Source organism: Trifolium pratense, linkage group LG7 (genome assembly GCF_020283565.1).
Source record: "Trifolium pratense cultivar HEN17-A07 linkage group LG7, ARS_RC_1.1, whole genome shotgun sequence".
In the NCBI taxonomy this organism is placed as follows: Eukaryota; Viridiplantae; Streptophyta; class Magnoliopsida; order Fabales; family Fabaceae; genus Trifolium; species Trifolium pratense.
This window is the reverse complement of record NC_060065.1, coordinates 13,042,180-13,109,858: the sequence shown is the minus strand read 5'-3', so window position 1 is coordinate 13,109,858 and position 67,679 is coordinate 13,042,180. Positions and strand designations below refer to the sequence as shown.

Genomic DNA, 67,679 nt, shown 5'->3' with positions numbered 1-67,679 from the left:
TATATTCAAAACATAATTTAGAGTGAAGTAACTCTCAAAATCATCCTTTATCAAAAACACCATGACATGACTAATATAACCTATATTCTTCATTCATTAGTCACAGTGAACGGATATATGAACCGTAAAAGCAGTTACAATCAAATTGACGAAGAAAACCATCAATTGATAAAATCAAAAATTAACAAGTGATCTTATATCAATTAGCAACAAGTTTAGGGAATTTATGACGTATCCAAATAGATTATTGGCATCACGAAATTTGTCAAGTAAACACCATTGCATGTAACAAGTGAATTCCCATTAAGCTAAGTGTTAAATATTAAATTGAAAAACAACAAGAATATTTATATAAATGCAGTCAAACTTACTGCCACAGATGCAAAGTGATTTGTTGTTCCCGCAATAGCTTCAAAACCTTCTTGTAAGGAGTTTGAAATATGATGATCATGAGATGCTTTGAATTCACACTATGTGATTGTTTTTTTTTCATATTTCTCATGTACCATAAGAAAGAAAGCACCAATCCGCATTCTTATTTTTACACTCATAAGGAGCATAGTTTTTAATATTTTCGGTTACATTTCTAACACAATTATATCCTTGAATAATGAATAATAAATAAATAAATAATATTTGTAACCGAAACTTAATTTATTTATTTCCTCAAATTACATACTAGTATGCTACAACACACTAGTATGTTCTAGTACCCGATATGAGACTCAATTTTATTTTCAATTCACACACCAATGTGAACTTTGTTCCAACAATCCCCCACTTGAATTTAAAAGAAAATTTCAAAATATCGTAGGACGCTTCTAAAAGATTGTGCATAAGCAAAGGTGTCTATGACTTGAACCTTTACATAGCAAGTAAGAGCCCGATTTAGTAAGAGTGACACTTGTCTTGAACTCTATCTCGGATTTTTCTCAAACCCGCACACAACCTTTTCTTAAGGTGTATCTTTATAGCCCGTGCTTTAATGGCCCTGCACGTGTATCCCAGTTTCATGAACGCTCTAGGAATTCGCCTCTAAATTCCATAGGAACCGGCCTCAGTTCCACATTCATATAGGTGAGTCTATCAAGAGTACTCCTGAAGCTTGGTACTCCACTCATACAGAGTATAGATCTCATTAAGAGTTTTATTATCTCATCCTTTCGCTTTCAGGAATCATGCTTTTCTTATTTTTACTTGCATGATCATCTTTAACTCCTCACAACTTGTTATTACCCATTGAACCTATTTCTTGGGATCTCCAGTCATTTAGGTTGGGTTTCCATCATGAGAAATTCATTTAGGCATTAATTAGTCCCATCTTTCCAAATGTATTATGGACTTCCTCTTTAGCTATCCTTTCGTCAAAGGATCTGCTAAATTTTTCATCAGCGTGCTCATGGCCCATTCTTACAACACCTTTAGAGACTAACTATCTCACTGTGTTGTGCTTCCATTTAATCGACGTCTTTTACCATTATAATAACGGTTCTCAATTTATGCAATAGCCGCGGTACTATCGCAATGGATCAACACATCTGGCATAGATTATTCCATAAAGGAATGTCAAATTGCAAGCAACCAACTTGCTTCTTCACTAGCTGTGGCTAATGGTATCATTTCAGACTTCATATTGGATTAAGCCAATATAGTATGTTTCTCTGATTTCCAAGATACAATTTCTCTACTATATATTCCAAATATATAGTCACTAATTGTTTTGGAATCATATAATAATGTATTCCAATCTACATCATTGTATCCTTCAAGAATATCAGAAAATCTCTAATAATAATATGATATGAGATTCATGGTCATTTTTATCTCATGAATCTCTCAATAACATACCAATGCTAGTTCTTCGGTTTACTAACAAACCGGCACAACAGTACCACAACATATGCAATGCTACGACATATGCAACGTCGGGTCAAGTACAATCAGTGACATATCAAATGCGGCAACATATATAGGCTTTCATATTCTGATTGTCTTACACTTTCACCAGTGTTCTTCCATAGTTTTTACACTATGATCGTATAGTATGCACAAACAAATTTGCTTCCGTAAATATATTTCTTTAAAACTTTCTCATCATAGTGAGATTGTTTTACGGAAATTTGCATTCATGGATCAATAATCTCAATATCCAAGATTACATTTACTTCGAAATTCATTTGACAATCATCAAATTGTCAAACTTTTCATGTCATTTCATATGGCTTGTTTAAGACTCTACAATGTCTTATCCAAGTTATCGACTTTAGTTTTCATGCCCATGAGTTAAAAAAATATTTAGGTTGTTCCATAAAAAATTCTTCTTCCAATTCACTATTTAAAAAAGTAATTATAACATCCATTTGGCCTTATGGATATTATTCTTGTAATTGGAGAAAACATGTTGAAAAGATATATATTTGTTTTCCTTTCTAAAATTTATTTATAATCATTCAATTTTTACTCATGAGGCAAGTCTACTAAATGTCAAGTCTTGTTAGACAATAGATAATTCATCTCATTATTTACGGCTACCACCATAAATCAACATAGAGAATCTATCTCATCATTTACGGCTACAACCATAAATCAGCATCCAAGAAAGACAGTTTCTTGGAGGTTCGTTGAATCATCTTCTAATCCATAAACCATATAACAGGTTCATACTTTTTAGCAACTTTTGCTATCTTACCTCTTCGAGGTTCTATTACATCTTGTTCGATGTTCTCATTACAACTTCTGATCACTGGAATGTGACCAGGTACAATGCCCCCACTAGAGCCCCCACTATTTCTCAATTTTAAAGAGAAATTCATTTTCATAGAAATCATTTTTTTGATTCTATGACCATTTTAGCATTTAGGCAACAACCTATAAGCTTTGATGTTAATTGTGTATCAACAAATACACATTCATAGGCTCTACTAGTGAGTTAAACTCTCTTGGAGTTGAGAATTTGAACCTACGTCAAATTACTCCAAGTTCAAAAAATAAGACAAGTTAAATTGTCTTTTCTACAAAATTTCACAAGTAAATTTTGTTCTTGCACTTAGGCACTCTATTTAGCACAAAACAATCAATTAATTGAATTCCCCCACTAATGAGACGCAATGCCGAAATTAAACATGACTGTAACAACTAGCTCGGTAAAAGGTTCTTTATTTTTATTTTATTTTTCTTTACCGTTCAACTCAAAAGAGTAAGTTGTAGTTGTTTCATGTATAATTTCATTCTCATTAAAAAAATGTGGGAATCAAATTTTGTGCCTTATAACAAAATGAAGTTACTTGACTTTCTTATTGAACTAATTTTCAATTTCAATTCCAAAGAATTGAAACATGTCAAGAACATCATTTATCACTTTTATTTTCCATAAGATTTATGAAAAATAATCTCAACATTCATCAACAAAAGTGATGAGTATCTTTTTCTGTTTCTAGTGTTGTTGTTCGAGACAACAAGCACTTCGTTATTTTTCTGATCTTGCTTTACAACTTTTTCTTTCAAAAGAAGACAAGTTATCAGACTTTCAAGTGCATCTTCTTTAGACTTTTTATCATTTTTAAACTTGTTCAATTGTTTCAAATACAATTGAAATATAATCCTTCAACACGTTAGCAACTCTTTTATTGTTCTAAAAATATGATTTATTTTGTTGCTAATGTTTGAAGTGATTCCCTTTAAACCAAAATGGTTTGCCATAGTCAACGACATAATAATATGAACCAGTAATTTCTTCGGTAGTCATGGCAGAAAGAAACGTCTTAAAATTGTTGTTTTCGGATTTAAAAAACCGTTAAAAAATAATTTTTACAGCCACCGAAGAGATTACTGGGTTGAGTCGCGGACTAGGTCGCTCTCTTTAAGACGTTTCGTGGCACTGCCCAAAATTGTGCAAGCAGACTATCAACCACGCCGTCCCCAGGATAAAACAGCCCAGTTTCAACTGTATACCGATATGCTACTGCACGGTAGAAATCGGTCAAAGAATACACCTTCTTGAATGGTACTACAATACCACTCGAATTGATGCTACAACATCAATCTATGATTCATCGGTGATTCAGTGGTACTACAATACCACTCAAATTGATGCTACAACATCAATCTATGAATCAACGGTACTACGATACCACATGTGGTACTACAATACCACATGTATTGATGATATTACAATATCAATCAATATAATGACACTAAGGACATTCCAATATGGTACTAAAACCATTCTCAAATCAAAGGGATAATGGTACTAAGACCATTCTTTATTTGAAGGAACTAGTGATACTTTTATCACTCTTAAACCAAATTAACAGTAATAAGGTTTCTCTTTTATTCAAAGCTTCAACTTATAAAATATTCTAATATACCCAAGTAATTTTATTAGAATTAAAAGTCTAACAAGACAATAGAACAAGTTCAATATAGACATATCAAACTTAAAATCTACGAAGAAAGTCCATTATATTCAAAACATAATTTAGAGTGAAGTAACTCTCAAAATCATCCTTTATCAAAAACACCATGACATGACTAATATAACCTATATTCTTCATTCATTAGTCACAGTGAACGGATATATGAACCGTAAAAGCAGTTACAATCAAATTGACGAAGAAAACCATCAATTGATAAAATCAAAAATTAACAAGTGATCTTATATCAATTAGCAACAAGTTTAGGGAATTTATGACGTATCCAAATAGATTATTGGCATCACGAAATTTGTCAAGTAAACACCATTGCATGTAACAAGTGAATTCCCATTAAGCTAAGTGTTAAATATTAAATTGAAAAACAACAAGAATATTTATATAAATGCAGTCAAACTTACTGCCACAGATGCAAAGTGATTTGTTGTTCCCGCAATAGCTTCAAAACCTTCTTGTAAGGAGTTTGAAATATGATGATCATGAGATGCTTTGAATTCACACTATGTGATTGTTTTTTTTTCATATTTCTCATGTACCATAAGAAAGAAAGCACCAATCCGCATTCTTATTTTTACACTCATAAGGAGCATAGTTTTTAATATTTTCGGTTACATTTCTAACACAATTATATCCTTGAATAATGAATAATAAATAAATAAATAATATTTGTAACCGAAACTTAATTTATTTATTTCCTCAAATTACATACTAGTATGCTACAACACACTAGTATGTTCTAGTACCCGATATGAGACTCAATTTTATTTTCAATTCACACACCAATGTGAACTTTGTTCCAACAGTTTCTGTAGTTGTTTGCTGTTCCGTGTAACATTAATGGCTGTGTTTCAGCTTGTTCTTAATGAATTATGTTTAACCTCAAAAAAATGTTGTGTATCATATTGCTACTTTGGTATATTGCTACTTTGGTTGATTATATTGTTTTGGGATGCAATGGTTTTGTAATTGGCTTAATAATGAATTATGTGAGGGTATAAAATAAATGAATTTTCAGGTTTAAAGGGATTGTGGATATTTTTGACGAGGTAAAAGTTATCTCGTGGAAGTGGAGTGTGGAGAGATTGAAAATAGCCCCGTGTCTTTTTTACGAATGGTTGTGGGAGCCCGGTATTTGTTTCAATAGTGGTTAGTGTTTCAGTTTTGGAGTGGGGCGCTGTTTTTGCTTTCCGTGTTTCCGTGTTTCTGTTTTTTAGTTCCTTTGCTGGGCTGTTTGTTTCTTTTTTTTTTTCTGGTTTGGCAGGCTGCCTCCCTTTTGGTTTTGAGGTGGGTGCTTTAGTTCTCCTTGAGGTGAAGCCCCTCCTCTGCTTGTACTTCTTGCTTGTTCTCTTTAGTTCTCCTTTAGTTCCTCCTGCTGTATCTGTTAGTAATTGGAATTGGAGTTAGTTTTCAGCAGAGAAAATCTGAGTTTGTAATTGGCTGCCCTCATGAGTTAATTTTTAGGTATTGTGCAAAGGCTTAATTTTTAGTTTCTTTGTAATTTGACTTGTTGTGTAGTGGATTTTGCACACCTTGTGCTCAATTCACTCCTTATGTAGACCTTTGTAATTAATTTGATACCTTTGTGTAGTGGATTTATACAAAATGAAATTTTGGGCGCCAAAATATTTCTTAATGAAGCAGAGCGAAAGTTCGAATTTTCAGTTTTTGAAAATTTGTATTTTTGGAGCCAAATTTGAATTTATTTGGCGCAAAATTCAAATTTAGTTTTGGTGCAGTTTTTAAAACCTAATTTTAATTCAATTTAAAAAAACCTGAAGCTATTTTTTTTTTAAATATTAAATACAGTACCTACCAGATTTTCGTAGGTAATGTTCTGACTAAAAAGTTCTTCCGAAAGTGGTCCCCTTGCACAAATACATTTCCTACCAAATTTCGTAGGTAATGTTCTGACTGAAAGTGGTCCCCTGACACAAATACATTTCCTACAAAGTTCGTAGGAAATGTTGTCGGAATAGTCAGCTTTTTCTCTACAAATCTGTTGGTAGGAAATGTCGTCGAAAATGCTACAATTCCTACGAAAATTGGCACTATTCCCACGAAAATTTTTGTAGGAAAGGCAGAGGATTCTTGTAGTGATTATATTATATAATGTATTTTGGATAACTAAAAAAAAGTCTTGGTGAAAGGTATATGGACACAAAAATAAAATCATATCGTTTTTTGTTCTACTACTTTTTTATGCATTACCTATTTATACAACAAATAAAACAAATTGCCACGGTTAAATATTAAAAGCTTTTTGCTGCCGCAATTGTAAGTATTTCGCGGCGGTTAGAATCAAACGCTGGAATAGATGCTGGAAGAGCATTTTGCGGCAATTTCTGCGGCGATTTATATTTAGCGGCGGTTTGTAGCTGCCGTAGTTAGCATTACAACCTCACAATTATTTAATTAATTGTGGCGATTCAAATAACCATCGTAATTGACTTTTATAATGGCGGTTTCGTGTCAACCTCCGGAATAAGGTTGTCGCCATTAGTCACTATTTTTAACTCTATTTTAAGAATCTGAATTTTATTTTACCAATAAATTAAAGAGACAAAAATAATAGTATAATAATAAAAATGATTTGACTAAAAAAAAGAAAAAAAAATGATATAGAAAAAAGAAAGAAAAAAAAAAGTTTGTGAAAGGAAGATTCATCAATTTGTTACTATATATAAAAGGAGCAGTGTATAGACAATTATATCCAAGTTGTATCTTTTCCTCTCTTCTCCCTCACACTTTCTTTAAATCTTCTCTCATTCATCTTCCCTTTTCACATCATAAATCTCTCTCTCCAGATCCAAACCCAGAAAGACAGAGAGATGGTAAGTAACAGAATTCCTATATTTTTTTTCTTTACTCTTTTTTTTATTGAAGTTCAATTCCTTTATTTGTTTTTTTTTTTTTATTGTAGTTCCTTTATCTTTTTTCTCACTATTTTTATTATTAATGCTTTCATTAAAAACTTAAATTTTTACACTTTTTCTGGCAGGAATTTGAACAACAACAAGTGACCAGGTGGATTGGCTATGTGGACTGGAGGAACAGACCTGCCCTCAGAGGAAAACATGGTGGCATGCTTGCAGCTTCCTTTGTTTTGGGTATGTCTTAAATTTCTTACTTTCTTGACTCATAATTATTCTTTGTTTAAAAAAATATATTACCGCGAGTACAAGAGATACTCTAACCCGATGTTAAATCATAATTCAATTAATTTCATAAATAGATTTCTTTCATGATTTCTGTTAATTGTTTGGTGATGTTAATATTATATAATTAACCAGCTGAAATTGTTTGATTTAATTTACTTTTGGATTTGAGATGGAGATACATATAATTAAACAATAATTTTTGTTTTCATTTTTTTAGAATTTAGAATATAAAATATATATATAACTCTATGTTAATTAATTTTTGTGCAGTGGTGGAGGTATTGGAGAATCTTGCATTTTTAGCAAATGCAAGCAACTTGGTGTTGTATCTAAAGAAAAATATGCACTTTTCACCAACAAAATCTGCAAACAATGTAACAAATTTCATGGGAACAGCTTTTCTTCTTGCTTTGCTTGGTGGTTTTTTATCTGATGCATTTTTTACAACTTATCACATCTACCTGATAAGTGCAGCTATTGAGTTCCTGGTATGAACCAACCTTCACACTTTTTCTCATTTCTCTCTTTTTCTGTTTTTTTGTGATCACATGTGAATGTCATGACACTTTGTCTCTAACCACCTCTCATTTTGCTTTACTTTTCTTCAACCAGTATATTTTTGTATTTATTTTATTATTTAGGTTTAAATACAATACAACCTTTGGTGTTTAATTTTATTTACTATATGGTTGCTTAATAGGAACGGTGTCTATATGTGCATTTGTTTGTGTACGGAAAAGAGAGTTTCAAATTTGACTAAAATTATTTCCATGGATTCTTAGTGGAGTATGACAAAGCTTATATATATGATCGAATTTTTTTGAAATATTACATATTTTAATAATGAGTAATTCACTTTAAAGTGTAAATCGGCAAGTAATATCAATAGATAATTTTTTTAACAAGCTAAAATGAAATATATATATATATATATATATATATATATATATATATATATATATATATATATATATATATATATATATATATATATATATATATATTAACAAAATAACCTCAGCATAAGGCGTGTGCGCCAAGAAAGACTATCAGAGCTTACAAATAGTTACCGAAAGAAATACAAACAATCATACCAGACCCAAACATAGCAAAGGATTAGACCACCAACTATGATAGTTTGAGACTAAATAATATCAATAGATAATTAAAATATTAAAAGTAAATATAATAGATATATCATAATAAAACATAAAATTGTCACAACCCTTTATTCACTTTAGATAATCAAAATTCTTGGGTGATTTATTGAGTCTCGCAGTTAATTCTTATAAGTCAAAACTTTTAAAAATTACAGTCTATGTAAAGGTTCTAATTTTACAATAGTGGTGATTTACGTTCCACTGAACATACGCTAATGCCTGAAAAAGATTGCACGCAGTTACTATCATTGTAATAATTTTCAATCGTTCGATCTTGAATCCAGGGGCAAAGATTATTTAGTACTGATTTTTTAAAAATATCATATGAATCATCCAATCATAAATAGATGGCTAAAATATATTATTGTTAGAAACTTTACTTTTATGGACAATAGAGAAATTTTGTCCCGCTAATGTCCAAGGGTATAAGAGGTAATCTATACTATCTAATTTGTTATAGATTTTTTTTTGGGTATAATATATACTATTTCTTTTTCTTCTTCTTTATTTTTTTAAGAAATTCTTTATCATTGAGAAAACATAAATTTAAGGAGTCTTTTTTCTTTAGCATCGGTCAACATGTGCATCTAATATCTCAGAAATAGTTACATGATAAACTTAGCCATTTTTAATAAAAAAAAGATTATAATAATAAAAAATTATTTATGTTTTGATTGTTTTTATTTTTATTTTTTTATGATTTTAAACTTATCTCCCTCCATGTATATTTAAATGACATAGCAATGGTATTTTTCTTTACAAAATATAATATTGCGTGTTTTTCAAAGAAAAAGGTGTCTTTCAAACCCATAATGTCATAACCAGAATCTGAGTGAAATTCAAGTTGCAAAATACAACTTGCAAGGTGGGGTTGCATCAAAATGGTGCAACCAATAAAAATCCCTGAAAAATAACCGAAAAGATGTCAATGATATTTTTTTTCTTTAAAGAAAAGAAATAAAACTCTTATCTATCAATCCCTTTTGTGAATCTTTTTCTTTTTTGATTAATTGGTTCTTCCCACTTTGGTCTTCCAAAACCTCATGAATTGCATGACCTAGCGAACGCCCACCCACTATATATCATACCATCCTAGCTAAGTCAAGAATCAATATATTATTATTAATTTATATATTTTACAAAATAAAAAGTTATTAAATCATGAAAACTAAAATAAGAGTTTGTGCCTTGAAAGCACATATGTTAAAAAAAAATCAAAAGTTAAAATTTTACATTAAAAAACATAATATTTTAATTTAAAAAATTGAATGTAAAATTTTTGAGGTAAATATTCTTATATTTAATTTCTTAACATGTCTTCTTCATATTTTCAGTAAAATAATGATTCCTTTATTTATAAATTTATATTAAGACTTTTAAATCTAACAGATTTTAAATAAATTTTAATACTCAAAGGGCGGCCATTGACATGCGCAAAATATGCTATGTAGTTAGGCTTCTAAGAAAAGGTTAGTTTCAGAAAAATATAATAAAAAGGCCAAATTTTTTTTAATGTCTTTGTTAAAAAATAATTTAAAAGGTTCAATCTAAAGTAGTAGTTATGAAAAAATATAATGTGAACAAAAAAATTATAATAAGAAGGCTTGAAGAGAGGTTTTTTTTTAAGTAGCTTAATGTATTTTGTTGTTATCAGTTATAATATGAATATTTTTTATGCTAATTATAAGGATAATAACTATTATTTATGTTATTAATTCTTATTTAATTTCTTAAAATATTTTTTTCATCAAAAAATAATAACTTAAATAATCCATAGTTCTTTTAAAAATTTTAATATTTTATGTCAAAGAGTTTATTTTTAACATTTGTAACTGGCTCTAAATGGTTGGAGCCGACCCTGCTAATACTCCTACTTTAAAATTTATATTTAGGTCATATGGTAGTTCGTGATTTTCCTCCTGTTCCGAAATTTCATCAACTTTTTGAGGATATTTTTTCACTCTACATTTCTATTTCTATAAAGAAAAACCTGTATATGGGGAAAAAAATTACCCATTTATATAAAAATAAAAAAAAAAACCCAAATTTTAGGTCGAGAATTCAAAAGTGAAAGTTGAAAATCATAAAAGAAAAGGTATTGCTTTATTTATGTCTGGTCATACTAGATAATGTTAACTTTGAACTCCCAAAATAACAAAGACAAACTAAAGTGGCGTGGGATGTAGTTATACAAAAATATATATGAGACAAAATAACAATAATTTAAGTGCGGTATTTTTCATATAAATTATTACATTATATTTAGTGTGTTGTATAAGGGAAAATGAAAGAAGGTACCTCCACATTATTTTAGGGAGTATGACTTTAGGGAAATTTAAATTAAAATATAGACAGGACCCCACATTAATATCTATATTCATGCACACACACACGTATAGTATTTATTTAATTTCCTCAAGTGCTTAGGAACCTATGTTTCTGTGCCACTGCACAGGTGGACTAGAAACTTCGTTCTGCCAAGTTTCTTAACTTTGATAACAACATCTGTATATGGTCGTTGTTGACACGTTTTTTTGCTTTAAAAAATCGTTACCCTTCTCTTTATTTTTCTACCAAATTTTTATGTAGGATGGTGAATGTAGGATAGATGGACCAGCATAACATAATCAAAAGTGTATGACAATAGCATGATGAAATTTAAGAAGTAAAAAAAAACGTATTTATATTTTTTATTTTTTTTTCTAGTTGCTGCTGAATATCTGTAACAGTCTGATAAGTTTCAACCAAGCCATATAGAATGGGTTACGCCTAGGCCTAATAAATTTAACATCTAACGTACGCAATCAAACGAAGTTCCATGATTCATGGGCATAAAGGTCATGAAATAAACGGGGAAATAACCTCTTCACAATTAGAGGGATCTAGATTTGCATTGCTTTAATTTAACTTATGATGATTATGTGACTGACTGCATACAATTCATATCCTAATTAGTTATTAGAGGTATTTGAATTTTGTGGTGCACCTGCATGCTGACCATTAAATCTTAACTCAATGGTCAAATTTGTTGACATTTATTGACTATGTAATCTAAATTGTTAATTTTAAATAAACGATTGAGATTTTTTATAGTGTAAAACTGTGTGATTTTATTATAGGCAATCTTAAGTCTTGATTGAAGGCATTTTAGATTACAAATGGATCTCTCCGTAGTTTGTATTAATATTTTTTAGAACTAAGATTTAAAACTTTATGCTTAATTTGTGATTAGTACAAGTTCTATACTAGAAAAAAAATTAATATACTTAAATCACCAAAATTAAATAATTAGATATCCTTACTAATAGTTGATAGTAGAATACAATGAAGTCATTTTTAAGGAGCATGGATACTCTCTCCGGTGCAATATTTATAAAGATTGTTCGATATACATGTTGACTCTTTAATTGATGTTGACCACACACAATACTGAATTAATGGTTGTGATTTATATTTAAATCTAGAAAATTTACAATCGAGAGAATCTATTCTCCATTTTTATTTTTAGTGCTCCAGCTCTACCCTTATGTAGAGATGTGGTGTGGACGTGTCTTTATTTATCGCATTTTAGGAATGATATATGACACTTGGTACTTTCATATATTATGATGATGTGATGTGATATTTCACTTGTTGTCCCAAAAAACAGAGGCCTCATAAAGAGCAATGTTGCTACTAAAACAATAATTAATGTGTTCACATGCATTGCATTGTGACATGAGGATCTTGGCCAATGTTTCTAATCACTTTCACATTATTACTATTTACTATTAGTTTGTGGTCATAGCGTAGTTGTTAATCACAATATATAATAATTACAAAACAAATCTTAAAAAAAATTTAATATTTAGTAACAATATTTTTCTAGTGACAGATTTATGTTGAGAATTCCGACAACACGAGCCCCAATTTGTGTTTATAAGTAAGGATAATTCTTATTATATAAGTCGGTTTTGTAGGGTTGAGTTAGATCCGATTTTCAATTTTAAGATGATAACAGAGCCTCCTCCACAATCCGATAGAGGATGAGTTAGGCTCAACACTCAATTATAAGATGGTATAAGAGTCTCTTCTAGATCCGTTTGGCCACCTGCTATCAGGTTTCCGTTATCATGTCACTCACCGTTTATATCCACGCACTAAGCCTAATAATGTTGAACGTTAGAGGATGTGTTGAGAAGTTTTACATCGATTGCAAAATTAACTTATAACTTATTTTGCGATCAATTTAAAATTGGTCTACACAAATTGAAATATTTTGCTGTAGTTTTATATTTTTTATAAGTAGAAATGAAATTCGATACTATGTATTGCAAAATTGTAATAAGGGAAGTTGTAACTTGTGCAGGGACTAATTGTACTCACAATACAAGCAAGTGTGTCTTCACTTCAACCTCCACACTGTGACCCAACAATTTCATGTGAAGAAGTTAATGGTGCAAAAGCATTAATGTTATTTGGTGGATTATATCTAGTTGCTCTTGGAACTGGAGGAATTAAGGGATCATTGGCACCACATGGTGCTGAACAATTTGATGAGGACAGTGTTTCTGGAAGGAAACAAAGATCAACATTCTTCAACTACTACATCTTTTGTTTAGCATGTGGTGCTCTTATTGCTGTTACTTTTGTTGTTTGGATTGAAGATAATGTTGGATGGAAATGGGGTTTTGGAATCTCTACTATTAGTATATTTCTTTCTATTCCTGTGTTCTTGGCTGGTTCTACTAAGTATAGGAACAAGATACCTACTGGGAGTCCTCTTACAACCATTTTGAAGGTAACTATCTCATGGTCTACATTTATTTGGTATCTTCCTCCTACGACTAATGTTTTAAAAATCACACCGAACTAATAACTGGATCATCTAGCTGGTTAAAATTGGAACTGGCCAGCTAGTTCGTTGATTTTTTTTTTAATGGCAAATATATTATTAATAAAATATTTTTGAACGACTAGTTCGCTGATTTGATTTTGGTTATTTTGCAATATGGTTGAACTAGTTGTATTGTGATTGGTTCAATTAGTCTTTAATTTTTGCATTTTAAATTTTCATCGAGTTCAACCATATTTAAACTGATTGAATCATGGTCTGAATATTTCATTGGTTCGATCTCTACCCATTTTTAAAACGTTGAATTTAGTTGTTCTATTTGTAATAGTAGACTGTTTCAAATTATTTGTCGCGATAAAATATCAAGATGATATTATTATTTCACTATAATTCTTATTTATTAATACATTTAATTGACTTGTTCAAAAAAAAAAATTAATACATTGAATTGACGACGATGTTGACAAAATTACACTGAGACATTGTAGTTTTATCAAACTCACCGTGAATCCATTTCCAAACAAACACTATTCTACTCAATCATTTTTCAAGACATTTCATCTATAGTATAGAATACATTACCTTAATGATAATTTAAAATGAGTCATATTTGACTAATATACCCTCTGGTTTTTGAATAAGCAGGTTTTGGTAGCAGCAGCAATGAACAACTGCATATACAAAAACTCCAGCAGTGCTGTTGTGAACTTGACATCAAGCCCATCACATCCAAACTCAGTCAGAAAACAAGAAAACGAAGAATCATCATCGAAACGAATCAAGGAAATACAAACTCCAACAAATACACTAAGATTCCTCAACAGCGCAATTGAAAACGAAACAATAAAATGTTCCGTCCAAGAACTCGAAGATGTAAAAATAGTCTTAAAAATCCTCCCAATATTCGGCTGCACAATTGTCCTAAACTGTTGCCTAGCTCAACTATCAACATTCTCAGTCCAACAAGCCGCGACAATGAACACGAAACTTGGTTCATTAAAAGTACCACCAGCTTCATTACCAATTTTCCCAGTAGTCTTCATAATGATGTTAGCTCCAATTTATGACCACATTATAATACCCTTTGCAAGAAAATACACAAAATCAGAAATGGGAATAACTCATCTTCAAAGAATTGGAATTGGACTAGTCCTATCAATAATTGCAATGGCAGTGGCAGCACTTGTTGAAGTGAAAAGAAAAAGGGTAGCAACAGATTCAAATCTTTTAGATGATGCAACAAAACCAATTCCAATAACATTCTTTTGGATTGCTTTTCAGTATTTGTTTCTTGGTTCAGCTGATCTTTTCACTATGGCTGGTTTATTGGAATTTTTCTTCACAGAGGCACCAATTAAAATGAGATCTTGGGCTACATCACTTACTTGGGCTTCTTTGGCATTAGGATATTACTTAAGTTCAGTGATTATATCAATAGTTAATAGTGTTACTGGTAATTCCTCTCATAAACCTTGGCTATCTGGTTCTAACCTTAACCATTATCATTTAGAGAGGTTTTATTGGCTTATGTGTGTACTTACTGGGTTGAATTTTCTGCATTATCTGTTTTGGGCTATTAGATACAAGTATAGAGGAACCGGTAACTACTAGTGATGAGTGAAGATTAGGAATGTTGTTGATAAAGTTAAATTTTTCAAATGGCACTTCACAATAAGTACTTTTTTCTGACAAAATATAATAAGTACTTTTTACGTTGTCAAGTATTTTTTTGTTGTTGTAACCGTTAACACTTTACTGACGACCTATGGAGTATCCCCACACTGACAACATAACACTATAATTTCCGTTAGTGTTAGTGTGGGGACACCATGTCAACCCCTCAAGTCCTAGAGCAGCACTTCATTGACCAGAACTTTACGTTTAAGAGTGTTTGAGGGTAAAATGCTGAACTCGAGCTAATAGACTATTTGACAAAAAAAAAATACTTAATAATTATTAATTTGTTTTAAAATAAGTGTCAAACTTTTTCCAAATTAATATTATTGAGTAAATTTGGAGTATTCCTAAATTAATGTCATTTAAAGACCCTTACTTATATATAAAAAAAAATTGTTGGATATATTATCCCTTAGCCAAACTTATTTGGAATCAATTTTATACTCATTGACATTTTGTGGACTTATGCTTCGTAAACTCTATTGATGAATATCATGAGACATATTTGCAAGGACCAAAATCATATATAACCCTTAAATTTTATACACATTTCAAAAACATATACTCCCTCTATAACACCATGTAAGCAAAAATCACTATTTTAGGTTCATTACATAATTAAAATACTTGGTCTATAATATAGACCAAATACGTTCGTTATGCAATGAACTTTGAAAAATGATTTTTGCTTGTATAATATTACGGAGGGAGTATCATAACTCATAAATTTGAAAACTTAAGAACTAATATCAATAAAAGGTCTTAATTACTACCCTGAAAAATGGACAAATGTTTTTCTATCGCATTATTATAGTCATGCAATTATACATACATCTCATACATAATACAACAAAACTAAATTTTTTAAAAAATGGCACAGTTTATTGTCCTTTTGTATTTTATTAAAGTGTAATTAACTATATATATATATATATATATATATATATATATATATATATATATATATATATATATATATGAAATACATTCTGAAAAACTATTGAACTTTGTTTAAAAACAAAACTATTAAAATACATATAACCACATGTCGATACTTCACTCACATGCAAAGCTGCGTCAATTAATTTTATTGGCCACGAAGAAAATAATCTGCATTTGTATCAGAATACAATAAAATACACAAATAATGTTAAGAACAAATGGCCAACTCAACCTGTATTGATCACACAAACCTTGCTTATATAGCAAGTCATTACAATTGGGCCTATGAACATAACTATATTGGGCTTAAGCTAGTCAAGGCCCAATAACCACAAACAAACTATACAACAAACTCTCCCTAATTGAACAATCCTAAGAGTTCAATTAAAGAAACTTGACACACAAGCTATACAACATTCGCACAAAAAACTGAAATAAGCAAAGCAAAACTAAAATAACTCTGCAGCCAAGCAAAGCAATCTGCAGCATGATTTTTGACTCAGCAGCATCAAGCCTACATGTCTGATCAAGCATTCATTTCATCACCATTCCTATACCACTTCTCAATTTTAGAAAAGCATCCAACTTCAAAGGTTTAGTCATAATATCTGCCAACTGGTCTTGTGATTTGCAATGTTTGAGCTCAATTGTACCATCCTTTGTGAGATCTCTCAAGAAGTGAAATCTCACATCAATGTGTTTACAACGACCGTGCATGATGGGATTCTTAGATAGCTTGATGGAGGAGCTGTTATCACAGTAAATCTGAGTGCAAATCTTCTGATCTTTAAGCAAGTAGCTTAGTATACTTCTTAACCAAACAGCTTGGCAGGCACATGCAGCAGCTGCAACATATTCTGCCTCTGTGGTGGACAAGGTGACAATAGGTTGCTTCTTAGAAGACCAAGATATGGCTCCTGATCCAAGCATGAATACAAACCCTGTGGTGCTCTTTCTGTCATTCAAATCACCATCATAGTCTGAATCTGACCATCCAACCAGTTCAAAACCCTTCTCTGTGTCACACTTGTACATGATTCCATTTGTAAGTGTACCCTTCAAGTACCTCAATATTCTTTTGACTGCTGTAAGGTGCATGTTTGTAGGCCTTTCCATATATCTAGCTACCAGACACACTAAATAAGCCAAGTCAGACCTTGTAGCCAACAGGTACATTAGGCTCCCAACTATCTGCTTATACTCTCTTGCATCTGTAGTATCACTACCTTCATCTTTGTCAAGCTTACAACCAGGTACAATAGGGCTGCATACACTATTGCAATTTTCCATTCCAAACCTCCCTAAGATCTCAGCTGCATATTTTTGTTGACTGATGTATATGCCTTCATCAGACTGGATTACTTCTACTCCAAGGAAATACTTCATTTTTCCCAAATCAGTCATTGAAAATTCTTTTTGCATTGATGATTTAAACTCATTCATCAAAGACAAATCATTTCCAGTGTATATGAGATCATCAACCTACAGACTGACTATTAGGATCTTACCATTTGGCTTGTGTTTTATGAACAATGTATGTTCTGAGGGACATTTCTCAAATTCCTCAGAGTTGAAGTAGGCTTCAATTTTGATGTACTAGGCATTTGGTGCTTGTTTCAAGCCATACAATGCTTTCTTAAGTTTGTACACTTTGTTCTTTTCTTTCTGATAACCTGGTGGTTGTTCAATATAGATATCTTCACTTAATTCTCCATGTAAAAAAACACTTTTTACATCCAACTGAAACACTTTCCAACCTTCCCTTGCTGCTATAGCTAGTATTGATCTAATTGTGTCCCATCTTGCTACAGGAGCAAACACCTCATCATAGTCAATATCATGCTTCTGATTGTACCCTTTTGCTACCAGTCTTGCCTTATGTTTATCAATTTCTCCTTTTTCATTGTGTTTAGTCTTGAAAATTCATTTCACACCAATCACATTAGCTCCTTCAGGTAGACTAGTGAGCTCCCAGGTCTGATTCTTCTCTATAGAATTCATTTCTTGATTCATAGCTTCTATCCATACCTTAGACTTAACAGCTTCACTGAATGATGTTGGATCTTCAGTAGGTACATAAACTGCAAGATTGTGCAGCTGGTCAATCTGATCAAGCTCCTCTCATGTAACAAAATCATTCAAGCTCTGAGGTGGTCTCCTAGCTCTTGGAGGCAAATTCACTTCAGAATGGAAATCAATGCCATCACTTTCATCACTTGAAGTGTTCATATCAACTTTTGCTTGAACCTCATTGTCATTTGCAGGAGCTGATGTGTTACACTCTTCATCACTGAGAACATCATTGCCTGATTGGTTTCCCTTCTTGTCTGAGATCTTATTCCAATTCCAACCTTTATTCTCTTCAAATACAACATCTCTGCTGATGATTATTTTCTTCTTTTCAGGGTCTTAGAGCTTGTAAGCTTTTGACTCTTCACATAGTCCCAGAAGAACAAATTTCACACTTTTGCTATCTAGCTTGGTTCTTTGACTGTCAGGTATATGAACAAAAGCTATGCATCCAAAGACTCTGAAGTGATGCACAGAGGGTTTGACTCCACTCCAAGCCTCTTCTGGTGTGATGTCTTTGACAGATAGAGTAGGGCTTCTATTCATCACATAAGTTGCCCACTTCAAAGCTTCAGGCCAAAATGGTTTTGGTACACCTTTTCCAGCTAACATACTCCTTACCATATTCATCAAAGTCCTGTTTTTTCTTTCTGAAACACCATTCTGATGAGGTGTGTTTGCTGCAGTCAATTGTCTCTTGATTCCATGATTACTACAAAAATCATTAAAAGCATTTGAGGTATATTCACCACCCCTATCTGTTCTTGAATAGAACAACTAGACTCTTTTTCAACCATAGCCTTAAACTGTTTGTGAAATTCCTGGCACACAGTAGACAGGTGTTGATCAAAGTGTGTCAACACTTGTCCGTCACGTAGTAGACAGATGTTGACCAAGGTGCGTCAACACTTGTCTATACACAGAACACAAAACACAAAATAATAAAGACAGTAACGTAAATAACACACAAGAGTTGTTAACCCAGTTCAGCCAACCTGCCTACTCTTGGGGATACCAATCCAGGAATGAAGTTCATTATCAGCAGTATTACTTCGAAGCTAAACTCACCCGTTTACAACTCCTCACTTAATCACTACCCAATGACACTTCTACCTAGGAACTCCTAGATATGAGACTCCGTCCCAATTCCCACCTTAACAACACACTCAGCGTTGTTATCAACTCAACGATCACGAATGGTGGAGACACACTCCTATGAAACTAAGATTTACTCTTGCTTAAAAGCTTACGAGCAAATCACACATAACACTAGAACAATCTCCGTACTTCAAAGCTTAGGAGAAGTTCACAATTACAACTCAATAAAACACAGGTCCTAAGCTTGCATCAATGAGATACAAGAAAGGCTCACAATTAACACTCTAAAACCCTAAGAACACACGCTTTGTAAGAACACGGTTTTAGATGCTTGAAACCATATGCTTGCCTTCGTATTTATAGAAGTAGAACGACTTGGGCTTCAAGACAAAATTAGGGCTTCTAGAATTGCGGCAGCAGCTGATATATTTTTGAAAATAATAGTTCTATTTTTGAAACACAAAAATATATTTTCCAAAAATATAATTCCTTTAGAAAATATAACTAGGGTTTGGCTGCCTCCTGAAACACATTAAACATGTTTGCCTTCCTCTGTAAGAAACCTTGAAACAATTCTTCAATCAAATCTTCAAAAGATTGAGTAGAAAATAAAAACCGCTAGCTGACGCGCACAGTCAGACAGACAGGTGTTGTTCCAAAGTGTACCCACATTTGTCACAACACTTGGGGTAGGCACATATGTCTCAACACTTGGCTAAAAGATGTTTTTGCAAAATGTAGCCAACATACAAAAACCCAACAATCTCCCCTTTTGGCAAATTTTGGCTAAAACAATATTAGACCAGTATATAGAGAGATACAGTATTACCTTTCCTTCGAGTCAACATGATCACACAACTAGGAAAGAAAGTAACACATAATAAAACTACTTCCAAGAGAGGTAAGTAGCATCAAAGGCAATGCAACAGCGGAATAAAACACAACTAGCCTCATGGAACAACACAAGGGAGAAATAAACTCCCATAGTAGATGCAAAGAGATAGGAGAAATAAACTCCTAATAGTTTTTAAAGCGCATCCATTCATCATAAGAACATCAGGGAAAAATAAATTCTCATAAACATCTGAGAAAAATAAATTCTCAGTCACAGTGGATAGTGGATTCATTAGTCAGGTGCCATAACACTTGGCACAACACTTGTCATCAAACACATTCAGGCGATCAAGAGATAATATCACTCACACTCCCCCTGAATTCATGCATACGAACATCAGATAGAGAAAGAATATTCACTACTCCCCCTCAACACATGCATATAACTCACACTCCCCCTCAATACGAGCATACGAACATTAACACAGAAACAGTCACCAGATGTAAGAACATTTGTCCACACACTTGTCACACACACACACTACTCCCCCTTTTTAGCCATAATTTTGACAAACACCATGCATATCAAAACATAGAGTAGCAGACAAGAGAAATATCAGAGTGCACATATTACAGACCATAATGCACACACAGGTGCTAGAAATCCAGGGCAAGGCCCACAAAATATACGGAGATTATAAGTCATAAGGCATAAACCTATATTATCTTTAGCACATCAACCACTTTGTGCACATAACTACTACAACCGAAGATAACACAATGGGATACATACCTCATCATATATAAATCAGTAGTGGAGGAACCATATCATATCCACCACATCAGACATTTCCCCCTTGTTTGCACATCATGAAAGAGACATCATCTAAGAAGAAACACTTACATGTCATATTTCTTCCTATCAGGTGACATAATGTCCAGGACATCTAGCTCAGAGTTACACACGCACAGATGAAGATTAACCAGTTTCAACTTCAAGAGGCATATACCAAATCCATCTTCAACAATCACATAAGAACTTCAAACCAGAAGTTTCAGGAACAGGTCTGAAACAGTCACATATACTTGTAGTAATCACCTCTGAATATCACATATATGAGCACCCAATATCAGAAACACATTCAGAACATAAGAATTTTCATCTGCTTCCTAGTGAGAGTACCAACCATTGGCTGAGCAGATGTACCTACACATGGTACAACATTTGTCTCTAGTGTCATAGATGTATCAACATCTGACACAACATCCGTCTTAGGGACGAGTTCCACGAGTGAATCAGCAACAACTCACTTGTGGTTTTAGTGGAAGCACCAACATCATAATTAACAATAGCAGGGGGACACAAGAGAATCAACCATCAGTAGTTGATCAACTTTCAATACCAAAGAACAATAATCCTTTGCTCCCAAGAATAATAACTCCTCCTTGCTTGAAACAACTAAAATGCTCATCCTAGGTGATTTGGATGACGCTCCAAAGTACAGATAACAATTAACCATTGAACATAAGTTGAAACAGCTCCAATGTTCATAATCCCTTGAAGTGCTTTTTACTACAACAGAACAAGAGTTTCATCTTCTCATAGACTTGATAATATCAAGTTAGAGTAAACAACCTTCATCCTGTTTCATAGAAATACCACCATTCATATGGAGAAAAATAAATTCTCGATATAAAGGTGTCAAGACATTGAGTCTGACATGTCTTCAAGGTCTTCCAGCTTCGGATTAAGGACTCCCCCTTAATAACTGCATAATCTGCTGGTCCGATGTTCCAACATTTGGGAGGACATCAGTTCTCTTTTCAAGGAACACACTAGGAGATCTTTTATCAAAGCCACCAGAGGTTGGCTTTTAGGTCTGAAAAGAATAAATTGTTGATAACATTCTACAGATCTCTCTTCAACAAACTCATATATGATTGCCTTTTTGAGTGGACTTGAGATCACCCTCAAGTATCTTTGGCATCTCTAACAAGTTAGTTGGACCTCTCATCGAGTATCACCACAACAAGGGATACATTTTCAAAGAACAACATAGTTTTGCATACTTAGCACCCAAAACCACCATGAGTTTTCCATCAGATATATATGCAGCGGAATTCAAACTAGAAAACTCATCAACAAACTTCAGGCACAACATAATGACCTTTGCACACACTCCACATTCTAGGTGCAACAGGTTAATATAGGTTTGAAAATAAATCAAACCATACAACAAATCATCACCAAAGCTACACGCCTGAATAATAATGGATAGGTCTATTACACACCCTGTCATGAAGAGTCCATCCTCCACTTCTAGGGACCATTCAACCAATATGAACTTCTTCAAGTTCAAACAAATTTTCTCATTAGATGGGGAATTAACATCAGTGTGTTCGTCAGACACTTCTTCCTTATTATCAGTCATCACCTGACCATTTTCATTTCCAGGAACAGTTACATGTTGATGTAGGAGGATTTCTTTAGTAATTTATTATTTTAGATAGATTTAGTTTTATTATATTTTAGGTAGATTTCTTATTTTTATATTTCACCTAGATTAGTTATTTTTATATTTTAGGTAGATTTGTTATTTTTATTTAGTTATGTTTGTTATTTTCTTTTACAATCTTTTAGGAGATTTAGTATTTTTATTTTTCACTACTATTTAAGCTAAACTATTGTAGCCTTGAAAGCAACTTTTTGATTTAATAAAATATAGAGTTTTCTCTTAAATTTGGTGGATTCCAAATTATTCCTTCTGGTGGATTCCGGAAGTCTAGTGGATTCTAGATTAGTTACTCTTTCGGTGGACTCCGAAACCCTATTTTGACAAGTTTGTGTTTGCGGCTTGTCTTTATCCATTAGGTTTAGCGTTTTGCTAACCTTCACGCTTCCGTTCTGCGTCAGTTGGCATCAGAGCAGGTTTCCCCTGTTCTTTCGTGAAGTGATCAGATGGGAGATCAACCGGTGACGAAAACAGAGTTTGATGGTGCCATAGCGGGTTTAACCGGGGCCATCACCGCTCTGACAACACAGATGACGACGTTATCCAACAACGTTAACAACAACAGAATCAATCCGAATAGGGGAGGAGAACGAATTCCGGTTATTAGGGTTCGTAATAACAACCAAACTATTGTTACCTACATAAAATCAGAACATACGCGTGGTGAATCTGATTTGGAATACTATGAGCGTAGATACTACAAAAGGTTGAAGGATGATTACTACACGTTTAAAATCTCTGATTCGACATATCGTTGTCCGTTTTGTTGCAACAAAGATTACTCCTTGTCCGACCTTTTGAGACATGCTTACAGGATGTCAGGTAACTTGCGTAAGACGATTAAAGATATTGCTAAACATTCTGTTTTGATAACGTATATTAATTGGTATGTTAAGGTTAAATTCGATGAAGCATGGAGCCTCATCAATAATTCCAACAACAACAATCATGCCAACAATTTTCAACTACGTCACATAGCTAATGAAACCCTAGATGATAACCAACCATCTCATCCCGAGAAACTTGACGATTCTGCTGATAAATCCAAACCGAAAGAAACTGAAGTAGTTGTTGAACCAGATGTTTCAGTTGAAGATGAAGAATCCAAAGATGAAAATAAAGAGGCCGATGAAGTCGAGCAAGTTCACGATGTTATTAGAGATTCCCAACACGATGAAGTCGTGGATTTTGAAATCGATAACACCAAATCAGCTATGGTTTCAAACGTCATCAATCCCAATGTGCAATCTGCTCCTTTAATCTGTGTCCAAACAGAGGCGACGCCAGTCACAGATTGCATAGTACCAGCGTCTAAATATCACAATGAATCAATGGTTGCGTTTGAAAGGATCATGGATGCAGCAACCGAGACTCAAATAAGTGAGAATGAGCCACTTGAAGTTGATACTTGGAGTTCTCAAACTTCCCTCATTCAGCACCATTATTATTACCTAATTAGTGAACTTGATGTTAGTGACACTAACTCATACATGTTAACTAAGGTGGGTCAAACATCCTTCTGTGATAAATTTCCAACTTTGTATGCCATCTTTGAGGAATGGGACCCCGGTGGTAATTTGGATGTGTTGGCACAAGATGGGTCCTCTCACTTCACTCAATGGGATCCAGGAGGGTGGTCTCTTGTTCATTGGAGGAATCAACTTGCAAGGGAAGCTCCTTATCAAGATGAGAACTCGGGGTCGAGTTCTTTTGAGGTAGAGGAGACTGATGTAGGAGGATTTCTTTAGTAATTTATTATTTTAGATAGATTTAGTTTTATTATATTTTAGGTAGATTTCTTATTTTTATATTTCACCTAGATTAGTTATTTTTATATTTTAGGTAGATTTGTTATTTTTATTTAGTTATGTTTGTTATTTTCTTTTACAATCTTTTAGGAGATTTAGTATTTTTATTTTTCACTACTATTTAAGCTAAACTATTGTAGCCTTGAAGGCAACTTTTTGATTTAATAAAATATAGAGTTTTCTCTTAAATTTGGTGGATTCCAAATTATTCCTTCTGGTGGATTCCGGAAGTCTAGTGGATTCTAGATTAGTTACTCTTTCGGTGGACTCCGAAACCCTATTTTGACAAGTTTGTGTTTGCGGCTTGTCTTTCTCCATTAGGTTTAGCGTTTTGCTAACCTTCACGCTTCCGTTCTGCGTCACATGTTCGGGGATTTCAGGAACAGTTTCATCCTGTTTATTCTCTCCGGCCAAAGATGTGTCAACATCTTGCACAACATTAGTCTCAAGAACGATTTTCTTGAGCCAATCAATCACATAGTCAATCATGACTTTACCAGAAGCACCATCATTAACATTAACTTTAGAAGAAGAATTCATATCACATTTCCCTTGATTAGCGTGCACCATATAATGGAGAGTGGAAAAACAGGTGGTTGCACGCGTTACATGCAGTAACTGCTACAATTCTTTAAATAGGCAAGTGAAGGTGTGAAAACACAAGAAGGGGGGGGGGGGGGGTTGAATTGTGTTTTAGCCAAGTTAAAACTTTTTCAAGTTCTTAACTCAACTACGTTAGCAGCGGATAAATAACACAAATAAAAGCAAGATAGAGAGAGAGAAATCACACAAGCAATTTATACTGGTTCCTCTCACAAAACGAGAGTAGTCCAGTCCCCTTGCACTTCCAAGGGAGTTCACTATAATCACACAAGATTACACCTGCTCAAGCACACAAGCAAGAGACTTCTCAACAATGCTCAAGCACACAAGCTTAAGACTTCACACTTAAGCACACAAGCTTAAGTTTCCTCAAGTAATAGTAAAGTATATAAAAATATACAAGTGCTCTTAGATGAACCTAAAGAGAGCAAATACAAATAGTACAGAGTATTTGACTAAAGTGCAAAAACACTTGATGAAAGGTTCAGAGCTTGTATACACAGAGGTCAGAGTTTGTTCAGCGCACGTTCAATCCTTGATTAATTGTCTATATGTTGCAGCTGATCCTTCTAGTATATATAGTACCGGAAAAGAGTCGTTGCAAAAAGAACCGTTGGAGTTGATAATCTTTTGTCTTCAAGCAGTCTGTCTTGATGCAGTTTGGTTGTATCCAAAACTAAGAAAGAGTTTCAGGTACTTTGACTACAGCAGAGAAGACTTTCCTTATTCAGCTAACAAAACTGAAGACCCACGTTCTCAAGTTAGAACAGACAAACAGAGGGTAGCTGAACTGATCAGGCTTGAAAGGTCCTTTTCTTCATTGGTAGAAGAGTTGACTTGCAAAGAGAATCTTCACAGATATCAAAATGATCTTCAGAGGTTGATGACGCTTTAGTCACTCAAGAAGTTCTGAAGACTTCATCCTCTGAAGGTTGTAACTTCTGAAGTCCAACATCTTCTGAGCGCTTGTGAACTTCTGAATTCACATCCTCTGAACTTCACTCAGAGCTTATATGATGCTTATATCTGCGCACTTAAAATAAATTTTTAGTCCTTCCAATTGTTAATTAATACTTTGTTATCATCAAAACCTTTATAGATTTAGGGGCAAACATTTTTAAATCAATTTTGTTCCAACAATCTCCCCCTTTTTGATGATGACAAACATCAGTATTAATTGACAATTGTTGTTAAATTGACTTATCATGTTTCTCTTAGGTTTATGAGGTTTGCAAGCTCCCCCTAAGATTGATACTCCATAAAGTCTGAACTTTATGTTTTATTCATGATATTTTAATTTAGTATAAGATTAAGATGGTTTGAAATAAAACAAATTTCATATCTTTCTTCAGAGTGAGAGGTTTGCAAGCTCTCCCCCTAAGTCTCATAAGGCTAAGTTAAAATTGCACTCTTAACGCATCCTTACTTATGAAATTTATTTTAGTTTCAACTAACTTAGTCTCCGTATTGAACTACGTGAAACAACTTAAAAGTAACAACTAACAACTTTTAACATAACGGATAAAAGCGAGATAAAAGTGTGGTTTCAGTTTTGAACTTATCACTTATCAATTAATGCGTAACTACTCCCCCTTTTGTCATTATCAAAAAGTAAAACAAAGTTATATAACCAAGACAGTCAAAGAAGAAGAGTGGTTGTTACAAAGGTGAATTAATTTCAAAAACGAAAACCAACGCGCTCAAAGGTTTATAAAAAGGTGAACGAGTTAACATGCCTGCTTCACGTAAAAACAAGAATAAACAAGTGAAGCAAGAGAGATTGGGAATAATGAAAAGATTTAGTTTACGCATCGCAGAGTTTAAGAGAAAGAAAGAAGACGAAAAACGCGAAGAAGATGAGAAGAATAAAGAAGAAAACAAGAAACCACAAGATGCTGAGATAATAATCATCTCATCAGATTCTGAAGCTGAAGAGAATGAAGATGATGCTGACTATGTTGAGTTCTTGGCTGGCTATGTTCCAGAAGAAGAACAGGAAGAAGAAGAAGAAGAGCAAAACCCAGATCCCATAGAAATTTCATCAGATGATGCTGAGGAGAAATCAGAGATTTCTTCTGAGTTTTATCCATCTGATTAGGATTAGGTTGTCTTTTTCTTTTTACCAATGTACTCAACATTGTTAGAGCATTAATAAAAAAAATTTCGTTTTAAAAGGCATCTTGTGTTCTTATGTTCTTATTTATCAAGAAAATATAAATATCGAGTGAACATGAAAGAAGTAATCAAGCAAAACATAAACAAAACAACTTGAAATAGATAAACCAGAAAAAGTGTTCAGAAGATAAACAAGAAAATAAAAAGAAAGCTTAAAACAAGTGCATAGAATCCTAGGGTTTCTTAAGGAAGGCTAAGAGCTGGTCGAATTTGTCATTCAGAGATCCCACGTTGGAAACAAGACCATCCACTTTGGATTCCAAGTTGAGGTGAGCTGTCCTTTGCCTTTCCAAACCTTCTTGCTGCTCCCTCAGAGCTTCTTGAAAGATCTGCAACTGATCAGCCATCACAGGAGCTTGATCTTGAACCAAAGGTGCTTGTTCTTCAACCAAAGGTGCCTTGCCTTTATCAGAGGGTTCACCTTCCTCTGGGTAATCAATCATCAGGACATCATCCTGGTTCAGCACATTCAGTACATCCTCTTCTGTGGCATCCTCATTATGTAGCTCATTTGCCAACTCGGCAACTCTAGCAGCAGCTTCTTCCAGACGTTCATTCTCAATCCGTTGATCCTCAAGACGTTGCAAAATAGTAGAATCAACCCAGCAATCCTTGAATGCAGACAGACGCCTCACAGCAGCAGATATAGCGGCAAGCTTAGCACGCTCATGTTCTTCATGATTGAACGGCGTTAACCTCTTTAACTCAGCCCTAGCCAAACTGTCCCTCATGAAGCTTATCACATCCAGATCCCTCTTACCAACAACAGCCTTAATTTCTTCAGCAGCATCATCCAAAGCATTGCAAATCCTTGCCTTAATGCTTGACACTTCTAGGTCCACATCAGAAGGACAAACTAAGAACCTGTCCTTTATCTTAGATAATCTACGTAAGTCATTGTTGGTGTTTTATGTTGGCCTCATTTTGCTAAAACAAATATTCAAGTTAGATGTTGAACTGAATGTTTCACCATCAGATATAAGCAAGATGTTGGATAGAATGCTTCAACATTGGATACAACATTCAGTGCTTCAACATTGGATACCACATCCAGTGCGCTCTGTTTTCGCGAATGATATATTTTTGCGTGAGATCTTTGAAAGATTTGATTGAAGAATTAATCCACGCCTTTTAATTTGTGTGCCAACACACAGGTGGTTCCAGAATCTTCAGAAGGCGGTTTGTGTCATAAAATATTAAGAAATAAAAGATTTGATTTTAAAATATATTTTGTGAAGATTGTTGCAAAAAATATAAAAGATTTATTTCAAATAAATCTTTATGGTTCAAGGAGATTATTATTGAAAATATATTCAAGGAGATTGTTACTGAAAATATATTTATGGACAATAAATATATTTATGGAAGGAATAAATATTTGGTGAAAATATATTTGTGGAAAATATATTTTTCTTCTAGAAGACTTCTTGGATCTGAATTATTGTGCAGCCTGTTTACTCATCAAAGCCCATGCTGCTTATGCTATTAAAGAAAGGAGCTAACCCTAATTTACTACCGAAGCCATTGTTCATCAAGATGTAGTCTTTAGGGTTTCGTGTCATGTAGCCACTCTCTAGGAGAGTTGGTGTAAGTGAACCACTCGGGTTGTGAGATGGTCACTATGTCTTCACTCAGAAACCTTTAGGTAATGAGTAGAGTATTGTAATATCTCCGGAGCTTCTAAGCAAGGAGATAGTGTGTGAACCATTCCTAAGCTTTGAAGTATGGAATTGGTGAATGTTTAAGAAGTGTGTCTTCATCTGCAAGTTGTTATGTGTACGATCACAGTGGCTGTGATTAAGAGGAGTTGAGCGGAGGTTCTCATACCTAGGTGTGACTTAGGTAGAATATAGCACGGGTGGTGATTAGGTGATAAGTTGTAAACGGGCGAGTTTAGCTTTGAACTAATACTATCATAGTGGATTCACTCCTGGATTGGTATCCCCCAGATTAGGTGACGTTGCACCGAACTGGGTTAACAAATAACTTGTGTTTTACATTCTGCACTTTATTATTAACTTGTTTGTACTGGTACGAGATGCTTAAGCATCGCGTTCAACATCAGTATACTATCGCTCCTGACAAATGTTGGAGCATCGTGTAGAACATCTACTGTTTACGTTTTTTAGTATCTGTTGTTAATGTTATATGCCTTGCCATATTATTCATGACAGACCAGATGTTTCGCCATCCTATACAACATCTGGTTCTGCTATACCAGAATTTCAATTGGTATCAGAGCAGGCATCCTGTTCTGTTTTCTGGATGAGATCCAAGGAAAGATACTTTCTGGTTATGGGCAAGAAAGGAATACTGAAAAAAAATTGTTTCAACTTGGAGAAGTTCATATTGATTGAATGGTCCCTAGAAGTGGAGGATGGACTATTCATGACAGGGTGTGTAGTAGACCTGTCTATTGGTGTTCAGGCGTATAGATTTGGTAATGAGTTGTTACATGGTTTGATTTATTTTCAAACTGGTGTTGATAGAGGATTTCTTTGTGTGCTCCTTTAGAAGGGAAGTGATGCCTTACTAGATGTTGGAACATCGGATGAGCAGATTTTGTAGAATCTTGTTGGATGATAGTAGGGCATGGCAGATGCTTGGGTGCTGAACAAATGTGTATTGGTTCCATATGTTTCTAACCTTCTCCTGATCTGGAAGATGAAGCATCTGTGTCTGAGATATTTTCTACGCTAGAAACATGTCTTAGATAAGCATGTTGGTCAGGACACGATCAACACATGGTTGACCTCTTGGGTTAGTTTATTTCTGATCCAAGTAAGTGGTAGTTGTATTTGTGTGCAGTATTGATGTGCTATATGATGTTATCTTATCTGATGAGTAGCTGTGCAGTTGTGGTATGATGTGCTATATGATGTTCTAACCATGCATGTTATTATGTTCTGGTGATAATATCTATAGTTGTATGAATGCATGATTAAGCAAGGAGGAGTCATTACTTTTGGGACCAAATGATTGTGGTTCCCTAGTATCTATATGGGAAGTTCCCCTTTGACTTGTGGTCTAGTTATGTGGTGTCCTCACATAATGGAACAGTTATGTTGCAAGGATTGAATGTGATTCTTGTGTATTGGGAGAAGCAGATTTAGTTTGATAAGGTGACTTATGGTGAATAATGACAAGTTATTGCCATTGTTTTTTGAAGACTGTTCCAGATACTTGTTATAGGGAATCTCCTCTATAAGTGCAGAAGAATGGCATCCAACATCTCAAAGTCATACAAAAAGTCTGAACATTAGAAGAAATTTCTTGAGATGTATAATATGCAGGTCCCTGCATGTGTGGATGATTTAGTATTGAAGGATGATCAACTATTGATGGTTGATCCTCTTGTGTCCCCTTGCAAGAGTTATGGACTATTATGGTATCTCCAGACCATAGTTCAGGGTGAAACTCATGGGTTGAGATTGATGTTTGAATTGATGCTGAAGCATTATCTCAAGGATCTGCCTCTTCAGCCAAGGATGTGGGTTCTACTCAAGGTGGAGTACAAGGTCAAGCCACTGACCTAATCTGAATAATTTGTGGCAAGCTGTCATGACTGAGTGTCACTTGTTGGTGCCAGATATATGTAGAAGAAGGATGTCAAATCTAATGTCCTACCTTGTATGAGAAGGTAATCCTATCTGTCAAATGATAATTACTTTGATGGGAGCTGAGTGTTTGTATATCCTCTGTTGATGTTGTGCATAAGACTGATGGTGAATACTTTGACGAGAGACTGCGTATTTGTTTATGGAGTAGTACTGTTTGTCTGATGTGGCTCAATGCTCTAATATATGTTGAAGCATCGTCTTACCTGAGAATTTATTTTTCTCAACCTTGAGGGAATTTATTTTTTCCATTGATTCTTTTATGAGAGTTCATTTCTCTCTATTGTATTCAGGTGTTTTTTAAAAACCAGTATGATCTGCACTGGTGGTACTCTGTTATGAACTCCTTGAAGGATGTTTATGCACAATGAGTCCTTTGAATGATGATTTACGAACCAACGTAACCGGGTTCTGAAATCAAAGGCTGATGACCCAAATGATGTTGAAACATCATAATTATTGATGGGTGTTTTTGTGGAAGGTGCTTGGGATTGTGCATGGGAGTGCTCAAGCAGTATGGTTAGAAGAGGCACTTCTGACTATGTGAATCAGAATGTGGAGGTTCTGATCTTGTTTTAATAGTATGTTCTGGCTATGCATGACATCTTGCCTATTCAAAAGGTCATGATACAAAATGTGGTTCTACAAGGACAATGATCAGATGTGTCCTTAATAATTGAAGGAGTCAGAGTGCTTGGATGTATTCTCAAGGAGTGAGAATATCTGACTCAGGATTGACTCTACTAAGGGAGTTAATGTTGCTCTCCAACATGAAAGGATGAAGTTTTTTTCGCATGTTTTCATCTAGTACTCAAAGTTTCATCTTCTGATGGAGCATTGGTTTTCCATGACGGGGAGAGTCATGTGTTTATCTGTGAACTGTTGCTACAATGATACATATATTATCCAGAGTGTTGTTCAAGCTTGTGGAGATCTTATGCCTCATAAGAGGATATGATGTCAGATAACATGTTGTGACATTATGAAATTATTGGTGATCTTAACAAGGAATGGTTGATTCTAGCCATGTAAAGCTGGATAATTATATCAGTTATTTCTCAAGTGGTTAAGTGGTTGAGTTTGAGAGAATTTATTTTTCTCTAAGATTTTTGGAAGGACTCTCCAAGAGTCTTGGTTGTTGATTAGATTGTGTTTGGAGGAATGTCGAACCAGATGGTCCAACATTGTTCAACAGATGCATTCTGAGGTTGAGATGAAGTATGTTAATGATAATTGTGACTATGATATTTTTTTCTCTCATGGTATAAATTCTATACTAGTGGGGTATTGTGTTGCTGATTGGACAAGAAGTGATGATGATAGAGAAAATACTTATGGATGTTGTTTCTTTCTGGGGAATAATATGATTTCCTGGTTTATCAAGAAGAAAAATAGTATATCCTTGTCTACTGTAGAGGCTGAGTACATAGCAGCTGGGAGTAGTTGTTCACAACTCTTGTGGATGAAGCAGGTGCTGAAAGAATACAATGTTGAACACAATGTTGCATCATCTAGGAAACCTGTTTCTAAATCTATTATCCAGTTGTTGGTTCTGACACTCTGTCATCCCCACTAAAGTTGTGGTTGTGTCCCCCAAAGAAACCTACCTGAGTCTGATGTCCTATCGGATGTTGAACCATTCTGGTCCAACCCGTTAGTGTTGTTGAAATCTGTTCTGTGATTCCCCAAACCGAGGCCGATATGGTTCTGAGAGTCCTCAACTTGATGAGGCTGAAGATCAACCTGATGGTGGTTTGGAGCATTGAAGTTTTGAATGTGGTGGAAGAAATTGATCGTGATGATCTTCCACTTGACCAAGCTGTTGCTCAAAGTGTGACTGAAAGAGAACTGGTCATGCTATGACTATTTGTGTGGATGTGCATTCTGTTGAGAAGTACTATATATGATTAGATGTGGTGTGATCAGATGTGATAATGCTCAGATATGTGATGTTCAAAAAGGTGATTATTACTACTATATCTGACTGTTTCGAATTCGTTACCAAAACCTCTCGCTTGATGATCTATTGTGATGACAATATATCTATTGAAGGTGGTTTTAGTATGTGCTTCTTGAGGCTGAAACTGGTTTATATTCATATGTGTGTGTGACTCTGAGCCTGATGTTGAGGAGGATGTGCTAAACATCATGTCACCTGATAGGAAGAAAGTTGACATGTCACTATCTCTTATGCTCTCTTAGATAATGTCTCTTTCATTTTGAAGAAAGTGTTCAGAAGTGAAAGTCCGTGTTCTAACAAAGATAAGTTCTATGAGAAGCTGAATTTTGGAACAATGTTCTCTTAGGCCCTTGTCATATTGTGTGTAGTAGTACTACTCCTTGCAGTAGTAGTATATGGTTCTCATATCAGGTTGTGTTGATGTTATGGTTCTTCCTGTTATGGGCTGATTTGTTATGTCTATGTTTGAAGGGGAGTAAATTTTGCTTTCTACTCTGTGTTGTGTGCATGCAAGGATTTCAAAAAGCATTTAAACTTGTGGCATAGGGCATGATCATAATCTTATAACCATAGAAGTATGGATGATTCTTCATGCTTAGTCATAGTCATAGAAATATGGATGACTTTTATGCTTAGGTCACATTCATAGCAATATGGGTTACTTAGTTAGTTATAGTCATAGAAATATGGGTAACTAGTACATGCTTAATTATGAATACACACATGTGTGTCTAAAGCAACCATTAAGCCTTAATCACTCTGATTGAATGCTTCCGCTATTACAAGGCTATGGGTTATATGGATGAAGACACAAGAATTTGGTAAAGATCAATAGAATTGTGTGAAGTCATAGTGTGCAAAGAAAGGGAAAATGTCTATTTTATGCGTGTTGACTATGATGGTTGATGTGGTGGTTATGATATGTTTCCTCCACTGTTGATGAGGTATGTATCTCATAGTGTTACCTTCGGTTGTAGTAGCTTTGTGCACTATGTGATTGATGTGATGAAGATAGTATAGGTTTGTGCCTTCTGACTTATGATTTTCATGCTATATTGCTGGAGTTTGGTTATGGTATTGTGGATGAAAGCTCACATGTTCTCTTTCCACTCTTCTGTTCTCATGACATGTGTGAGCTAGGACCTGGATAATTTGAAGCACCTTGTGTGCATATGGTCTGTGAAAATCTGCACCCTCTATTATGGTATTCTATACTATGTTTCTGGATATTTCTACTATTATACTCTTTAATTAATGCATGAAGACCCTATTTTGTCTAAACTTCTGACTAAAAAGGGAAGTAGTTTGGTCGTTGGTAGGTATGATATATTGCGCTGCTAATGTCTGATGTGCTAACTGATGTTGAAACATATGCATGCCCTTCTGCTAGTCTGTGTAGTGGTTGGATGTGTTCTGCTATATGGATGCGTTCTACTATATGATGTGGTGCCAGATGCTTAGACATCTGCTAATCTGTGTAGTGTAGTATTGAATCTGTGCTGTTGTATGCTTATATGCTTATATGGATGATAAAATTGAGGGGGAGTAAGAATTGTTTTTTTTATTATCATTCTGATAAGCATGTGTCGATGTATTCAGGGGAAGTGATATTAATTTCTCTGATTCTGATATTGAGGGGGAGTAGCATAATGAAGTAAACAGTTACTATTTTGTTGTGTAATGCTCTGTTTGATTGCTCTGGCTGATTCTGTACTTGAGTGTGACGCTATGTACCGACAGATGTTGAAACATCCTGGTTGCCCGAGAATTTATTTTTCTCAGTTATGTTGGAATTTACTTTCCCAACTGCTACTCTGTGGTTTGCTTAATGCGTGGTTATTTGTCAGAATTTGTGGCTTAAAAGGGGGAGTGGTGATCTGTGATGTGTTCTGTGTACATGATGTGTTGACGGATGCTCTAACATCTGGTGTGACATGGTAGTAGTATGTAATGTATAGTATCTGATGTATGTGCTCTGCATATGTTCTGAATGTGCTCTACAAGTATGGTATGTGATCTGTTACGCTCTGATACTCTGCATTATGGATTTCTGTGATGTTCATAACTATTGCTCTTAATGCATGAAGTTTCTGTTTGGCATATTTTGTGTCTAAAAAGGGGGAGAGCATTGTGCCTGATGAATCTGTGAAGAGTAGTACAGTGATGTAGTGCTCTGCTTGTATGCGCTTAATGTATGCGCTTAATGTATGTCTGGGTGTTGTGATGACCTACCAAATGTTGAAACATCCGAATGATGTGAGAAATTATCTTTCTATTTGAAGGAGTTTATTTCTCCTTGTGGGGTTCTACTGTGAGAGTTTATATCTCTCTGCTGAAGTATTATGTGAAGCCAGGTGTGTTCGTATTCCACTGTTACATACCTCTGGTGTTTATGGAATATATGTGTTTGTATCTCTCTGGAATGGTTAAACGGTCTAAGATTGTTTTAGCCAAAAATTTGCCAAAGGGGGAGATTGTTGGTGTTTTATGTTGGCCTCATTTTGCTAAAACAAATATTCAAGTTAGATGTTGAACTGAATGTTTCACCATCAGATATAAGCAAGATGTTGGATAGAATGCTTCAACATTGGATACAACATTCAGTGCTTCAACATTGGATACCACATCCAGTGCGCTCTGTTTTCGCGAATGATATATTTTTGCGTGAGATCTTTGAAAGATTTGATTGAAGAATTAATCCACGCCTTTTAATTTGTGTGCCAACACACAGGTGGTTCCAGAATCTTCAGAAGGCGGTTTGTGTCATAAAATATTAAGAAATAAAAGATTTGATTTTAAAATATATTTTGTGAAGATTGTTGCAAAAAATATAAAAGATTTATTTCAAATAAATCTTTATGGTTCAAGGAGATTATTATTGAAAATATATTCAAGGAGATTGTTACTGAAAATATATTTATGGACAATAAATATATTTATGGAAGGAATAAATATTTGGTGAAAATATATTTGTGGAAAATATATTTTTCTTCTAGAAGACTTCTTGGATCTGAATTATTGTGCAGCCTGTTTACTCATCAAAGCCCATGCTGCTTATGCTATTAAAGAAAGGAGCTAACCCTAATTTACTACCGAAGCCATTGTTCATCAAGATGTAGTCTTTAGGGTTTCGTGTCATGTAGCCACTCTCTAGGAGAGTTGGTGTAAGTGAACCACTCGGGTTGTGAGATGGTCACTATGTCTTCACTCAGAAACCTTTAGGTAATGAGTAGAGTATTGTAATATCTCCGGAGCTTCTAAGCAAGGAGATAGTGTGTGAACCATTCCTAAGCTTTGAAGTATGGAATTGGTGAATGTTTAAGAAGTGTGTCTTCATCTGCAAGTTGTTATGTGTACGATCACAGTGGCTGTGATTAAGAGGAGTTGAGCGGAGGTTCTCATACCTAGGTGTGACTTAGGTAGAATATAGCACGGGTGGTGATTAGGTGATAAGTTGTAAACGGGCGAGTTTAGCTTTGAACTAATACTATCATAGTGGATTCACTCCTGGATTGGTATCCCCCAGATTAGGTGACGTTGCACCGAACTGGGTTAACAAATAACTTGTGTTTTACATTCTGCACTTTATTATTAACTTGTTTGTACTGGTACGAGATGCTTAAGCATCGCGTTCAACATCAGTATACTATCGCTCCTGACAAATGTTGGAGCATTGTGTAGAACATCTACTGTTTACGTTTTTCAGTATCTGTTGTTAATGTTATATGCCTTGCCATATTATTCATGACAGACCAGATGTTTCGCCATCCTATACAACATCTGATTCTGCTATACCAGAATTTCAGTCATCATGAAACTGAGTGGATAGATTACAAAAAGGGTTAGATGATGAGGGTGAAGGATTGGGAATGGTAGAGAGATTAGGTGTTTCAGTAGCAGGGTTGTCAATAATCACAACTTCTGCCTCTGAAGGCTTGGGAGCACAAGTGTGAATACGCTCAGGAGAAGCATGTTCAGCACTTGGGTTAGGATGGGGTTCAGGGGTTGGTTCAGATGATGAGATGTCAGAAGTTGATTCAGGGTAAATATGTTCAGGAGATGGTTCAGGAGATTTATGTTCAGGGGTTGGTTCAGGAGCAAGTTGTTCAGGGGTTGGATTAGGAGAGGGTTGTTTGATGGGAGAGGTTGGTTCAGCATTTGGAATATCTGGTTGAGGTTCAGATGGTGGAATGTCAGGTGATAGTTGTTGTGGTTGAGGTAGAGGTGATTTTGGTTTAGGAGATGAGCTAGATTTGTGGGTTTCATGAGAAAGAGGTTGATTATTGAGAGGGTCAGGGCTCAGATGTTTTTCTAGTTCAGAAAGAGGGTTATCAGAGGTTGGAATAATTGTGGGTTCAGGAAGTATAGTCCTAAGTGGTTTAGTATAACCTATTCCAATTTCAGCTTCATTAAAGATGTACTTAGGAGACTTACCTTTAGGATCAGGAACATGTTTCTGACGCAGCCTAGTGTTGAGAGTTTCTTCATCAGACTCAGTTTCTGATTCAGAGGATTCACTTTCTTCACTTTCCTCTTCATCATCAACAATGATAGGCTCCTTTGATGATGGTGCAGCAGCTTTTCCAGTCAAAGCTTCATGTTTCCTCTTTGTTCTTTGCTCAGCAGTAGCTTCTTCTACCTTAACCTTCTTCTGAGCCAGAAGATCTGGTTTTACTTGTTCAGCTTTCCTCTTTGGTTTCCTCTTAGGATTATACATGTTTACAGGAGCTGGAGGAACCATACTTCTATCAACAACAAATCCTTCTTGTCTGAGCACTTCCAAATAGTCCTGAATGATGTGCTCAGCATCAGCTTCTGAGATAACTGGATATCCATCCACATACAGACGATCTTCAAGACTGGCTGTAAACTCTTGTGGAGGTGGAACCACTTTGGATGAGATGAGACGCATCTTGGTGAGGAAGCTGGCATTCAGAATCTCAGGAGTGAATTTCTTTTCAACAAGTTCCGGATGGAACTTCTTCAGATTCTCAACAACATGACCTTGATAAAGAAGGTCTGAGAGTAATCTTGGATAGGCTATAGCTGTCTTCCTCTAAGATTTGCTTAAGAAGATTGCCTCACAGATCCTCTCAAAGAAATATTCTCCCAGATTCACCTTCATTTCTTTCAGAAGAAAGTAGATCAGATGACGATGAGTCCAGGAAATGGTATCAGTACCACCAACTCTTGGACTGATAGCAGCTAGTATGATCTTGAATAGTACTCTGCAGACGTCAGTCAAACCCTTGACTTTACCCTTCAGTTTCAAATCTGTACACATCAGAGCCAGAAGATCATCTCTGTACCTTGTGTCCTTCTCAAAAACATCCAACTCTATCCCAGAGTTATCCAAACCAAGTAACGCATTAAAATGAATAGGAGAGAAAGCTAGGTTCATACCACAGATGTTAGACCTAATTTGTTTTCCAGTGAATTCCAATAAACCCATTTCTTTCCTAGATTTACCTTTTAAACTAGGATTTCTCTCAATAGCAGCACGTTCTTCTTCCTTAGCTTCATGCTTGTCAAAGACCTTAGCTTTCATCCAGAATTTCTTCAAGAGATCTGGGTAAATAGGACCATTTAACATGCTGAAGTACTTATCCCAACCTTGAGCGGAGAAGTAATGTTTCACATCAAACCCATTTGCCTTTATACTGTCGAAGTCGATCATCTTTTCAGAAAGAAATATGAGCTCAGATTCTGGAAACTCCATCTCGTTCCCAACGATTTGAAGATTTTTGAACATAAAAGGTGGAATCTTTGTTGACGACGAAGACGAAGGTCCAGCCATTGTTGGAGATAGGGTAGGGTTTGGAAACTAACGAGAGAGAAAGAAAGTTTGTTGGAGGTTTAGAGAGAATATGAAAGTGTAGGTTGTGAAAGTGAGAAGTGTGCAAGTGTATTGTGTAAGTTTTATTTAAATGCACACAGTTAACACGAAAATAGCAAATTTGGGAAGTTACGCTAATTGACAGAAAGTTGAATACCAAAAGTCATCATTAACCACCCACTACCTGACACACGTAGACCACGTGCAGAAATTTACTCGGTAACTGCTATTTTAATGGACAACTGTTCAGCAGTGAATACTAAACGTTTCCCACTTAAATAGTTCAGAGCCTCTGAGATATTTAAAATTCTCTATCAGAGTTAGGTACTTCAGAGCTTGTGTTTCAGATGATCTGAAACATAAGTTCTGATATACATAACCTCTTACACTTTAAATGCCAAAAAAATTTTTCATTCAGAGATTGAAAACATGTTCAGATGTTTCTTTATAAAATCAAATCTTTCAACAGGTAAGGCTTTAGTAAATATGTCAGCCCATTGATTTTCAGTATCAACAAACTTAATATCTATAATGCCTCTCTGAACATAATCTCTGATAAAATGGTGTTTAATTTCAATATGTTTGGCTCTAGAGTGTAGGATAGGATTTTTAGATAAATGAATGGCTGCAGTATTGTCACAATATAAAGGAATATTGTTACTTCTTACCTGATAATCTTCTAACTGATATTTTAACCAGAGTAGTTGTGTACAACACTTAGCTGCTGAAATGTATTCTGCTTCTGCTGTAGACAAAGCTATAGTAGTTTGTCTCTTACTAGCCCAGGAGATAAGGTTTTCACCAACAAATTGACAATTGCCACTTGTGGATTTTCTTTCAATTTTATCTCCAGCATAGTCAGCATCACAGAATCCATTTAGCACATAATCATTGGATTTCTTATAGAGAAGTCCAAGATTAGTTGTTCCTTTCAGATACCTAAAGATTCTCTTTACAGCTGTAAGATGAGATTCTCTAGGATCTGACTGGAATCTTGCACATAAGCATACACTGAATAAAATATCTGGTCTAGAGGCTGTCAGATAGAGTAAGGAACCAATCATACCTCTGTAGACCTTTTGATCTACTTTTCCTTCATCATCTGACTTGCTCATGTTGGTAGTTGAATGCATAGGAGTGTTCATTATCTTGCAGTCATCTAGATTGAACTTCTTCAGAAGTTCCTTGGTATATTTTGATTGATGAACATAAGTTCCTTCCTTCTTCTGATTGATTTGAATTCCAAGAAAGAATTTCAATTCTCCCATCATGCTCATTTCAAATTCATCCTGCATTATCTTAGAAAAATTCTTGCACAAGGAAGCATTAGTTGAACCAAAAATAATATCATCAACATAAATTTGAATGATTAAAATGTCTTCTTTGGTTGTTTTTCTAAATAGTGTGCAGTCAACCTTCCCTTTTTCAAAACCTTTTTCAAGAAGAAAATTACTGAGTCTATCATACCAAGCTCTTGGAGCTTGTTTCAGACCATACAGTGATTTCTTCAATTTAAAAACATGTTCTGGGTTTGAGACATCTTCAAAACCAGGAGGTTGCTTAACATACACTTCTTCAGAAATAAAGCCATTTAAGAAAGCACTTTTAACATCCATCTGATACAATGTTATTCCATGATTAACAGCATAGGATAGAAGTAACCTGATTGCTTCAAGCCTAGCAACTGGTGCAAAGGTTTCAGTATAGTCAATCCCCTCTTGTTGACTATAACCTTGTGCAACCAATCTAGCCTTGTTTCTTACCACTTCACCTTGTTCATTCAGCTTGTTTCTGAATACCCATTTTGTTCCAATAATGTTCTTGTGTGAAGGCTTAGGCACTAGAGTCCACACATCATTCCTTTGAAATTGATTCAGCTCTTCTTGCATTGCTACAATCCAAGCATCATCTTTCAGAGCTTCATCAATCTTTGAAGGTTCCATCATTGAGATAAGACCAACTAAAGATTCCTCATTTCTCAGTTGAGATCTTGTCTTTCTTGGACTATCCTTGTTGCCTAAGATCAGTTCCTCTGGATGTGATGATTTGTATTTGAAGGTGTTTCTTGGGGGCTCATCATCTTCAGACTCATTAACTTCAGGTTCAGCAGTTGCTTCTGCTCTTTGTTGTTCAGAGTCTGTAGGAACTGTTGTGTTCAGAGGTTCTTCAGAGAATGGATGTTCTGAGTAGTTAGGAATATCTGAATATTGATCCTCTGATACCTGAAATCTAGACAAACCTTCCACAAGCTCTGACACTTGGTCAGGCTCTTTGTCATCAAATTTGACATGCATACTTTCTTCCACAGTGTGTGTTTCAGAAATATACAGTCTGTATGCTTTTGAGCGTTCAGAGTATCCTATAAAGATACCCTTATAACCTCTAGCATCAAATTTCTTTAGATGGACTTTGTTGTTTAAGATATAACACGTACATCCAAACTGATGAAAATAAGAAATATCAGGTTTTCTTCCTTTGAACAATTCATAAGCAGTTTTGTTCAACTTAGATCTGATATAGATTCTATTTTGAACATAACATGCTGTGTTTACAGCTTCTGCCCATAAAAACTTTGCTACATTTGTTTCATGCATCATGGTTCTGGCCATTTCTTGCAGAGTTCTATTCTTCCTTTCTACAACCCCATTTTGTTGAGGAGTTCTAGGAGAAGAGAATTCATGCAAAATGCCATATTTTTCACAAAAGTTTTCAAAAGGTTCATTTTCAAATTCTCCACCATGATCACTTCTAACTTTTAAAATAGTGTAGCCTTTTTCATTTTGAATTTGTTTGCAGAAGATGCTAAACTCATCATAAGCTTCATCTTTTGTTCTTAGGAATTTTACCCAAGTCCATCTACTGTAATCATCAACAATTACTAATCCATACTTCTTTCCATTGATAGAGGCAGTGTGAACTGGCCCAAAAAGATCAATGTGAAGAAGTTCCAATGGTCTTGAGGTAGAAACAATGTTCTTAGGTTTAAAAGATGATTTTGTAATCTTTCCTTTTTGACAAGAACCACAAAGTGTGTTTGAGTGATATTTGATTTTAGGTAAACCTCTGACAAGGTCAAGCTTACTAAGCTTAGAGATTAACCTCCAGTTAGCATGGCCTAACCTCTTATGCCAGATCCATTTTTCTTCACTCAAGGTCAAAAGACACATCACTTTTTGTTCATTCAAATCAGAAAGATTAATTTTATAAACATTGTTCTTTCTCAGACCTTTGAATATCATGGAGTTATCAGATTGTTTAGACACAGTACATGATTCCTTATTAAAGACAACTACATAACCATTGTCGCAAAATTGACTTATGCTCAATAGGTTATGTTTGAGTCCATCAACTAACCAAACATCATTAATAGATAGGGAAGAATTACCTACTGTACCTGTACCTATTATCTTTCCTTTTTGATTACCTCCAAAGCCAACAGATCCTCCTTCTTTCATAGTCAGCTTAGAAAATAGTTGTTTGTCACCAGTCATATGCCTTGAACATCCACTATCCAGATACCATGAATGATTCATGATACTTCTTTGAGTGGCAGGCTGTATGAGAAACAACTTTAATCATTGCGATAGAACTCTTCATCAAGGTTAATGATAAAGTCATCCCAGTATTCTTCCTCTTCATTTTCCAAGTTCTGATTGTTAACTTGAGAACTTGTCAACCATGTGTCTAGGACATAAGCCCTTCTTCCTTTGCATAGGACTTGTTTCCATACTTTAGGTAAGACATATCCTTTCCTAGTTGGTAAATCTGAATGATACATTATTTCAGCTTTTGGTACCCATTTTCTGGGTCCACGCTTGTTAGTCCACACATGCTTACTATGTTGTCTAGTGTTAGAGAAAGATCTTGGTTTGGAATAATAACCTTTTTGAAATCTTTTCTTTGTTTGAAATCTGTTATTGTTCCAAGATTTGGATTGTTTATGATTCCAGGGTTTGTATCTATTATCAATCCCATGTTCTGATTGATTATATCTACTGACTCTAGAATCATAAATAATCTGAGTCCTGTACTCCATCTGAGATTTAGAATTTTTTCTTTTAAGAACTTTTGATCCTTTGGATTGACTAGCTTCAGGTACTGAAGTTCCTTTGGATCCAGAATTTGAAGTTTCAGATGTTGAAGCTTTCAGAACTTCTGAACTAATGTTCTCAGGTTCTGAACAACTTCTATCTTCTGAACTTTTCTTTCCAGATCCTGAGAGACTTGGTTCCTCTGAGCTGTCAGCTTCTAAATCACTCAGATCATCATTGTCATTTTCAACCATACCAGGATTCTTTCCCTCTTCACTTGGTGGAACAACATAATAAACCCAAGATTTTCCAACCTTTTTGGCAAAGGTCTTCAGCTTTGAATATGTTCTACCATATTCATAGCCAAGTCCTTCTCCTCTATGTCTCAAAACATTATAAATTCTATTAGCAGCTTTGCTCTTCCCAAGGTTGAGATGCACAAACTGTTGAAGAGCTATTTCCTGCTCATCAATAGGTTTGTGACAAACAGCACAACCCTTTTCAAAGTCATTTACTCTATTCAGAGTTTCTTGATATAGACCTTGAAAATGTTCTGCTTGTTCAGTCAGAGTGTTAAGCTTTTCTTGTAAAACTTTTTGTTTACTTAACACTCTGAGATGTTTCTCAATGACCTTGTTAAGTGCAGTTATAAGTTGAGATTTAGAGCAGTCAGAAAATACCTCATCAGTTACTTCTGAATCTGATTCTGATTCATCGTCTGAGTCTATATCTGAGTCAGTTGAAGCCATCAGGGCTAGATTTGCTTCTTCTTCTTCCTCAAATTCTTCCTCAGATGATAGCTCTTCAAAGGTAGCCATCAGACTCTTTCTCAATTTACTCTTGAATTGTTGCTTCTTTGAGCTGTATCTTTTGCTTTTGTCTTTAGCAGACATTTCTGGACAATCAGCAATAAAGTGTCCTGGCTTCTTACAGTTGAAGCAGTTCTTCTGATCATCCTTTTTGCTGACAAAATTTCTGGAGCTGTTACCTCTGAAATTTCTTTTGTTAAATCTGTTCCATTGCTGAAACTTGGTGAATAAAGCAAACTCATCCTCATTCATCTCATCCTCTTGACCATCAGCAGAAGATTCTTCTTCAATATCAAGAAGCTGAGTCTTAAGAGCCTTAGAAGTAGTCTTAGTTGACTGTAAAGCCACTGACTTGGACTTCTTCTTAGTTTCTGAGTCAGCATCCAGAACCATCTCATGGCTTCTGAGATTGCTTATCAGAGCTTCAAGACTCAGAGTCTTGAGATTTTGAGCTTCCTCTATTGCAGTGACCTTGGGTCTCCAAGCAATAGGAAGACTTCTCAGAATCTTCTGAACATGGTCATAGGTGGAATAGCTTCTCTTAAGAGCTTTAAGACCAGATACAAGGATTTGAAACCTTGTAAACATAGTCTCAATGTTTTCATCTTGTTGCATAGTGAATAGTTCATATTGCCTTATCAAAAGACTAGCTTTAGCCTCTTGAACCTTTTCATTACCATCATAGGTAGCACACATAGAATCAAAGATAGATTTAGCAGTAGACTTGTCCTCTATTCTGACATAATCTTCATGTCTAATAGCACCAACAACAATGTCCTTTACTCTATGATGCTTAGTGTAGGTTTTTAAGTTAGCTGGTGTGAGTAACTTTCTATGCTCAATGGACAACCTTCCATGTTCATTTAAGTTTTCAAAAGTTACTCCCAGCTCAACCAAATCCCACAACTCATGATCAATAGCAGTAATATTGCTATACAATCTTTCTTTCCACCACTCAAATAATGAGGCATCACCATTGAATATAGGGGCTTTTCTATTGCCACTATGTTCATGTGATTCATTACTTAAGTAGTCATAACCAAAAGCATTTCTAGGACCACCACCAGCACCACTGGCCTCACCGGTTCTAGTGCTACTATCGTCTCCTCCAGACATAGTGTTCTCACAAGATCTTTACTGTCTCACTGTTAAGTGAAAGTAACAGACCAGAGCTCTAGATACCAATTAAAGGTGTGAAAACACAAGAAGGGGGGGTTGAATTGTGTTTTAGCCAAGTTAAAACTTTTTCAAGTTCTTAACTCAACTACGTTAGCAGCGGATAAATAACACAAATAAAAGCAAGATAGAGAGAGAGAAATCACACAAGCAATTTATACTGGTTCCTCTCACAAAACGAGAGTAGTCCAGTCCCCTTGCACTTCCAAGGGAGTTCACTATAATCACACAAGATTACACCTGCTCAAGCACACAAGCAAGAGACTTCTCAACAATGCTCAAGCACACAAGCTTAAGACTTCACACTTAAGCACACAAGCTTAAGTTTCCTCAAGTAATAGTAAAGTATATAAAAATATACAAGTGCTCTTAGATGAACCTAAAGAGAGCAAATACAAATAGTACAGAGTATTTGACTAAAGTGCAAAAACACTTGATGAAAGGTTCAGAGCTTGTATACACAGAGTTCAGAGTTTGTTCAGCGCACGTTCAATCCTTGATTAATTGTCTATATGTTGCAGCTGATCCTTCTAGTATATATAGTACCGGAAAAGAGTCGTTGCAAAAAGAATCGTTGGAGTTGATAATCTTTTGTCTTCAAGCAGTCTGTCTTGATGCAGTTTGGTTGTATCCAAAACTAAGAAAGAGTTTCAGGTACTTTGACTACAGCAGAGAAGACTTTCCTTATTCAGCTAACAAAACTGAAGACCCACGTTCTCAAGTTAGAACAGACAAACAGAGGGTAGCTGAACTGATCAGGCTTGAAAGGTCCTTTTCTTCATTGGTAGAAGAGTTGACTTGCAAAGAGAATCTTCACAGATATCAAAATGATCTTCAGAGGTTGATGACGCTTTAGTCACTCAAGAAGTTCTGAAGACTTCATCCTCTGAAGGTTGTAACTTCTGAAGTCCAACATCTTCTGAGCGCTTGTGAACTTCTGAATTCACATCCTCTGAACTTCACTCAGAGCTTATATGATGCTTATATCTGCGCACTTAAAATAAATTTTTAGTCCTTCCAATTGTTAATTAATACTTTGTTATCATCAAAACCTTTATAGATTTAGGGGCAAACATTTTTAAATCAATTTTGTTCCAATAGCAAGTACTTAGCTTGCCCCTTAACTTTCTAGATTGAGCTTCTTCTTTCAAATTCTTGAGAATTACATATGTAGATCTTCTTATGGTAACTCCTTGATCAGGCTTTCTACTTAACATTTTTTTTGAGTGGTTCTTCTGAACTCTGATTGATGGACCTTTGTTTGTTGAGACATTATCTGGTTCAGAATTAGATACTCCAGAAATAGATACATCTAGGTGCTGGTCAGATGTTGCTGCATTAGTCTCTACATCTGTCACCTTCAACATTTGTCCCATCCATAATAATTGTGAGCAACTGCTACCAGCTGCTATATATTCAGCCTCAGTTGTGGATAGAGACACACTATTCTGCTTCTTACTAAGCCAAGATACAAGATTACTTCTTAAGAAGAAACATGCACCAGAAGTGCTCTTTCTATCATCAGCACTTCCTGCCCAATCTGCATCACAATAGCCAACTAAGGTAAAATTATTACCGTGAGAGTATAATATTCCATAGCCACATGTTCCATTCACATATTTGAAGATTCTCTTTACTTGAGTCAAATGACTCATCTTGGGTTCAGATTGATATCTAGCACAGACTCCTACTGCAAACATGATATCAGGTCTGCTAGCTGTAAGATATAACAAGCTTCCAATCATACTTCTGTAGAGACTTTGATCCACATCAACTCCTTTCTCATCTTTGGTAAGCTTCAAATGTGTAGGTGCAGGTGTCCTTTTGTGACTCCCACCTTTCATTCCAAACTTCTTTACAATGTTTCTCGCATATTTTTCTTGAGAAATAAATATAGTGTCTTCCATTTGTTTTACCTGAAGACCTCTAAGGCTTTCAACTTGCATAGGACCCATCAAGTCCACGTGTAGTAGCTCAAGAACTCTAGAAGTGGACAGGTGTTGCAGCTTTTGGTGCGACACTTTGGTTTGCTTGCCAATCTGACATTCGCCACAGATGTTGCCTTCCTCTATCTGTAAGTTTGGTAAGCCTCTGATAGCTTCCTCAGATATAGCTCTCTTCATACTCTTCAAGTTAAGATGTCCTAGTTTTTGGTCCCACAACTTAACCTCATCTTCTTTAGTTAAGAGACATGTAGATACATTAGCTTCTTCTAGAGGGACCCACAAGTAACAATTATCCTTCGATCTAACACCCTTCATCAGGATGTCACCTTCATCATTGCTAACAAGACATTCATTTTTTGTAAAGATGACTTGCATGCCTTGATCACATATTTGGCGTATACTAATTAGATTAGCAGTTAGCCCTTTTACAATAAGAACATTTTCAAGTTTAGGTAGACCATTGTCAATCAGCCTTCCTATACCTTTAATTTCTCCTTTAGCTCCATCTCCGAATGTTACAAAACTTGTTGCATAGGATTTTATATCCATCAAATATTTTTCAACACCGGTCATGTGTCTGGAGAAACCACTATCAAAGTACCAATCTTCTTTTGATGAGACTCTAAGAGAGGTGTGAGAAATCAAGCTTTTCTCACAACTTTCATCTGTACAACCCTTGGTGTTGGTTACATCAACCTTTTGTTTCCACTCCTTCTTTGCATTAGTTATGGATGGATCAAGTTTTTCTTGAATAGTTTCATTTGGATACCCATATAACTTATAGCAGTAAGGTCTTATGTGCCCCTTTCTTCCACAGTGATGACATCTCCATGAACGATATTTGCTTTTATGCCTTGGTATAAATCTAGGATTCTGCCTTCTTTGACGATGTGGAGCCATATGTGGTAACACTTGTCTGTGTGTAGTATGATGTCCGGTGGACAAGTGCGGTGACATTTTTCCATACATTGTTGGAGAGGGTTGCTTACTTATCTCAGGCATATATTTTCCATCTTTGTTGTAATCCTTAATTCTATTAACGCTTTTATACTTATACCCAATGCCTGTTTTGGCTCTACTAGGGGTAGGTAGTTTTTCTAGGATTTCATCTAGGTCAGTTCCTTTAAATAACATAACAACATGCTTCTTTAGATTCTCAAGATGAGAGTTCAATTCAGTTACCTCTTCATTCAGCTTAGATATTTCTGCTAGTTGCTCAAGCTTATTTGTTTCCAGATTGGCGATGATTGCCTTCTGCTCCTCAATTGTTTTCAACCCTTCTTCACACTTAACACCAATCTCAGAGATTTTTGTTAGATTGACAATTCTTTCAGTTTGCAACTTTGAGATTGTCTCCTTTTGTTTTTATGAGATTCTACAGACTTCTTCACTCCTTAGACACAGCTCCTTGTATGATTCAGCAAGTTCATCAAAGGTCAGCTCTTCATCACATGATTCAGTGTCAGATGTGCATACACCTGCCAGTGCATGAATAGACTTTGCAGTATCAGCTTCTCCTTCAGAATCATCATCTGACCATGAAACAGTTAACCCCATTTTTTGTTTCTTCAAGAAGGTTGCACATTCAGTTCTAATGTGTCCATACCCTTCACATTCATGACATTGGACACTTTTATTAAGAGCTGTCTTCTCATCTGACATAGGTTTTCTAAAATTTCTGTAAGTGTTGCGACCAGTGTCAGCTGCACTTGTCTTTGGACGTTTGTCCATTATTTTTAGCACCTTATTAAATTGTTTTCCTAGAAGAACCATTGCATCAGAGATGCTATTCTCAGACTCCGTGTCACTCTGTTGATCTTCTTCCTCAGCATTCGAGACAAAGGCAATGCTCTTGGTCTTCTTATCCATCCTTTCATTTGTAGCCACCTCGTAAGTTTGTAATGAACCAACCAGTTCATCCAGCTTCATTTCTGTGATATCTTTGGCTTCTTCAATAGCTGTGACCTTCATATCAAACTTCTTAGGTAAAGACCTAAGCATCTTCCTTACCAGCTTTTCTTCAGGTATCTTTTCACCCAAGGCATCAAACTGATTATCATAGTCAAGTATGGTCATGTGAAATTCCTGAATGGTTTCATCATCATTCATTCTTAGATTCTCAAACTTAGTGGTTAGGAGTTGTAGCCTTGACATCTTCACTTTAGAGGTACCTTCATGAACAGTTTCAAGGATGTTCCAAGCTTCCTTAGCAGAGACACACTTTTTGATGAGTCTGAATATGTGCTTGTCAACACCATTATACAATGCGTATAATGCTTTTGAGTTTGCAAGAGCAAGCGCATCCTCTTCTTTGGGCCATTCTTCATCAGGTTTCAACTCAAGAGTTGGTTTACCATCTTTGTCCATTTTCACAGGTGGTGTCCACCCTCTCAGAACTGTTTTCCATGTCTTGCTATCCATTTATTTTAGGAAAGCCATCATACGAGACTTCCAATAGTCATAATTTGAAGCACCAACCAGAAGAGGTGGTCTGGTGACAAGCCCTCCTTCTTTGTCCATACCTGCCAGAAAAAGTTTCCCTGGAGCTCACCCTAAAATTCAGAACAGGGTGCCTGCTCTGATACCAATTGAAATTCCTGGCACACAGTAGACAGGTGTTGATCAAAGTGTGTCAACACTTGTCCGTCACGTAGTAGACAGATGTTGACCAAGGTGCGTCAACACTTGTCTATACACAGAACACAAAACACAAAATAATAAAGACAGTAACGTAAATAACACACAAGAGTTGTTAACCCAGTTCAGCCAACCTGCCTACTCTTGGGGATACCAATCCAAGAATGAAGTTCACTATCAGCAGTATTACTTCGAAGCTAAACTCACCCGTTTACAACTCCTCACTTAATCACTACTCAATGACACTTCTACCTAGGAACTCCTAGATATGAGACCCCGTCCCAATTCCCACCTTAACAACACACTCAGTGTTGTTATCAACTCAACGATCACGAATGGTGGAGACACACTCCTATAAAACTAAGATTTACTCTTGCTTAAAAGCTTACGAGCAAATCACACATAACACTAGAACAATCTCCGTACTTCAAAGCTTAGGAGAAGTTCACAATTACAACTCAATAAAACACAGGTCTTAAGCTTGCATCAATGAGATACAAGAAAGGCTCACAATTAACACTCTAAAACCCTAAGAACACACGCTTTGTAAGAACACGGTTTTAGATGCTTGAAACCATATGCTTGCCTTCGTATTTATAGTAGTAGAACGACTTGGGCTTCAAGACAAAATTAGGGCTTCTAGAATTGCGGCAGCAGTTGATATATTTTTGAAAATAATAGTTCTATTTTTGAAACACAAAAATATATTTTCCAAAAATATAATTCCTTTAGAAAATATAACTAGGGTTTGGCTGCCTCCTGAAACACATTAAACACGTGCGCCTTCCTCTGTAAGAAACCTTGAAACAATTCTTCAATCAAATCTTCAAAAGATTGAGTAGAAAATAAAAACCGCTAGCTGGCGCGCACAGTCAGACAGACAGGTGTTGTTCCAAAGTGTACCCACATTTGTCACAACACTTGGGGTAGGCACATATGTCTCAACACTTGGCTAAAAGATGTTTTTGCAAAATGTAGCCAACATACAAAAACCCAACAGTTTGAAAGTTTCTAGTGAACTAGACTTTTCTTTCGGCAGGTATATCCATGTTTTTCTAGTTAGATCATCAGTGAAGGTTATGAAATACCTGTTGCCACTGTTGGATTTTGGATTGATAGGTCCACAGATATCAGAGTGGACAAGTTCAAGCTTTGAGCTAGCTCTCCAATTTGCTTGCTTGGGAATGGCATCTCTGTGTTGCTTACCCTCCAAGCAATCTGCACTATTTTCATCTAGCTCCTTCAATGCTGGTAGACCTTTCACCATATCCTTTTTAACAAGAATATTCAATCCTTTGATGCTTAAGTGGCCATATCTGCTATGCCAAAGTTGAGAGTTGACAGGTTTTGAAGCCTGCAGACATCTTGGAGCAATTACTTCAGCTTTGACAATATACATTCTATTTGTTGATATGAATGTAGCAAAAAGCAATCCCTTCTCTTCATGATAAACTTTGCAGCAATTGTTTTTGAATACAATTGTAGCATTCTTCTGCTGAATTTGGCCAATGCTGAGAAGGTTTGTTTTTAAACCAGGTATGAAATACACATTAGTGAAAACATGAACTCTTCCATTGATACTGAGTTTCACATTCCCTTTTCCCATTACATTCATCCTAGAGTCATCACCCAATTTCACTGAATCTCTATAATTCTCATCAAAATCATAAAACCAATCTTTGTTACCTGACATATGATTGCTGCACTCAGAATCCAAGAACCAATTTTCACCATTTTCATCATCATTGGTTTTGGCCATGAGGAGCATTTCTTCTTTAAACTCATCCAATTCTGCATAATTGGCATTTTCACTCCAATTGGGACAATCACTCTGATAATGTCCCAATTTATGACAGTGGAAGCATTCTACATTTTCTTTGCTTTGTCTTCCCCTACCACGACCTCTAGTAGAGTTAGAATTTCTTCCCTTTCCTCTCCCTCTGCCACCATTAGTGACCTTGAGAGCTTGCTCCTCTTGCTTGATTTGTTGACCTTTCATGCGTTGTTCATGCACTATCAAGCTACTCTGCAGCTCATCAATGGAGAGTGTGGTGACATCACAAGATAATTCAATAGAACAGACTACATGATTGAACTTTGCAGTCATTGATCTAAGAATTTTCTCAACCACAGTACTTTGTTCTATTCTTTCACCACAAGAAGGCATCTTGTTGGTGATAACCATGGTTCTTGCAAAGTATTCCTCTACTGATTCACTCTCCCCCATTTCAAGAACCTCAAAATCTTTGCGCAATGCTTGAAGTTGTGCACGTTTTACCTTTGTGGAACCTTGATACTTAACTCTCATAGCATTCCAAATATCACGTGTAGTGTCACGATTAAGAATGGTTTCTAAAATGGATCGATCAATAGATTGAAACAAATAGTTTTTGACTTTCAAATCGGTAAGCTTACTCTCATTTGCGATGCGTTGTTGCTCCACCGTTGCATTCGCCGGAGCCACTGTCACACCATTCTCGATCAAGCTCCAATACTCTTTGGATCGGAGCAAATTCTCCATCAACATCGCCCAATTATCATAGTAGCCATCAAATTTGGGAATTGAAGGCTTCAAGAAGTCTAAATTTTCTGTCATTGTGAAGAAAATTGCAGTGGGAGAGATGAGAAAGATGAAGAATGCAGGTTCTTTGGTGTGGTGTGGAGAAGAAGATGATCGGAAAACTAACTTTTGGATCGGAAACCAGGCTCTAATACCACTTGTTAAGAACAAATGGCCAACTCAACCTTTATTGATCACACAAACCTTGCTTATATAGCAAGTCATTACAATTGGGCCTATGAAGACAACTATATTGGGCTTAAGCTAGTCAAGGCCCAATAACCACAAACAAACTATACAACAAATAAGAGGTGATCATTATACATCATGTTAAAGGTATAAAACATATGCAGATGAACACACACATGCACACAATTAATGTATTTATCAATAATATACATGTATAATATCACAAGATATATTAATTGAATAAAAATGGAATGCTCAACATGCACTATTTCACATGATGTGTTAAACTAATCTAGAAAAAGTTGGATTAAAAAATACATGGTTTATATCGCATGTAAATGTAATACCACCCTAGGTTATAACACCCTAAAGTATAAAATATAGCTAGTTTTCGATGATTTAAACCATAATTGTAAGCTTCTTAAATGATTTAGTATGATATCAACCTAGAACGTATCATCATTTAACCTCTATATAATCATTAACCAATGACATGGGTGATAACACTTGAATAGAATAATTAACACACTTCTAATGTAATAAAAAGCTTATGATTGAGAACTTAACTATTAACGCAGTAGCATAATCCAAAAATACACACAGGAACATTACTAGGAGAACATTTTTGCCATGGACAATTCACGTCAACTTTACAGAGTTGGAACGCTGTATTGTAAAATAAGGAAAAAAAGAATGTTAATAAAAGGAAAATGAACGATTGTGAATAAGGATTTTTTAAAATAAAAGATAAAAAATTTCTTTTTTAAAACATTAATAAAAGACTTACGAATAGATTCGAACACAACATGAAATGGAAAAAGAAATATGATCATAGTATAAAAAAATTTGTTAATTTTAGTCATGATTTTCTTCCTTCGAATGTAACATATACACGAAAATTGTTCTATCAGTTTATCACGTAATGTTTTACGTTTTGATGATTTTAAAATGTACAAAACTCCAAAGGGTCAATTAAATATTATTTAGCACTCATAAAATGCAATAAATGATTCATATTATTATAGTAATCATTGGATATTTGGATGTCTATTAAGTAAATTGATATGTCATATTTGTCCATTCATCTAAATCAATTGATCTCTTGATCTTAGTTTAGATCTCACATAATTTTTTTTATGGATATGAGAGGCCAACAATCTTATACGGAGGTGATGGTGAAAAGTGTAGGAGGGAGAGAAAAAAGAGATAGAGATGAGGTTGAAGAAGGTTGAAAATAGTTCGAGACTCGATTTGTAAATTAACTCGTTGAACTTGGTTCGTGAACTAATTGGCTGAACTTTAGCTGAAAATTAATTAAGTTCATTATTAACTAAATGAATCGGACATGAACAATATATAGTTCGACTCGTTTGGTTCATAAACCAACTCAGTTAGTCAGGGAAAAAAGTATATGTTTTGCTTTAACAAAATAAAAACTAAAAAAAAGTATAACCATAAGATTTGTCATGGTGATGATACAAGAGGAATTAGATTTGGACTCATGATCTTCTAAGTACGTAGCAAAATAAGTCATGTTGATGATAGTCGAATACACCATAGGTATGACATTGACGAACAAAAATATAAATTGGGTTGGGGTAGAAAACAAGGAAATAAATTATCATGATTTTGAATTTATGAATTTCTATATTGAGAATTATCAAATGTATTCGGCCTATATTAATTATCTTGGTCATTGATTTAAATCTTTAGGGTCCGTTTGGTGCACAGGATAAGAGACATGATAGAATACCTGTATCATATCATGTTTTAGTCCAGTGTTTAGTGACACGTACAGCAGGATATGATAAGTTAATCTTGTAGTTTATCCTATCATGTCTCTCTAGCTAAAATTCTTATCCTGAATTTGAGCTGGGCTACCAGCAGGATATGATAAAATATTTTTTTTACTGATTTATTCTATAAAATATATTTTAAAATAAAAAAATGAAAATTAATAAAATATAAATAATAAAATAATTTGATAGTAAATTAATAATAAAATAATTAATTTTTAAATATACATGTGATTTTCTCACAAGGGTAATTTTGTAATTTACATAATCTAAAAAAATCAAAATTATACTAAAATTACAATATTTTAAAGTAAACTAATTATTAAAAAATCTTAAAGTATGGATATTAATTTAAATTTTATAAGAAATTAAATATAATTATTTTGCAATGGTATTTTTATTATTTACGTATGGGATATATCATATATTTATTTAGCTTATCTAACATGTATATATCATTGGGTTATTTATTTGATCATGATTCGTATAAAAAATTAAACTTTATTATTTTCTCATGTTTTTTATTTAAAACTATATAAATTTATTGGATTACTTATTTATATTTTTTATTTAAAAAATTCAAAGTATTACAAAATAATTTTAAAAAAATAACAATTGATTTACAAGGGTAATTTTGTCATTTAAATATTTTATATATCTTATCATATTATTATGAGCAAGTATGTATTAAAAACATGATATAATAGTTATCATGTTTGTTATCCTGTGTGCACCAAACACAAGATAGGATAACTGGGGATAACTGTTATCCTGTTGATATCTTATCCTATCCTTATCCTGTTTTATATCTTATCCTATCACTATCCTATCTTGCGTACCAAACGGGTTTAGATTAAATATAATGAATGGTTAAGATTTGGTGTCAAATGAATTTTGACAATTTGGTGTCCATTGATCATAATATATATAGGATAAAATGACATCAACTAGTTTGACACCAAATGTTACACCTCTCAATAACGTTTTAACCGATATAAATTTTATAAAATCCATCGTTGGATTGAAAGTTTACATCATATAGATCATTTGTGTAAAATTTCAGACAAATCCAAAATCATTTGATATGCTATTGAGACATATAAAGATTAACGGCATTTAAAAAAATACAAAAACCGTTAATTTTGATGTATCTCAATAACATATCAAATGATTTTGGATTTATTTGAAATTTTACACAAATGATCTATATGATGTAAACTTTCAATCCAACGGTGGATTTTATAAAATTTATATCGGTTAAAACGTTATTGAGAGGTGTAACATTTGGTGTCAAACTAGTTTGTGTCAACGGATCCTGACTCATATATATATATATATATATATATATATATATATATTTGGAATTATAAATTTTAAAGTGAAAAGTTAAATGGAGATTTAATTTAAAATATCCACGTCAGCAAAGAAGCATGATCATCCGCCAAATTATTAGAAATTGGGCATGTCATAAAACAATCCAGCTCAATGACCATTTTCAAAGTTTTTAGATTTTGCACAAATTAAAATATAAAAAAAATTACAGGAACCAAAATCAAAACAAGACATATTTGCAACAAACAAAATCATATATAAGCCTTAAATTTTATACATAATTTCAAAACATATATCATAACTCATAAGTTTGAAACTTAAGAACTAATAACAATAAAAGGTCTTGACTACTGCAATATCACATTATTATAGTTGTACAATATATATATATATATATATATATATATATATATATATATATATATATATATATATATATATAATATTCTGAAAAATTATTGAACTTTGTTTAAAAAACAAGACTATTAAAATACATATAACCACATGTCAATACTTCATTCACATGCAAAGCTCCGTCGATTAATTTTAATGGCCACGAGGAAAATAATCTGCATTTGTACCAGAGTACTTTAAAATACACAAATAAGAGGTGTTTAATTATACATCATGTTAAAGGTATAAAACATATGCAGATGAACACACACATGCACACAATTATTATATTTATCAATACAACAATATACATGTATAATATATCATGATGTATAAAAATTGAATGCTCAACTTGCACTATTTCACATGTTGTGTTAAACTAATTTATAAAAATTTGGATTAAAAATACATGGTTTATATCACATGTAATTGTAACACCACCCTAGGTTATTTGCCTTTATAACACCCTAAAGTATATTCTCCCTTAGTCTCTTTTTATAAAATATAGTTCGACAAAAAACGGATATTAAGAAAATTGATTTTAGTATTAAATTGATTGTCAAATTATATTGATTTTCCATGTTTATCTTTACAATTAATTGTATGTGTCAAACAAAAATGAATTTAATGCTATTCAAAATACTATGTAATGTAAATAAGGGTAAGTTTGGAAAAAATAAATTAATTAGTGTCATTGACAATCGTAAAAGAGTCTTATAAAAAGTGACAATAATGTTTCGATGATTTAAACCATAATTGTAAACTTCTTAAATGATGTATCAACTACCTAGAACGTATCATCATTTAACCTCTATATAATCATTAAGCAATGATGGGTGATAACACTTGAATAGAATAATTAACACATTTCTAATGCAATAAAAAAATTGAAAGATAGAAGGAATATACATCAAAGTGTAAAAATCGTAAGAGCTGAGTGAAAATGTTATGATTGACGAATTAACTATTACTACCTTGTTTAAAAAAAAAACCTATTACTACCTACGTCCTACAATGAGTAAGTCAGTTGACTGCGTCACACATGTCAATATATAACTTTGATGATTAATATTTTTAATTGTATAATTGTAAAAAGGGTCATGAAATATGATATTTTAAAAATACTCATCAAGATGGAAATAGGGTCAAGACGAATCCAAAAACATTTTATATGCTAATATTTGTTTTTATTTATCAGTAGAAAAAAATGTTCAAAGCAAGATATGTATAACAATAATAAAGGGAAAACTTCAAATTTGGTGTAGCCTATTTTTCTTCCAAAAATACCCTTCATAACAATTACATCTATGCCATGACAAAAATAATTATAACTTCCCTTCAATTTTTTTTTTTATCTTCCAACCGCCACTTAACAATTTTTTGTAGTTTTCTTTATTTTTTCACAGTTTATGCAAGATGATTCAATGATTATCGATTCAAGTTTTTTCTTTCTTAATACCCATCTCTCACATTCATTCTTAATATTTTATGTTTCTGTTTTTTCTTAAAGGCATGGGTTAAAATTGGAAGAGAGATGTGGTGATGGATAAAGATTTAATTAATAAGTATAATTGGCAAGGATAATTGATGAACATTGATGGATTCTCATGTTAATTCATATTGTTTCATTAATAATGTCTATTCTTTTCTTTTTTTTTCTTATTGTTTGTTAATCAATTTCATTATTAATCTATATTCTTGATTTTAATTCATAGATACCCCAATGGAGTAAACATTGAGAGAAATAAATGGTTGTGTCTCTAAGAAAAATAAATTGAAGAAGAAGAAGAAGAGATACAATAGGAGAAAATATGAAATAATAGGTGCAGATCGATGAGATATATTGTTGGTTCAACAATGGTCAATTTAAATTTAGTTTTTATATATCTATCTATAGGTTTGATAGTTTAGTACATGTTAATAGAACACTTTCTTTATTAATTTAAATAAAGAAAGTATGGTTTCTCAGATTCTATATATTCTTTCTTTATTAATGAGTTTGTTTTCAATTATAATTATATCGAACACTTCAATCAGTTTTTCGTTTCTATCTTTTTTAAAGAAAATGTGTATATTTGGGATGCTTCATTTAATTTGTATCAGTGTTATTACATAATATTGCATTTTTGTACATTTGGTATGGTGGTGATATCATGACCTGTGATATATGCATGGTGCATTATTAGAGAGAGTTCTCATATATGTTTCAATTTAGATCGTGTACGGAACTGTGATTTTTTGGAGGAAAGATGTTGGCATCTTCTATTTGAATTATTTGGGTAATTCTCAAGTTTAAAAATAGGTAATTAGGCTAATTACATGATCAATATGGATGATAAGGTTAAAATAATCTTTTCCTTTATTTTACTTTTACTTTATATGCATTTTTTTTCTTCTTTGATCATGCATTCCAATAACAATACATTTGGTGTGAGAATAAAAAACCATCATCATTTTATCTTTTCCTTTCTTTCTGCAGGTTTTCATCATTCTTTTAAATTGTTTCAAGTTTTCATTTTGAAGACTCTCTTTTTAAAAATTAATTTCATTTGTGCATATTATTTGTGATTACAGGTGGACCAAAACTCCGTAATATGGACACTAATTTTGTTCAATTGTGTCAAATATACTATGGTATTTTGAACACCTAAACTCTAAGGGTACGTTGTCGGAGTAGCATATGTCGAGAGTGCAACAAAAGAAAATTCAAATATATTACGGTATTTTAGTTATCATTACTAATTTGTTCAATTGTTTTTTAATTGAAATCAATTGTTTTTTAATTGAAATCAATTGTGTTTGAATTTGTTGATTCATGTCCTCTTGAAGATATGTGAAAGGCAACCCTAAATGTTGAAGGCTACACATGTACTACTAAGGGGAATGCAAATCGGTTGTAATTAATGATTGCCAATGGTCAAAGTACATATACAATTTTATTTGAAACTTCATGTATCTATTATTTATTTATTTTTGAAGCAATAATGTATCTATTAATTTTAAAAGTTCAACTTTGATTATTCTACAATTTTTCCTAAAATCTTAAAGGGTCATGTTAACATGTGCCCTTAGGTTATTTTAAATAGTAATTTTTTTTACAGTAGTAAATTTAAATAGTAATTATATCTTGAACAAAATAATTTTAGACTTCTAATGGGATAAAATACACTTTTTTAACATAAAATTACTATCTATCTATAGTACATTAACAAGTGTATTAAGGACATATATTAAATTTAACCAATATTAAATATTATATGCAGTTCCAAAGGAACATGATATCATCACATAGTGAAAGTTAATGTGGTCATCATGATAAATAAGAGTTCCAGACTAAACGTGACAAAGAAAATACTACAATATAAACATAAAATTGTAAAAATAACACATTAAAAAAAAAATTAGAAATAGTGTTTTGCTTTTTGTGTACTTTACTACTTTTATTTTTCTTCTGTATTTATTTTTTTATTTTTTTTTTTCAAGATTGGTTCATAAATTAAGAATATAAATTTTTTTCTTCTTTTCTGGTGGCTTTGTTTAAGTTCCTCATTGAAGCCAAGAGTCAAGAACAAATACAACAAGGGGATATAAAAAGAATGGTCAAACTGTGATCTTTTTTCTTTTTAGTTTTTCAGTTTTCATTATAAGGTAATGTGCTTACAATTTTTAAGAATATAGGATAAAGTGTTTCATTTTTTCAAAAAACGTGGAATAGAAGAGAATATTCGGGAGTTCATATGGCTTGAATGATAGGCTTCCTGATGCGGTACGATGTGGTGGTACACATAATTGAAGATCACACCGCAATTGAAAATGCAGACCACAATTTAAAACCATATATAGTTTATGCTATCAACAACGTTTACTTTGTACTCCTTCTTTAAATAAGAAAAATTGCATGAAGTCATTCTTAAATATAGTAAAATTTATTATTAAATTATTTTTCTTTCATTACAACATTTTCATTCTATAGCAACGCCTAAAAGCCATTGTGTAATGCACCCTCATCGGTATAAAAAAAATGCAAAAAAAAAAAAACGTTGTCATAAGCTATGAGAACGGTTTCAGGATGTGGTGTACTAACGCGTTAGCCTTTCTCAATCGTTTTTGAGACAGAGAGAGTACTTCTAAATCCATCAAAGTGTTTCTTTACCTACTATGTCGATCAATGCACATAAAATACATTTTTTTTATTTAAATGGAAACTAAAAGTACGCATAAATTGAATTGAATAAAAATCCCATTTTAATTTATTAAAATCATTGTTTACGGTTTATATATATGTTAGCAAAATAGAAAATATGAACCACACAAACGGGCACGTCGGCACTGTGCCCGTTTGGCCACTAGTATAAATAATGCATATAGTTAAAATGACTTACTCATTTTAAGATGGAGGGAGCAACGCAGTAGCAGAATCCAAAAATGCACACAGGAACATTACTAGGAGAACATTTTTGCCCTGGACAATCCACGTCAACTTTACAGTGTTGGTACGCTGTGTTGTAAAATAAGGAAAAAAAAATGTTAATAAAAGGAAATGAACGATTGTGAATAAGGATTTTTTAAATAAAAGATAAAAAAAAAAAAAAAAAAGCTTTTCTAAAGACGTTGATAAAAGACTTACGATTAATAGATTCGAACACAACATGAATTGGGAAAAGAAATATGATCATAATAGAAAAAAGTTTGATAATTTTAGTCATGATTTTCTTCCTTCGAATGTAACATACACGAAAATTGTTCTATCGGTATGTCATGTAGTTTTTTATGTTTTGATCATTTTAAAATATACAAAACACCTAAGGTTCAATTAAATATTATTTACAACATATAAAAATGCAATAAATCAATCTTATTATTATAGTAATTATTGGATGTCTATTAAGTATATAGATGTGTCATATTTGTCCATTCATCTCAATCAATTGATCTCTTTGATCTTAGTTTCTCACATAAATTTTTTGATGGATATGAGAAGTCAACAATCATATGTGGAGGTTGTTGTAATTGCCTTGAAATCTTAAGAATTAGAAAATCACATAAGCATTGCAGGTGCTGCTTTGGTGTGACACGTAATTGCAGTGGCATGTGACCAGTTGGTCACACTACTTTTGGCGCGGCATGCAGTCCCTTTGGTGCGGCACGCGAGCGCGCAATGCCTATATACAAGCAGACCGCTTTCTAAAGCCAACATACATGCTAGAGTTCTAAGAGAATTCTCTTGGGTAAACACTAAGATTGGGCATTGATTCATCACCTTGGGAAAAACGTTTAAATTGAGTCTCTTGGTCACGAGAAGAGATTCGGGGCAAAGGGAAGTATTATGACTAAAGCTAATTCTTGTAATCTCTTTGGAGAATCTTTGTAATTACGTACTTTGTTTGATAGTGGAACGGATAGCTGCTATCTCCTATAGAGTAGGTTGTTTTAGACTGAACTAGGTAAACAATTTTATTGTGTTGTTTATTCATGGCAAGAAAGATGTAAATATCAGTTTTTTATGTTTGGTTTCTTTCTAAACGTTCATTTATGTTAGGTGTAGGGCTGACAATGAACCGAACATAGTTGAAAATAGTTCGATACTTGATTCATAAATTAATTCATTGAACTTGGTTCATAAACTAATTGAGCTGAACTTGAGCTGAAAATTAAGTTTGTTAACTAACTGAGCCGAACACGAACGGTATATAGTTTGACTCGTTTGATCCATGAACCAACTCGATATATACGCGGAATGTTTCAAGTGAGAGAAAGTGTTATAATAAGAGATGAGATGGTCATTTATATCCATTAGATCCAATTTAATGGTTCAAATAAAAAAGGACACATATTGTGAAACATGGACTTCTTTTACCAATAAAAGAATATAACCACGAGCTCAGCTCCTTCCTTATTAGCAGGACTCTTCTTCTACATCTCTTTCTCTAAAAAAAATTCTAGCCAAATCTAAATTATCTTTTGTAGTTTAAAAAAAGACATCAAAATCCCTTATAATAATGGAAAGGGTAAATAGTTTTATACTCTTTGCAAAATATCTCAGTTTTGCGTTACTTTATGTAATTTTTTGTTTTTTGGGGATTTCATCTCTGCAATGTGAAGATTTCTTGCCTTTACCCCTGATTGTACAAGTAGACATATGACATGAACAAAATTTTGACGTGACATGACATGTGTAAATAATTTATTTATTTATTTATTGACTGCCATCTCAGTTATTATATATTTTTTATAAAAAAACTGAAAATAAATGTTTTTGACGTGTTCATTATCAAACTATCCCTAATTTCATATTCGTCTTCACCTCCATTTGTTCTTCTTTTCCACTTGAAAAATCCCTAATTTCATCTTCAATTTCGTGTGTTCATTTTCACGAGGATTCTATGCAGCAAATGATGGTTTCTTTACCCGGATTCCAATATTCAATCCTTTGATTCAGTGTTCGATTCTGTCTGTGTTCAATTCTTCGATTATATTTCAGGTTTTATGCAATTCCAATTTATAAGAACCCTAATTCCCAAATTGAAATCGCTACAGAGAAGAATAAAAATTAATTTGATTTCTGCCAAATTGTTGCGGTTTAGGCGATTTCTATTTCTGCCTTCTTGTTCGATTTTTGTTGTCGTTCGTTCTTGTTGTTGTTCAAAGGTAGTGAGAAGAAGAAAGATTAATTGTATCCTAAACTTGTTGTGAAGATTTATGAAATAGAGTTGTTGGTGAAAAATCATTTGATGTAGAAAGGGTAAAAAAATGTTGTTGTTGTTGTGGTGGAAAAATGGTGGTGTTTCTCTTTCTTTTTTTTTTTGTGGTGTACATCTGGATATAGATACAAACACTACATATGAAAGTATTCGTATCCAATCCGTGTTAGAAATAAGATGGTATCAGAGCCTCTCGACGATCCGTTAGGTCACCTGTTATCAGGTTTTCGCTATCGGGTCACCCACCGTTTATATCCACGCACCAAACCCAATAGTGTTGGGCGTGAGGGGGTGTGTTAAGAGTCTCACATTGGTTGAGAGATGGTCTGGCTAAGTGTTTATATACTAGAGGCAAGCCTCACCTTACAAGCCGGTTTTGTAAGGATGAGTTAGGTCCAATATCCATTTCGAATAATCCGTACCACATAGCATCTTTTTAAAGTGTGATTCATCAGCGACAAGAGTTTTAATGTGGCCAAAGAAAAATAGAGTTGAAACTGATGAGCACCGTATGAAGGAACTCAAACATTGAGAGCATTCTTTAATTTTTAGTTTTAAACTTCTATGTCGATTTTGATTCCATTTGAAAATGGAATCAAAGGAAGGTAGATGTTAATATAAAAAGAAAATATGAAAGCTTGGGATGAGAGGGCAGTGGTTAGATATACCAACTTAGTTGAGATGTCTACTCAATCTTTGATGTCTATATGTTCTTATCTTATCTATAAAAAATGAGAGTTTCTATGGTACAGTCCCTTTTTGGACTGTTTTGGTGCAGTCTATTTTTTTGACCAATAGAATTCAATTTAATTCTCACATTAGCGTAAGTTCATAATGAGTTTTTTTTTTTAATAAACTTTTGTTTATTGCATATGAGTCCTCCATCAAAATCTAACACTACAAGAAAACAAGCAAATAGCTACAAGAAAATTGGGCAGGTGCTATTGAACCGCCACCGCTGTTTGTACATCCTCGATGGTTTTAATTTTAATTCCCCCTTTTTTCTCTAATTGGATTCACGCTTTACCCTATTCAATCAAAGAAATCCTTAATTTTCTGCCACAAACCCAATATCAATTGGCGGATAGAAATGGATTTTATCCTCCTCTTCAATTTGCATGTTTCAAATCTTGGATTTTGTTACAAGGGAGAACAGAAATGGAAAAATGGGTTTAAGGTTTCAGCAAAAGTGGAATTGGGTGTGGACTGTGGAGGGTTTAAAAAGAACAACGAGCAATGTTGTTCCGTTGGAAGGAGGAACTTTGGGTTTGGATGTGGTTTCAGAAGGAGATTTAATGGTGAAGGGTTTTAAAGGGTTGAGGAACACGAAGCTTGTTTGCATGGTTGGTCCTGCTTGTAGTTCATTCGAGGATTTAGAGAAGTTGACATTGGGAGGAATGAATGTTGCAAGGCTTAATATGTGTCATGGTACTAGAGAATGACACCGTGATGTTATTAGGAAGATTAAGAAGTTGAATGAGGAAAAGGTTTTTTTTTGTGTTTCTGTAATTTACTATCACAATTAAAATTAAAAACAATTTAAATATTGAGGTAATGTTGTAACTTTTATTATATTAGAGATTTAGTTGAAATATTAAAGATACATGGTAAGTATCATATAATTCAAAGTTAGTCAACACTGCATTCTGATTGGTCAGAATAGAAATGTATCAAAACACTCCATATAAAGAATGTACCATCAAATTTACCGTAAAAAATTAGGAAAGAAAGTTGACCTCATCTCATATTAGGAAAGAAGTTGAATGAAAATTTTGATGAGGTGGATCATGGAGTGGGGCGGGGGGTGTGTGATAGCACAAAAATATGTATATTATTTAGTAGTACTTTATTTAAATAAATTTTGATTTTTGGTCAAGTTTCTAGTACTTAATGCATGAATAAGTGAAAGTGTACAATTTGTGCAAGTTATGATGACTTATTGACCTAAGGAATTAGTTTACCCGAAGAAGAATTAAAAGTTAGAAGAAATTACACAAAAAAGAGCGAAAAATGGAAGAAAATCAACTATTAGGCCATCATGTCACAATGGGATGCATCATACCATGATGAGAAACAATATTTAAAGCAAATCTTCAGTTGGAATCGTGTCACGATGGGAATTTTATGAAGGATCATGCCACGATGGGTACAATTGTGGTACGAAGGGACGTGTTGCTGAACACGAATTTTCCTATAAATAGAGGTCCAAGCCACCATATTTTCACACACTGAAATTGGGAGAGCTCAAGAAAGCAAGAGTCACTTGAATACTCAAGGAAGGCAAGAATTAATTGACTAGTAACATAGCTTTTAAATTTCAATATGTGATAATAACATTGAACTCGAGTAAGTTGGGGAGATTAAGTTGTTTTTGGAGTGATCCTTGGTTAAAGGGGGAATCATTGAGTGAAAAGTTTCTTAGATTAGTGTGTCTAACGGTGGATTTAGGAGTGATTGTGTGAGAAATGTGTAGAAGGGGTTGATATATACAAGGATGATGATGAAATTGGAGGATATCTTTATTTGCTTGGGAAGAAGAACTATTACGTGTTTGCTGCGCATTACTCGATAATGTTTTTTTGTAGTCTGATGTATCTGACAGATGGATTTGGAGAGGCGTTAATTACAAAATCCCTTCTTAAGTTTAATTTTTTTTTTATAAATAGACGAAATGACAAAACCATTATAAAATTACACACACAAGTGGAGGAATCAAGGTTTGAACTCCGGTCATGTGGCGTTCGACCTAACAACTTCAACATTTTTTGTCAGTTGAGTTATGACTTTGAACTTCTTTAAGTTTGATGTTTTAATGATAACAAACTACAAATGCTTTTACTCGAGTCCCTTAACCATTTGATCATTGGTTCGATCTCTGGCCGGTGCGTATGCAGAAGCATTTGTTGGGAGAAGTCAACCCCTTAAATGGATTTCAGTTACCTTGAGAGGATTAGTCTCTGCAGTTGCGCGCAGATGATACCTTTGGTTTACAAAAAAACATAGATTTAGTTATTTGGCTCTTAAAAAAAAAATTCAACCACATTTTTTGGTGTAAACCGGGTATCCTCTGCGCGCAACTGCAGAGACTAATCTCTCGAGCCTTGTGGGACCCAAATAGGTGACAAACTCTCCCTAAATTTTTTAACACTGCATGCCCAAACCAGAGATCGTAATACTCATAATTAAATACATTATTTACATACTCATCATAATTAAATACAAAAAAAAATACTCATAATTAATTTACATACGTATATTATAAGGACACTACCAAAATTAAACTTTTTTATGTTTTTTTTCTTCTAGTAGTCTAGTGGCTAAAAATTTCACCGTAAAATTGAATAAATAGAGTGTGTGAGATTCGAACCCGGACTCCTGTATTATAATGCAATATCCATACCAACTGTGCTAAGCTAACGAGAACTTTTATATTGTAAAATAAATCTTAAAAGAACCCACTTGGGTTGGGTTGGGTTGGTTGTATTGTCTTGAGATATGAGAGTGTACTCCTCCTTAAAGTTTCATGTTTGATTCTCTCTGATACCAAATTGGGTGGGTTAATTTAGCTTCTTGAAAAAAAATTTTTTTGCATTCATTTGATTTATTTAAAGAGATATAGACCCCAAATATTTAAAGAGGTATATAATATAAGGCTTAATTAGTCTATCGGTCCTTTAAAGACATTTTAGGTTTTACAATGGTCCCTTAAAGAAAAAAAGGTCCGGATTGGTCCCTTAAAGAAAAAAATGTCTGGATTGGTCCCTTAAAGACATATATTTTTGCCATATTGGTCATTTCCGTTAAATTTTAACTCCAAATATAAAAAAAAATTTAAATGGTTAAAATTTTAAAAATTAATAAGGTTTTTGGTAGACCACTTACACTTAATGACATCCACAATTCAGTCTAGTAAAACTAAGGTTTTTTGTAAAAAATTGATGGAAATGACCAATTGAGAAACAAATGTGTCTTTAAGGGACCAATCCTGATTTTTTTTTTTTTAAGGGACCATTGTAAAACCTAATATATCTTTAAGAACCAAAAGACTAATTAAGCCATAATATAATTATAATTAATTAATTAATAATAATAATTGAAATCCAATCAATAATTAGACCATGGCTCAAAAAAAAATCAATAATTAGACCAAGCACTGTACCAAAAATAATAATCGAAACGGCTGTTTGGGCAAGAGACACACAGTAGCAAGAGTGAAAACGGTGCGTTTAATTTGGCGAATTAAGAAATTGGGTTTGTTTAGTGTAAAGCGAAGAGAGTGAAAGAGTGAGTTCTCAAGATTCAGATCGAGATTGAAGTGATTTGGTTGGTACTTCCTACTATAGCAGCACCAATCAACTCCACTTCTTACAACAACAAATAATAATAATTCAATTCTCTTTCCTTCTTCAATTCATCATCATCATCATCATCATCATCATCAGGTATTTTCCAATTATAGATCCCTCAACTAACTCATAAACCCTAGCCACTAACAATTTCAATTTTTTTCAGGTTTCAAATATGAATTTCTTGATGCGTTCTACGACACATGTAGATAGAGATAATAATAATAATAATAAACCTTCGTCGGTTTCAGAATCTCGTCTTGATTCGCTTCCTCCACCTTCTGCGCCACTTACAGGCTCTCATTCTTTGGAGAGTTTCTTGTCGGATGATCCGTATGCTAAGTTTGGGACAAGAGTTGAACACTTTGAAGGAGATATTGATACTGAAAATGATTTGAAAAATGATTTGGCTAAGCATTTCGATGTTTCTCAAGAACAAGGATGGATTGCTATTCCTTTTAGTATGTCTTTTACATTTTACTAAACCCATTCTGTGTATCGGTTGTATAATATAATTAGTTGTTAGAATTAGAACATGTGATATGTTATCTGTGTTATGTTTTGATGTGCTACATTCTAAAAATAGGACACATTTTGCATTGTGGTGAAATTTTTTGTTCATTTTAGTTATATAATAATATTACAAAGATGGAACCAAATGATTTCAAGATGTTTGTTACCGCTTTGTTCGGTTTGTCCGCTGAACAATACCGAGGGTTGATATGTTCGAGGGAGACTACATATTACCAATGATTTCTATTTTGTATTTGTGTTTTAACTTTTAGAGGGCTTTGGATTCTTTGCAGTCATGCATTCTCAGAGTTGGTTATCGGCTGTTAGATTAAGATCAGACTAGATCTAATTTAAAATTGATTTGGTGAAGTCAGTATACAATCTGTTTGATGTTCATGTAACAGTCAAGATTCCTTGATTGCGTGATTTTGTGCTTTCCCTGACTGCAAGGAATCTGGGTCTGTTTTAGAGATAGAACTTTGAGCATTCTAATTATGGTGGAACTATGGACGACTGAGCAAAACTGTGTGATTCA

The 67,679-nt window shown here is 34.0% G+C and overlaps 2 protein-coding genes and 1 long non-coding RNA gene across 3 annotated transcripts in view; 2 read left to right on the top strand and 1 right to left on the bottom strand.

The window, feature by feature from the left end:
• The first annotated feature begins 7,128 nt into the window (after window positions 1–7,128).
• On the top strand, window positions 7,129–15,300 carry LOC123897087 (protein NRT1/ PTR FAMILY 4.6-like). The gene is made up of 5 exons (XM_045947586.1): window positions 7,129–7,261; window positions 7,429–7,537; window positions 7,859–8,076; window positions 13,097–13,528; window positions 14,228–15,300. Exons 1-5 carry the CDS (start codon window positions 7,259–7,261, stop codon window positions 15,191–15,193), a joined length of 1,728 nt encoding a protein of 575 aa, XP_045803542.1. The 5' UTR covers window positions 7,129–7,258; the 3' UTR covers window positions 15,194–15,300.
• A 40,318-nt stretch (window positions 15,301–55,618) lies between these two features.
• Window positions 55,619–60,371, bottom strand: LOC123897086. The gene is made up of 3 exons (XR_006804787.1): window positions 60,212–60,371; window positions 59,967–60,082; window positions 55,619–55,779 (listed from the first exon to the last, which is right to left on the bottom strand). It is a non-coding gene; the product is annotated as an uncharacterized LOC123897086 (long non-coding RNA).
• Window positions 60,372–66,456: 6,085 nt separating this feature from the next.
• The window catches only part of LOC123897085, an 8,547-nt gene continuing 7,324 nt past the window's right edge, over window positions 66,457–67,679 (top strand). The window contains exons 1-2 of the mRNA XM_045947585.1: window positions 66,457–66,727; window positions 66,798–67,092. Of these exons, the coding sequence (XP_045803541.1) occupies window positions 66,807–67,092 (286 nt within the window). The 5' untranslated portion in view covers window positions 66,457–66,727; window positions 66,798–66,806. The remainder of the gene's footprint in view (window positions 66,728–66,797; window positions 67,093–67,679) is intronic.

Coding starts and splice junctions, on each gene's coding strand:
- LOC123897087 (XM_045947586.1), top strand. Junction 7,538..7,858: donor TGCAGCTTCCTTTGTTTTGG/GTATGTCTTAAA, acceptor ATTTTTGTGCAG/TGGTGGAGGTATTGGAGAAT. Junction 13,529..14,227: donor CTCTTACAACCATTTTGAAG/GTAACTATCTCA, acceptor TTGAATAAGCAG/GTTTTGGTAGCAGCAGCAAT.